Source organism: Alexandromys fortis, unplaced genomic scaffold, assembly GCF_014885135.2.
Source record: "Alexandromys fortis isolate MF-2015 unplaced genomic scaffold, M_Fortis_MF-2015_v1.1 scaffold_9, whole genome shotgun sequence".
Classification (NCBI taxonomy): Eukaryota; Metazoa; Chordata; class Mammalia; order Rodentia; family Cricetidae; genus Alexandromys; species Alexandromys fortis.
The window spans coordinates 19,465,384-19,535,722 of NW_026067892.1; the positions used below are offsets into that span (position 1 = coordinate 19,465,384).

A 70,339-nucleotide genomic window follows, 5' to 3' on the forward strand; every position below is an offset into this window, starting at 1 on the left:
TGAACAACATGTGACCCTCTATCTACAAAATCAAAACAAAGACATACACACACTAAAACTAAAGTAAAACAGCTTGTGAATATAGCTTAGTTGGTAGAATGCTTGTTTAACACGCACAAAAGCCCTGGGTTGGAGCCTTAGCACTGTATAACTGAGCATGGTGTCAAACACCTATCATGCTAGCCTTTGGGAGATGGAAGAAGGAAGAGATCAGTTCTGGGTCAACCTTGACCACAGAGTGATTTTGAAGCCTACTCAGACTGGTCTCACAGAGATCAGCCGGCCTCTGCCTCCGGAGTGATGGGATTAAAGGTGTGGGCTGCCACCGCCCAGCTCTCTTCTTGCTTCTTAAGGCTGTGTAACTTAAGTATGTTCTTTAAAATTACATTTGGGTGTGCGTATGTGTTCAGAGAACGTCTTGTGAAGTCAGTTCTCGCTTTCCACCAAGTGGATTCCAGGCATGGAACTCAGGTCCTAGGACCTGGCAGCAAGTGTCTCTACTTTCAGAGCCATCTCCCTGGGTCCCAATATGTAACTTTGCATCGCGCAAAGAAGTTGGACAGGATTTAAAGGAGGGTGATTCCACTTTCACCTCAAAGAATAGTGAACACATTGACAATAAACACAGCGTCCACTCCTCACATGGACCTGGCTGGCTGGCCCAGAGGAAAAAGGAACTTGTATGTTAGTGAAGGAGGATGCTGGGTAAGAAGAGCACAGGCATCCAGGGTAAGATCCAAGCTATTTAAGCTGTGTGTCAGGCCGTGACACGCAGTTTAACCTGAGTGTCTTTTATTGCTGTCCAAATTATTTTATTTATTGGAAAGTTTTAAATTTTCTGTATTGGAGTGGGGCTGGGGGAGGGGCTAGCTGGCGACCACGTGATGTGTCTGAGTACAGCTCAGCTGTCTTCAAAGCGGTTTTGTTGTAGGGCTCACCGACTTCCTTCTCCCTAAGGAAGTTTCTATTTGTTTAGCTTTTGAGAAACTCACGGTTTTTGATGTTTTGTCCATGGTAGGCATCTTTGAGAAGGGTGGGACTTCCTTGGAAAACTGGTCTCAGTTTTGTGATGGCTTGCTCACAGTGACTTTAGGGATTGGTACCTAAAACATGACTGACCCTAGGTAGACCAGGGGGTCACTTTAGCCATGGGAGTGCAGTGACTCATTTCTCCTTTCTGCTTCTAGTCACATGCAATGACCAGCCACCTGCTTTGTTCTCTAGGCAACCCCCCCCCCCCCCAGCTGTGTCCATCTGCTTTGCCATTGGCTAATCTCGCCTGTGGCTTCAGAGGTTGTAATGAACTCAGCTTGCTGCTGGAGCTACAAGCCTGTTTCTGGCCCCTGTGTGGTTATGATGGTTTTATAAACTTTCTTTCTTCCTTCCTTCCTTCCTTCCTTCCTTCCTTCCTTCCTTCCTTCCTTCCTTCTTTCTTTCTTTCTTTCTTTCTTTCTTTCTTTCTTTCTTTCTTTGTTGAGATGATTTCTTTATGTATTGCTGGCTGTCCTGGAACTCACTATGTAGCCCAGTCTGGCTTTGAACTCACAGAGATCTGTTTGCCTCTGCCTCCCCAGTGCTTGTATTAAAGGCGTGCACCACCATGCCTAACCGCTTATAAACTCTTCGTTGGATTCTGTGGGTTACTTTCTTGATTTGTCCTTTCTTCCAGGCTCATATTTGTGGGGTTCCTGCTTGGAATCCCATGATATAATCATGTGGCTTTTGTTCTGTTTATCTGCCTACTGTTGGGGTATTTTTACTTTCCCAGATTCCTTTTCAGCGGGGTCTCAGAAGCCACAAATCTCAGATCTCTCTACAGCCCTGTACACGCGCGCGTGCACACACACACACACACACTCATATAGACATATATGTACACACATACATACACTCATGCATATACAAACACACACACACACACACACACACACAGCTCCCTAGCTAGCTGGGTGGTAGTGGCACAAGCCTTTAATCCCAGCACTAGGGTGGCAGAGGCAGGTGGATCTCTGTGAGTTCAAGGTCAGCCTGGTTTACAGAGTGAATTCCAGGACTGAGGACTGTCAGCCAGAGATACACAGAGAGAACTTGTCTTGAAATCCCCCCCTCAAAAAAAAAAAAAAAGAAAAGAAAAGAAAAGAAAAGAAAGGAAGGAAGGAAAAAGAAGAGAAAGAGGAGGAGAAAAAGGCCAAGAGGAAGTGTGCATGGGAGATGATGTGCACCTATATATGGAGGAGATACCACTTATTAGGCCATGGGTGGCTATCATTTTCAGCAGAACCAGATGTGCTGGTGTGAGTGCTTTTCACAATTGGTAGGTGCAGGTACTGCACTGAGATCCTCCCAGCTTAAACTGAAGACACCACGTTGGGAAAAATCCCAGAGTGGCTTCCTTCTTTCCCCAGACTCTGCATCAGGAAGACGGTCAGTTTCTTACCGGTTCCCAGCTGCATTTCGTCCCTCTCAGTCTCCTGTTATCTAGGGAGGCACCAAGGGTATCAAAGGGCAGTTTGGGGCCCTCAGTTCCCCCTTCACTGACGTATGGTTTTTTATGAAACTCCATAAACAACTGCGAACAAATGCGTCATAAGAACATCATTTTTCTCTGCTAGCAGGGTGAGGGGTGGGCAGGGTGAGGTTTTTTTTCTTTTTTCTCAGATCTTGTTATGTACAGAGTATCTGGGAATCTTGCTACAGTGTAGGTACTGATTGAGGTCTGGATTGGGGTTCTAAAACCCCGAGTTTCTAACAAGTTCCCAGAGGATGCCAAAGCTGTTCTTGGGAAAGGACAATGTGCTGGAGGGGGCTTTAGGCAGCCCTACCTCTCACCAGCCGGCCAAGGCCCCCTGATGTTATTCCACAGATTGAAGGACTGTGGGTGGGAAGAGGGCCCCAAAGTTTTAGGTTTTAGTTAGTCTCCCTGTCCCCACCCCATGTGGGAGGGCAAGCTACTTCAGGGACTAACAGGGACTGTGCAGGTGCAAGCCTGCAGGCCTGCAAGCCTAGACACATGCTGCAGTCTCCATTCTGCTGGAAGCTGCCAGGAGTTGCTCCCTCTCCAGCCTCGGTGGTGTTGTGTGCTTGGAGTCCATCAGACAAATAGCCGAAGGCCCTCTCTCACTCTTTGTTTTTAATTCATAAATGTGAATAATCAACAAGTCTCCCCCAGGTTCATTTGAAGTCTGAAGCCTTGGCTTTGCTGCCAAACTTCACTTCCCCTCGTGCGTCTATGGAAGATGTCACCTTTTCTGGTCTCTCTGTGCCTTTGTTTGTCAAGTTGCAAAGGAGAATCAAGAGATCTGGACAAGTCGGGGCAGGAAATGAGCCTGTACACGGAGGCTCTTAGCATAGTTCTTTCTGAAAGATCAGATCAGTCAAGATGGCTGAATTGGTTTGTATTTGTGTGAAGAATCAGATGCATGGGGTGGGGAGGATCGGACATGGCCCTCCGGTCACCTGGAAGCATGAATTCTAGATTCAAGAATGAGGGGCTAGAGAGACGGCTTAGCTGGTGCAAGCATGAGGACTTCACTTCAAATCCCCAGTACCATGCAGAAAGATGCAGTGCTGTGGGGTGGTGGTAGGGGGCTCAGACAGGTGAATCACGGGGGCTTGACTGTTCAGCATCATCCTCAGACCTCTGCACTCATGCACAGCCACACACACGTGTGTACACACAGAGGGGACAGTCGGAAGTACTAAATGATTGTACGCTTAGAGATGGCAGTTAAGTAGAGGGCTGGGGGCAGTACCTCTGACCTGAAGAAGTAAAAAACAAAACGGGATGGGGCAATATGCAGGACAGGCCTGGTGTAACTCTTGAGGAACAGGCATTTGGAAGGGTGCTGGAACATCATAGCCCTTACACCCCTGAGAACACAGTAAGAGTGCAGAGGAATGTGGGCATCAGGGGCTGACCCAGGGGATCTGCATGGCAGAGAGAGATGCCTGGGAGTTTTGGTTGTATAAAGGGTGAGAAAAGATCCAGACAGCCTGCCAGACTTCTTTGGGGGACTGAGGGTTGCTGCCATGGGGCGCAGAGGAGGCAAATTGTTCCCTCCTAGACACACCCCGTGACAATAAGGATGGCGCTGCTAATGACGGCCTCTTTTAAGTATCACCATTCATGCTGGGCAGTGGTGGTGCGCTCCTTTAACACCAGCACTCTGGAGGTCGACGCAGGTGGAGCTCAAGACCAGCCTGGTCTATAGAGCGAGTTCCAGGACAACAAGAGCTACACAGAGAAACCCTGTCTCGAAAACAAAATAAAACAAAAGTATCACCATTCACAAGGGGATGAAATTAGGTATCTTCATGGGTATATTTCCATTCCATCCAATGACTTAAAAAGCCTACCATATAAGTCATTGCTATAACTATAATGCCGTCTGCTCCACCAAATAAGTTTCACCATACTTATTTGAGAGGCAGTTGTTTTTTTTCCCCCACCTGGTGTGAAGGGTGACCTTTGTGATCCTAATGAGATCTTTGAATAGCAGTGATCCCACCTTAGCTTCTGAAGCACCATCTCTGGCCAGCCTGGTCTACAGAGCAAGTTAAAGGAGAGCCAGAGATACACAGAGAAACCCTGTCTTGAAAAAAACAAAAAAACAAAACAAAAAAAAAAAAAACAAAAAGAAAGAAAAGAAAAGAAAAAAGAAAACCAACCAACCAATGAACAAACAAACAAAAAAAGAAAAAAAAAGGAAAGAAAATCCCTCCGTGAGATCAGATCCGGGCTACATTTTCTTAATTAGTGACTGATGGGGGAGTGCCCAGTCTATGGTGGTACCATCCCTGGGCTGCTTATCCTGGGTTCTATAAGAAAGTGGACCGAACAAACCAGCAAGCAGCACTCCTCCATAGACACCATTGCTCCTGCTTGAGTTCCTGTCCTGACTTCCTCCAGTGATGACCAGTGCTGTGGGAGTGTAAGCCAAATGAACCTTTTCGTCCCCAAGTTTCTTGAGTCATGGTGTTTCATCATAACAATAAGTAACCCTAAGGCACTCGGTAAAATCCCAAAGTCCTTCCTTTACAGACCCAGGTCAAGTGGTTGCTGAGGTTTGTCTTGTCTGCAGGCTCACACTGGCAGGAAGTGACCAGCTGTGTCCAGTATGTGTAGGGGAGTGGGAGTCTTGCTTTGAAGCAATGTTCCTTCTTGAGCCTCTTGAATGCTGGGGTTACAGGAGTGAACCACCCACCAGGTTCAAGTTATTTTTATGTGTAAACGTGTGTGTGTGTGTGTTTGCCAAGTGTCTATGAATGCTCTCAGAGGCCAGAGGAGAATGTCAGACCCTGTGGATATGGAGTAATAGGCACTTGGGAGCCGTTTCATGTGGGTGCTGGGAACCAAACTCACTGAGCCCTCCCTTTCCAGTCCCTGCAAGCCACCCTTCTAATAAACAAGCTTTTTCAGGCCCATAATTTCAAAACTCAGGAGCCTGAGGCAGAAAGATTGGTTCAAGTTCAAGACCAGTTCGTAGCTTTCACAACAGAGTGAGACCCCAGCCTCAAACAAACGCTAATCATTCCCCAAACTGCTGAGCATAGTGTCTTGTCCCATGCCTGTAATCTCAACATTTGGGAGGTGGAGGCAGGAAGATTGAGAGTTCAGTTACCCTCAGATACATGACCAGTTTGAGGCCAGCATATGAGAACTTGTTTCAAAACAAAGAATTGGGAGGAAGATGTCATCCTAGCTACTTGGGAGGCTGTGCTGAGGCAGGAGGATACCTAGATCAAAACCTTGCCCGTCCTACAGAGGGAATTCAAGGCCAGCCTATGCAACTTAGTAAAATCTTGCATCATAAAACAACAAGGATATAAGACAAATAAATAAAGGGTAGCCTGAAGAAGAAATTAGAGACCAACACGGCCAGTCCCTACCCGGCCAGCAGGCGGCGCGCACGCGCTATAGGGCGGAGTGCGGAGCCCGCTCCGCGCAGCGTTGGACGTGCGCGCATCCTAGAACAGCGAGGCCGCGCACGCCCGGGGCTCCCTAAGGCGGGTGGGTACCCCAAGGCCATTTCCGGGAGGGGCGGGGCCGGCGGAGGCGCACCTCCAATCTCTGCGGCGGCAGCGGAAGGGGGAGCTCGGATCCGGCGGCTGGCGGCTCAGTCGCTTGCAGAGCGGAGGCGCGCGAGGTGTGCGGCTGCAAGGCTGAGCCTCTGCCGGGAAGAAGGCGCGGGATCTCGGCCTGAGGAGGTGGAGCCGCCGTGCTGGGTCGGTCGGGGCTGAGGCTGAGGGGAGCCAGGCCGGGCTGAGGGGAGGGGAGTTAAGGGGGGGGGGCGAGCTTAGAGGAGCAGGGGCGAGCTGAGGGGGAGGTGGGAGGAGGGCGAGCCGAGAGGAGCAGGGGCGAGCTGAGGGGGCGCGAGCCAAGATGAGCAGGGGAGAGCCGAGGGGAGTCGAGGGGGAGCCGAGCTGAGGGGTTGCGGGGCCCAGGCTGAAGGGGAGTGGGGCTGAGGCGAGCAGTGCCGGGGCTGAAGGGGTGCTTAGCTAAGGGCGGGAGTTGGAGGCTCGGGCTGAGCGGTGGCGCGGAGAGTCGGGGCGCCGAGCTCGGGCTCTGGCTGGGCGGGGAGGCAGAGCGGGCGAGGAGCAGCCCGAGATCTGGCTGGCCGTGGGGCCGTGGGACTGTGGGCCCGGGGACGGAGCTGTCTTGAGTCCCAGCCTGGGAAGGGGCGTGTCCCCCTCGTGGACTCCTCGGCTGGGTTTTTCTGGTTCGGCCGACCGGCCGGAGTGTTGATAAAGGCAGGCAGTGAAATCCCGTGCCTTCCAAGGAGCTAGGGAGGCAGCTGATCTAGCAGTGTGGCGACGCCTTTACGTCTTAGAGTAAACAGATGTGTTTCCCCTTTTCAGACGCTGAAAAAGAGGAGTTCTGGGAAGACTCCTGCGGAGGAAGATGCCCAGTACCGACCTTCTAAAGTTGGTGAGTCCGACCTAGAAGAGAGACCCTTGGCCCCTAACTCTTAGAAGGATCTGAGTCATGTGGCGATTTCACCTCTGACGTTTGATTTTGGTAAAAGCTGAGCATCTTTACCTCCCCCCCCTTTTTTTTAAAAAAAAAAAAAAACTGGAGTTAAAATGATCAGGACGAATATCTTGCGGAATGCAGTATATGCAGAACTTACAAGGTCCTGGAGAATCCTTTCTAGACTCACTGCAGATGGCTTGCAGCTTTTCCTGCTGTCGCAATTAGAGCAATTGCTTTTGTTTTGTTTCTGAAACTGTCTCGCAGTGTATCCCCGGGTGGCCTGGAACTCAGCAGAAATCCTTGGCCTTGAACTTTTAGTCATTTTTTTTTTTCACTTTATCTCCTAGTGCTGGGACTTTTGTTTATTTAGGCTTTTGCTTGGTTGATTTTTGGAGACAGGGTCTTATGTGTAGTCCTGGCTGGGCTGTATCTTGCTGTGTAGAGCAGGCTGACCTGGAATTCCAAGAGATTTGCCTGTCTCTGCTACTTGAGTGCTGGGATTAAACAAAGGATTTAATCTGCCAGTTTGTTTTCCAGGCAGAATCTCTCTTGTAGTCTAGGATGGTCTTGAACTAACAGTCCTCCACTTTCAGGCTCTTGCTGGACCCTTTTTGAGATAGTATTTTACTAAGTAGACAAGACTGTCTCTGAACTCCTCATACAGCTGGAGCTGGCCTTGAACTCTGTAGTTCAGAGGAGAGACAGGAGTGCTTGCTTTGCCTCCCGAACCCAATTAAAAGTTCATCTAAAATAGGTTATCTCAGATTTAATGAGTTTTCAGTAGGTAATAAGTAGCATTTATAAATGTTGGGAACTTGCCGGGATCCCAGGACTCAAGTTCAATATCATCCTGGTCTCTTAGAGCTAGTTCCAGGACAGGCTCTAAAGCTGCAGAGAAGCAAAACAAAACAAAACAAAAGTTGAACTAAATAAAAGAAATCTAGTCTCTCCATCCCCCTCACCTCCTCCCTCCTGGCAACAATTATTACAGAGACACTTGCTGCTGGCTTATTGGATGGTTAGTGGAGAATGGCTCCTAACAATGAGCAGTTTCTTTTCTTTCCTGTGAGCTATCTGGATATGTATGTAAATGATGAATTCCCATTCAGAAATAGAATATTCATGTAAGGACTTGTGCGGGGATTAATGAACTTCTTTGTCTGAGCAGGACTTGCATTTATTTAGTCTATTTGGAATCCTTTTTGTTCTGAGTTATTTTATTTCTTCAGCTATCCTTGTACCCCTTGATGACTTCCTGATACTCTAGAATGGGGAATCTGTTCTCCTAATTGCCATAAGGGAATTGACGTAGGTATCAATGATCTTGACACGTCATTTTCTGAAGATTCCATAGAGATTACATAAAATGCTTTCACTAGAGAAGTTGTCATTCTTAGCTGTAGTGTGTTGTTACTTGGGGCAGAATGGTTTTTATTTATTATGATCTGAATTCAAGGTTCTCTTTCTACTTTTTATGATAGATAAAACTGATGCTTTGACTGGGAAGAAAGGGCCTAAAAAAGTGAGAAAAAAACAAAAAACCCCCAAAATTTTAGTACAGGAAAATGCCTCAGAATCTCAAAAAAAAAAAAAAAATTCTGTGTGTGTGTGTTGGCTTCAGGGTCTTACATGCTAGGCCGTGTTCTATTTCAGTTCTCATCGTTTACTTACTTATTTGGTGCCAGGTTCTCACTAAATGCCTCAGTCAGTCTTTGAATTAAGAATCCTCTGGCTCACCAGGTTCTGACTAAAAACAATCTTAAAAGTCATACGGTGCTGGGCAGTGGTGGCTCATGCCTTTAATCCCAGCACTCCAGATCTCTGTGAGTTCGAGGCCAGCCTGGTCTACAAAGGCTTAGTTCCAGGACAGGCTTCAAAGCTACAGAGAAACCCTGTCTTGCAAAACAAAAAAAGAAACAAAAAAATTTAGACAACTCACATCAAGAATGTATTAGAAGGGCTGGAGAGATGGCTCAGCAGTTAAGAGCACTGGCTGCTCTTCCAGAGGACCCAGGTTCAATTCCCAGCACCCACTGTCTATATAACTCCAGTTCCAGGGGATCTGATACCCTCACACAGACATACATGCAGGCCAAACACTAATGTACATAAAATATAAAGAAATAATTCTTTAGAAGAAGCAATGTATTATATACAGAAAGAGATAGTCTACATACTTAATAAATTTTTACCACAAACTCTGAAAAATGTTCTGGCACCCTTTAATAAATGGAAAACTAGACTTTTCCTGACTTCCACAGTAGTTGAGTAGCAGAGTTGTTTTACCACCAGTGAAATCATTTCAGAAGACCCTGTCCCTTTTAACTTTGTAAAACTACCTTTGGGACACGTGTCTGGGAGGTAGAGGGTTGTTGATCATTGTGGCTGACCTCAGAGGGTTTGGGAAGACCAGAAATTGGAATTATTTGGGGGGGGGGCACTTTGGGAATGCATGTGGAGAGAAGATTCTTGTCTCCTGAGATCTTTCTTGAAAGTCCCTGATGTATTATAAAATCTTGTTTGTTTTTCTTTATGTAGCAGTTACGGCATTGGCGTTTTGAACTTTGTGCCTATTATAAGTATAATGTTAAAGTGTTTGAAGAGCCTTACAAAGTAATTAGTATAAAGCGGATGTCTGGTGAGAGCACTGAACCACTGTGTGAACAGTGTGTTGGAGAGAAAAGAGGAAGATCACCTAGAGTCCACCTGTAAACAAGGAGCTTGAGTTCTGTGTGTTCCTGCCTTCAGTTTTGTCTGTCTGGTTTGGGTGGTTTGCCTGTCTTTTTTCCACTTGGTCACGCCTTGGGACTGTAACACTTTCCATCTATGTCTGTGGGAGAACAAAGGAGCATGCTTCTCTACGGAGAATATCTCAAGAGGGAACTCAAGTTAGGCAGTTTCATAGCAGCCTTTCTTCACTGGCAGCAACTGTACTCTTCAGTTGTAGTTTCGTCTAATGGTGTCACTTTGTAAGTTGTCAAATAGAGTTCTAAAGGAAAATTGAATTCATAAAGCCAGGTAATAGGTGGTTTTTTTTTCTTGCCCAGAGCTGAAGAAAAAGTTTGTAGATATTCTATATAAAACAAACTTACCTTATTTTGGCGGTAATTTTTTTCTCTCCCGATTCAGGGTTTCTCTGTGTAGTTCCCAGCTATCCTGGAACTCACTTTGTAGACCAGGCTGGCCTTGAACTAAAAAAAAGATCCATGTGCCTCTACATCCCGGCTACCGGTTTTGAAGGCAAAGTGCCGCCACTGCCCAGCTGGTAATTGTTTATTTGGATAAGTTCTTAACCTAGGTAGTTTTGCTTCCGAGAGACTTTTGACCATCTTGGAAAACACTTCTTGGCTACTAGGATCTTCTAGATAAAAACCAGGAATAAAATCAAGCATCCAGTAATGACCATGGCCTCCCCAGTCAGTAACAGGGATGTGTTATAGAATGTCTGCAGTCCTGAGGTTGAGAACCCAGTCGGAGGTCTCTAATATGGCTAACTGTTTATCTGCAGGCTTTATTTTCCTGTGAGTAGAGAAATGAGCCTCTTGCAGTGTTATTTCAATTATTTTGCCCTGTTATCTTGATATATCTGGATGAATCTATAGTGTGATCATCTACAGGAGAACGAAATCCTGAAGAAATAAAAGCTTTCCTAATTCAACATTTCTGCAGCACCCTTTGAAATCAAGCCTCCGTCAGTTTTTATTTTTGGTTCAAAAATAAAATCTTGGAGCTGGAGAGATGACTTTGGTAGTCAAGAACACTGGCTATTCCTGCAGAATACCCAGGTTTGATTCCCACAGGTGGCTAACAACTATAATTCCAATTCTAGGGGATTCAGTGTCTTCTGGCTTCTTCCGAACCAGGCACACAAGTGGTACACAGACACAACATGAGGGCAAAATACCTTTTTTTTTTTTTTTGATTGGTTGATTGAGTGTCTAAAGAGCACCAGAAAAACCACATCAATCCATTGAACATCATGTTCGAAAGGAAAAAAAAAATCAAATCTTTTCCAGTCTTTGAACTTGTTCCATGACCTTTGACTCTTAAAAAAATTATTTTAAATATTTATTTTATGCGGATGGATATTTCGCTTGTAATATGTGTATGTAGTGTCCACAGAGGTCAGAAGAAGGCATCAGATCCCCTGGAACTGGAGTTACAGACAGTTGTGAGTCACCATATGGGTGCTGGTAATTGAACCTGGGTTATCTGGACTCGACCAGTGCTATTCACTACTGAGTGAGCCCTTTTGCCTCGACCTTTGACTCTTTTTTTCTGGGATACTTTCTTTCTGAATCTTAAGTATAATTTAAGAATAGCCAGGTAGTGGTGGCTCACGCCTTTAATCCCAGCACTCAGGAGGCAGAGGCAGGTGGATCTCTGAGTTTGAGGCCAGCCTGGTCTTCAAGAGCTAGTGCTATGACAGGCTCTTTAAAAAAAAAAAAAAAGCAACAAAAAATACAGCAAAAACCTGTCTTAAAAAAACAAAAACAAAAAAGAATAAAATGAAATTGACACTAAAAGTTATTTTCTATTATTTGAGCCTGGTTTCTTGATTGTAGGATTAATTGGAAGAAAGGGAATTTTTTTTTTGACTGACAGAACATTTAAAATTGTGTGGGCACTCCAGAGGTAATTGTAAGGTGGATACTGTATTTGATATTGTTCTAGTATTGTGATAAAGCAGAGCTCTAGTAATTTCTCCAGTCTTTAGTCTAAAGGAAAGGGGGATTATAAATGAGTAAGCTACAAATCCCATAGTTAGCTTAGCTTTGCATTCTATGTGCTAGTCATTTTTAGTAACATTTGCCTTCTTAATTAATACACGTTACTCTAATATTACGTACAGTGTGTGCACATAGGTGGCAGAATTGAGAACCAGCCTGGGGTTAATATTCCATGAGGAATTGATTTGCAGTCAATCAGTCTTCATGCATAAATACACAGAGCCCAATTACTCGGAGAAAAAAACCTATGCAGTTAATGGAGCAGTGGAGGCCAAACTGGTGTGGCTTTATCAGTCTTCTGGCACAATCCAGCTGTGTGTTTTGAGTGTTTTAGGGACTGTCCAGCAAGGCAGGGCAGGCTTAAAGAAAACTAGTGAGGAGCCATGTGTGGTGGTATATACTAGTCAGGGTGGTACATACTAGTCAGGGTTCTCTAGAGGAACAGAAGTAATAATAGAATCTGTATGTATGTATGTACGTATGTACGTATGTACGTATCTATCTATCTATCTATCTATCTATCTATCTATCTATCTATCTATCTATCTATCTATCTATCTATCTAGGATTTGTTAGATTTCCTTACAGGCTGTGGCCCAGCTAGTCCAACAATGGCTGTCTCTGGACAGAAAGTCCAAGAATCCCAGTTGTTTAGCCCACGAGGCTGGGTGTCTCAGTTGGTCTTCAGTATATATTGGAGTCCCAAAGAAAAAGGCTCTAATAGCAGTGAAGGAATATCTCTGCGGCAGGATGTGGGAACTTGCTAGCGAGATTGAGGGCAAGCAAGTGAACAACAGCAAAAGCTTCTTTCTTCCTGTACTTTATATGGGCAGCCATGAGAAGGTGTGGCCCAGATTTAGGGCCGGTCTTCCAACCTCAAGAAAAGCCCGCACAGGTGGTGCTTGGATTTTTAGTTAATTCCAGATGTAGTCAAGTTAACAACCAAGACTAGCCATCCCACCTGTCATCTCAAACTCAAGGGGCAGGAGGACCCTGACCTGAAGACCTGACTTAAACACTGAAATCCAGGCAAACTAGACTACATGGTGAGACTGTGTCAACAAAACAAAACACCAAAAACAACAACAACAACAACAACAAAAAACATAGCTAACCAAAAAACCTGACAGGGAATGGTTTGGAACATCCTGATGCTAGCAGATAGAGCCTCTTAATCTCTCTTAGGTCTGAGAAGGCAGAAGAGGGAGTGTTTATTTTTAGAACCTTAGGAGTTTAGCTGAAGGGGAGTGGCAGGTATCCTCTCGGATTGTAGCCACTGGGAGGACAGGCCTTGTAGGAAGGGAAACAAACTATTTTCCCACCCTCTGGTTTTTCCACTCAAGTTGGCGTTCCCCAACAGAACCCAGAGACTACAAGGAGCCTAGTTAATTTAATTCATAGAGGCAGCCTTGTGAGGAACGCGGTAGAGCTAGAAAAGTTTGGATGGAGGAAGTAAGGGAGGAGAAATGCTTAGAATGCTGAAGTCAAGTTAGTTTTCCAGGAGCTAGTAAAGAGAATGTTAAGAATGGATAGGACGGACCTGTTAGTAACTGGAGGATAGAACCACAGGCCAAGTGTTTCTACAGGCCAGCAAGCTCAGAGCTGCTTTGTCCTGGTACTAGTCATAGAATTTTAATTACCATTATGAAGCGCCTTTAGAAACCTGAACTCCAACAGTCCCCTCCCCTCCTATCCCCTTCCCTCATCCTCATTATATCTCCCCAACACTGCACACACACACCCCTTTTTGGAAAGTGGGGGTCTGGACCTTTAACCCAGGTTGGCCTTCCACTCACCACCATCTTGTGTTTTTCACTCCCTCAGTTACCGGCATGGATCACCACACCTAGCTTAAAGTGTGTGTATGTGGAAGCCAGAGGTCACTTTATCGTGTTGTTCCTTAGGAGCCATCCGCCTTGTTTGAGACTGGGTCTGTCACCGGGACCTGGGGCTCGCTGATTATATTAGTCTAGGAGGCCAGTAAACCCCAGGCCTTCCACTGCCTCCTAAACTCTGGGATTACAGATGGGTGCTACCAAGCCTTGCTTTGAATATGGATGTTGGGATTGAACATGCAGCAAATACTTTACCAGTTTAGCTCTCTTCCCAGTCCCAAAGGCTGCATGTTGTAATCGTACAGGCCAATAAATAATTCCTATATGAATATACTATTACTACCTAGATGAAAGCAGAGAATTCCCAGCACTCCAGCAGGTTCCTCACGTCCCTCCACCCCTACTTGATGACTCCTCCAGGTGCTTATTCCTCCCACTTTAGATCACTGCTGATTTTCAGAATTTTAAGTAGAAGCATAACATTATTTTGTGAGTGGCCATTTTGTTCAGTATTTTATCTCTTTATGCTTTTCTTGCTATTATTACATTGTATAAATAAATATAGCAATTTATTCAGTTTATTCTTGGTGAAAATTTATGTTTCCAGGTTTGGGCTGGTATGAATGATATTGTTACATTCCTGAACTTGTCTTTTTGTAAACGTCAAACAAACATTGTGTCAAAACATATAGTGCCAGATTTCTGTAGTAGTTTTTTCTTTCTCTTTTGAGACAGGGTTTCAAGTAGTCAAGGTTGGCCTCAAACTTCATTCACAGTCAGGACTGGCCTTGACCTCTGATTCCTCTTGTTTGTGTTACACAAGTGCTGGAATTACACGCGTTTACCACCCCGTACCTTTTTTTTTTTTTTTTTTTTTTTGTAGTTTTGAGACAGAGCAGCACTGGATGACCTTGAACTTACTGCTAAGTCCTGGAGTCTGCTACTTAATTCATTTTTAGTTTTTGAGACATTCTCAACTGTTTGTACCTCAGCTTATAACCTTAACTTCCATTCTTCTTGCTTTCACCTCCAGAGTACTGAGATTACAGGCATGCCCCCAACCACACCCAGTTAGTTTATGTGGTGCTGAGGGTTGAACCCAAAGCTTCATGCTGATTAGGTAATTTTGCCAGCTGAGTTACATCCCCGGCCTTTAATTTCTTTCTCTTTATTTTTGAGGCAGAGTGTGGTAGTTTGAAGGAAATTGGCCCTCATGCTCTCATAGGGAGTAGCACTGTTAGGAGGTGCGGCTTTGTTGGAGTGTGTACGACCTTGTGGGAGGAAGTGTGTCACTGGGGAGGGGGTTGCAGTTTCCTACGCTCAGGATACTGTCCCGCCGACTTCCTGTTGCATGCCAGTTGTAACTCTCAGATACTACTCCACCACCGTGTCTCCTGCATACTACCATATTCCCAGTCATGATGATAATGGACTGAACCTCTGGAACTGTAAGAGAGCCACCCCCATTAAATGTTAAGACTTACTGTGGTCATGGTGTCTTTTCACAGCAATGAAAACTCTAAGACACAAAGTGTCACTGTGAATCTTAGGCTGTCCTTGAGCTCCTTAAATTTGCACTGGAGTGATGGAGTTCTCTGGACATTTTTTTTCTGAAGTGTGTAGTCACTGTTTTGAGCTGCCTTTGGCAGATAGGTCTAAAGTGGAATAGATCAGTTATTTATTGAGTTTCAGCCTTAATGGTTCCTAGGTTTAAAAACAGAGGGAAAAATTTGTTTCCAAATTCTAGCAGAAGAGTTTAGGGCAAAGATGCCATGGTGAACCTGGTCTTTGTCTAGTATTTTTTTTTTTTTTTTTTTTTTTTTGTCAAAGTAGAAGAAAGCCTGTGATTGTTTAGCTCAGTTCGTTTTGAAAATGTTTTCACACACTTTCCTAGCAGTCTGTTTGGCTGTCAGAAACATACGAGTTTATGATCTGCAAGCTAAACTAAGTCGTTAGCTGATTTAATTGTTTTGTTGGCAGGTTAAAGGGCACTTGCAGCCTTCTGATTGATTTATTTGGTATTGAAGGTTAAAATTTGATGTATTTGTTACCAAGTGTGCATATGCTTATTAAAATATATTCTGTTATCACCGTCTGTGAGAAAGTACAATGTCAAGCACAGGAATTGAACTGAAGGCCATTTCCAGCTCCACTGACTTTTGCTTGATCAATGCAAAGGCTGTTTTACATTGCTGTTTGTGAAAAGAAAGAAAATGATGAGCACCAGATAATTTGTCAAACATTTAGTAAGTGTTGATTATCAGTAGTGATTTGGTGTGTGTGTGTGTGTGTGTGTGTGTGTATGTGTGTGTGTATGTGTTCAGACAGGGTCTTCATTCTGTAGGTGAGGCTGGCCTGGAACTGAAAACAGTCCTGCCTTATTTTCCCAAGTGCTGGTATTATAGGTCTGAACTGCCATGCCCAGCTTCTGCAGTAATTAAAGTGTGTGTGTGTGTGTGTGTGTGACTTATACAGGTAAGTCAGAGGACAGCTTCCTGTCGTCAGTTCTGTAGTTTCTAGGGATTGAACTCAGGGCACCAGGTTTACTTGGCAAATGCCTTTACCTGCTGAGCCATCTTGCTGAGTTTTGATTATTTTTTCCTTTTAAAAGTTTTTAATACCCACATAAACTTTGTGCAAAGGCAGTAGTATTTATATTTTTTTAACTTTTCAATTTTTTAATGGGGACAGTCACTTGATAAATAGATAATTTTGGGGGTGGGGACGGTCTTACCCTGTAGATCTGGCTGTCCTGGAACTTGCCAGTAGACCAGGCTGGCCTCACACTCACAGACCTCCACTTGCCTCTGCCTCCCGAGTGCTGGGATTAAAGACAAGTGCCATCACACCTGGCTCACTGAACAGATTTTTGAATAAGAAAAATGATCGTAGTAGAAATTCGCCTGCTCTTTGAACTTAAGTCCAGTACTTATCCAGAATGGGAATGAGGATAAAGGGGGAGGGGAGGAGATTTTCCAATTTGGGTTTTTGTTTAAACATATTTTTTAAGTGTGTGCTTAAAAAAACTTTAATAAGGTCAAATCATTATTCATATTTCAAATATAAAATGAACATAGTAAAGACTTTTGTTCATATTGGGGAAACTTGTCACTTATAATCTATTCAAAAGAGAAATCCAAAGCACACGTATTTTTATAGAGCAGGGGCAATGAAAATGAGCCCAGTGCAGTGGCACACACCTGCTGAGAGAAGAGATTTCTGTGAGTTTGAGGCTAGTCTGGGCTTCCTGCTAAGTAACAGGTCAACCAGGAGCCGGATGCTAGTAAGTCCCTGTCTCAAAACAAAGGAAAATAAACCAAGAAAAGAGAATGTGCAAGCGGAGACAAGACTAGTTTCTTCAGTAGTGAGGATGGAAGTTAGAACTTTTACTGAACCTTGGCAAACTTTGTTGTTTATATATGAACATTTGTTTGCCTGTCCATCAATTTTCTACAGGTTGGCGAGCTGTAATGTTATCTTAGGGTCAGAAGCTGTAACCCAGAGGGTGACCTAGATAATACTGGCTTTCTATTGGAAGCAAACATTTCCCTGTTGGCTTTTCACTATTATTAAAATATCTGAAACTCTGTCAGATAAATTCTGTCTAGATAAATTCTCTCACTGCTTATTTCTGTTTTAAGACTTGGATGGTAGACTTTCCCAAAGGTTGGCAGGTTGTCGGTCAGAGAGCCAGATAAGATCAAGTCCCTGGTTTGTTCTTGTGAACAGGATTGCAAGCTTCCCATGGCTTAGTGACTCAGCTGGTGCATATTAAAATTTCTTATCTCTAATACTAGCATGCTCATGTAGGGGAAAGATTTCCACCAATATTTAAAAATTTAGAAAGTCAGGGCTGGAGAAATGGTTCAGCAGTGAAGAGTGTGGGGACTCAAGTTCGGTTCTTACCACCCACATCAGGTGGCTCACAACTACCTGTAACTTCTAGTGAGAGCTGATGCTTCTGGTCTCTGCAGGCACTTGCATGCAATGTAAATAATCCCATATAGACATGTACATGTACACATATTTAAAAATAAAACTTGTAGACAATTTTAGAAGTCTAGGCTGCTTTTTTAAAATTATTTATTTTTATTTTATGTTCATTGGTGTTTTGCCTGCATTTATGTCTGTGTGAGGGTGTCAGATCTTGGAGTTATAGACAGTTGTTAGCTGCCATGTGGGTACTGAGAATTGAACCTGGGTCCTCTGAAAGAACAGTCAGTGCTCTTAACCGCTGAGCCATCTCTCTAACCCTAGGCTTCTTAACTCAGTAATAAAGATAATCTAGTATGGTTAGTTATATTTATCTAACTTATGCACTAACTTTATCCTCAGTTGTGATATGCTCAAAGAAATTAAATCTTTTCTTCATGAAGAATATAGCTTATTTTATTTCTTTTTTTTAAATGTGTGAGCATTTTATTATTTTTTAAATATTTATTTATTTATTTATTTATTTATTATGTATGCAATATTCTGTCTGCGTGTATGCATGCAGGCCAGAAGAGGGCACCAGAACCCATTACAGATGGTTGTGAGCCACCATGTGGTAGCTGGGAATTGAACTCAGGACCTTTGGAAGAGCAGGCAATGCTCTTAACCCCTGAGCCATCTCTCCAGCCCCCAATTTTTTTTTTAAATGTGTGAGCATTTTATTATTTTTTTAAATATTTATTAATATAGCTTATTTTAATGGATCTTACTTATTCTGTAAATTCACATTTCTAGTCTTCAAAAATGTCTTAGTTACTTTTCTACTACCCAGAGGGTGAGTCTGTGACCACCATGGCAAGGAGCATGGCAGTAAGCAGGCAGGCATGGTTCTGGAGCAGTAGCTGAGAGCTTATATCTGATCCACAAGTGAGAGGCAGAGAAAGCTAATAGGGAAACCTTTTATGAGCTTTTGAAACCTCAAACCCTGTTACATGTCTCCTCCACCAAGGCCACATCTCCTAATCCTTTCCAAACATTTCTACCAACTGGGGACCAAGTATTCAAACATATCAGCCTATTCAGGGCAATTCTCATTCAAACCGCCACAAAATAATAATACATTTCTTTGTGCTTTGAAAGGCAACCTGGCTGGGTCAACACAGTAAGCCATTATGATAAAAGAGTTTGGAGCACATTTAATAACACATTGGAGGAAACTTGCATAGGCTGAAAGAGCATTTCTCTATGAAATCTTTTTTTTTCTTTTTTTAATTTGGGAATTTTTTAAAAATTTATTTTTATTTATTTTTTTTATTTTTCTCATTTTCGAGACAGGGTTTCTCAGTAACTTTTGGTTCCTGTGTTGGAACTAGCTCTTCTAGACCAAGCTGACCTCGAATTCACAGAGATCCACCTGCCTCTGCCTCTGCTGGGATTAAAGGCGTGTGCCACCAACGCCTGGCTGGGGGGGGGGGGGATTTAAGAGCTAGGGGTCTGGCAGTGCATTTGAATGTGGCACCATACCCCTTATACTCTTCTGTGTCTCTCAGCATTTCTTTTGCTAATTGAATTTAGTTCTTCACCTAATTTAAGCTTCCTCTAGTACATTTTTAAAAGATGTATTTTTATTACTTTTTATAGTTATTTGTGTATGTGTGGGATGTACATATGAATGAGTCCAGTGCCTGCGGAAAGTCGAGGCCTTGGATTCCCCTAGAGCTGGAGTTGCAGGGTGTTTTAATTCTAATGTGGGCACTAGGAATCAAACTCAGGACCTCTGCAAAAGCAGTTCTTCACTGCCAAGTCATCCTGCCAGTCCCTCTAGTACTTTTTGATGTGTTTCAGAAGAAAGGTGCTCAGAATTGTTACCAGAAGAAAGCAGCTTGTCTTTTTTTGATGCCTTGTCCTGATTGTGCACACACGTGAATGATTGATACACACACACACACACACACACACACACACACACACACACACACAGTACTTTGACTCTTCTACTTCTGTGAGTTTAAAAGACTTTATGTTTGCACCAGTGTACTCCCAGTGATTGGGAACATTGTATTCTTTCTCCTTCTGTGGCCAGGGTTATTTGATATATCAGCGATGGGGAAGAGTTTTACTTTAGTACCCCAGGGCTGCAGGTAGAACAATTCACTTAGAAGTGCTTGTGGAATAATACTGAGCGTACAGTCTAACCTTCAGTGGGTGGCTGGAGAGAACCTGTGGGCCTGTATGCTTTCTGAGATGGATCTCAGACACTGATCACCTGGACTCCTGCAGGGGCGGTTTAGGGGAAGTGTGCAGTTTGTTCTTGATGGAGCCTGTTTCTTCTGTACCACAGCAGTTTGGCTGCAATGGCTGTTGGGTTTGTTGCTCAGTTCTCACTTCTTTAATGACCCCAGAGAGTTTTCCCTTTGGGCTTATGATCTGCTTCTGCTGATTAACTCTGCTCTCTTTTGAGGCTCCTAGAGGCAATGTTTTCTTACCTGTTTACTTTGTACTTTGAAGTCTTATAGGATGTAGTGTGTAAGATTCTGGGTCTCCATCATAGAACTCGCAAGTAGTTGATCTGGGTATAACCGGTTTTTCTTTTCCTTGGTAGCTAATTTCTGCTCTAAAGCTCAGCCTTTTGATGAGGTGTGGGATGGGAAATGAGACCACAAGTCTGTTCTTTTTCTTACCAGAATGTGAGCACCAGGGTTTCCCTTTGTAATAACACAGTCACCACACTAGACCATACTAGAGAAAGCAAAATGGTGTTTGTTTTGAGACAGGATTTCAATGTGTAGCTTGGCTGTCCTGGAACTCAAGTCTGCAGACCAGGTTAACCTCGAACTCACAGAGTGAAACAGTCTTTAATATACGATTCTGTAGAAAAGGACACCAGCATAGAAGACAAGGCAAAAGTGTTTGGTGTGGTGATTTTGTTCAAGCCAGTGGTTTTTTTTTAAATCCCGGATTGTGAGAAGTTTCTGCCCTCTTTTTCCTATAGGCTGGTATTTCAGGGATTTAGTCTTCACATTCTTTTAGTACAGACCCCTCTCTAAGTTGCCATCATTTAGGATGCAAAGCCTTATCTCATTTTTAAGCCTTATCTTCTTTTCTGATTGTGGGCAATCAGTAAAGAACTCTTGAGTGCTGGAGGAACTGCCAACTAGGGCAAAGTGGCCCAGTGCTTCCTGCTTATCTGTGTCTTTTTGATGAGCACTAAGTATACTTTGTACTAAAAATGGATGCTAATGATTTATGTTTTTTTGCAGAGGTTGCACCCAGGGCTTTACGCATGCTAGGTAGGGCTCTCTACTTTCATATCTTTCTTTGCAGAATTGCAAGGTAGCTTTAAAATTTTTAAGTGTCTGTCTAAAAAATAAATACTAGGAACAATTGATCTAGTTGATCTGGTAGATTTATGTGACTGGTTTATTGCTTGGAGAATTTCTTTTCCTTCCTTCCCAAGAGCTGGGCAATTGGGTCTCAGCAATGTAAGTGAACTGTTTGTTGTTTCCCTATAAAGAAAAGGATGGGGAAAGGGTCCTGAGCCATTTCTCCCTACTCCTTGTACTAGGACTTGAACCCAGGGCTAGTCAACTGCTCTACCAGTTAGCACCATCTCAGTCCTCTCACCTTTTTGTTTTTATTTTTTTTTATTTTTTTATTTTTTTTATTTTTTATTTTTTTGGTTTTTCGAGACAGGGTTTCTCTGTAGCTTTGGAGCCTGTCCTGGAACTAGCTCTGTAGACCAGGCTGGTCTCGAACTCACAGAGATCCGCCTGTCTCTGCCTCCGGAGTGCTGGGATTAAAGGCGTGCGCCACCATCGCCCGGCCTTTTTGTTTTTATTATTTTGAGATAGTTTCACTAAGTTGCCTAGAACTTGTGTGCTCCTGTTTCAGAATACATATTTCTGGGCTTTTTCAGCACCAAGTGAACTTCCAGTGGGGATATTCTGAACTATAGTCCTTGGGTAATGTGGATGTACTCCACTGGTTTAGTAGAAAGTGGTGAGCCAGAAGATAGATTTTTTTGTAGGTCTGAGCTGAGGGGAAGCACATTTTGAAATTAGTTTTTGAGCCTTAGTTTCTTCATCATTGAAATGAGATTGGAGTAGATGGTCTTTGAGATTATTTCAAACAGTAACTTTTTATGACTTTGAAGTCAGTAATTTTTAAAAAACTTAAAAATTTTATGTATATGATGTTTACCCATATGTCTATGTGGATCACATATGTGCCTGTGGAGGCCAGAACAGAGTGTCCTATCTCCTGAAACTGGAGTTAGAGATGGTTGTGAGCAGCTCTGTGGGTGCTGGGAACTGGAGCTGGTTCCTCTGCAAGAACAGCAAGCTTTTCCTAACTGCTGTGCCATCTCTCTAGTCCCCAGAGTACTTTTTGAACTAATTTCTTTTATTAGCGGTCTATTTCTTTTAGAAGCAGGTAGCAGGTGTGAAAGCCGCACTCAGGGACTTGCTTGGCCTTTGATACTCCATTCTGGTCATTTGGCAGTGTCGTTCTTGGTTGTGAGGGTAGTGAAGCTGTGGGCCCTTACTTTGGCCATTAAGAGAAATGACCTAGGAGGAACTATGGGAACTGCAAGTGTCGAGCCTGTGCATCTTCTGGTTTGCACCTCTCATAGTTTGGTTCTGTAAAATGAGGTGATGGGAAATAAAAATGAAACAGTTTTTGTCCTTTTTCCTGCCCCCCCCCCCCCGCCCCAGCTTTTGCAATGTGATCTTTGGATCTCAGTATCTTTGCCTGTGCAGGACAGATGTGCTCTGATGACCTGTGATACTGTGATTGGCAAGCTTGTCAGCTCAGTGGATACAGAGCTCAGTTACAAATGACTGGCCTTTCTTTTTCCATATTCAGTCCGAAGCCATTGTGCCCTGAACAGCTTCAGTGGCAGAGATGTAAAACTTCCTAGGATCTTGCAAAGCACATGATCTGAAGGATAGAAGGATTACAACTATTTCACTTTAGTTGAGGAAGTATTGAAGCAGATAGGTTAATTCAGTTTATTGGTAGTCTTAGTAGCACCAGAAGACCATGGATTAAAGTCTTTGTGCTGTTCTCTCTGAAGCTTTGCTCCAGGTCAGATTAAATCACAGTGCCCCTAGACTAATGCAGTTTGACTGTGACCAACACGTTAAAAAAATGGCCAATTCAAGGCATATTAAATGTTGAGCACATTAGAAGCGCAAAGAAAACATTGTACTGGGGTAAAAGGATCAATCTTCTGTTGGGAAATAGCTTTCCCAGAGCTCTAATTTGATAGTGGTTTATAGAGATCCGGAAAATCATTACTGTTTGAATGCCTTCCTCTCTGCCTGAGGTCTCAGTTATGGTCAGATGTGTGCTTTGGGGCAAGCAGGCAATTTGAGAGGTTTTGATAATACAGTCTCAGCTCACAGTCCACTATTTAAAAGCCAATAGTCAATTGTTACAGGAGACCGTAGATACTAAGTTTTAGATTGGGATTGATTGAGCTGATGTGAAAATGAAAAAGGAGACAGATTTCTGCGGGAGCAGATTTTCCTTCATCAGAACAGCGAAGGGCAGAAATCTACAAGGGAATGGAAACTGCGCGCTCAGGTTCAGGGGGCTTGGCTTTCATAGGTTGGGCAAGGGAATTTTTGGGGTAGAGGACTCCACATGTAGAGCTGTCCCTCTGCATCTCGAGGTTATAAACACCAGTGGAAGTTGGTATGTTGATTACTTGTTATCAGAGTGTCAGTTTCCCTCTTTATAGTGTTTCCCAGCTCACCTGGGTTTGGGGGTTATTGGGCCTTAAATTCCTGTGCCAGTGGATATTAGTAGGTTGTTGGACAAGATAGATGTATAACTTTAGTTAGATGTGAGTGGTATCATATACCTAAAATAGAGTCTGCCCCGAACATAAATTATAAACAGAAAGCTCTTGGGGTACTTTTGAAAGCAGTGTATCAGGCAATCTTTTGCCCAGGGACTCTTAAGAATCAAGCATTGAAAGAAGACTGGAAAGATTAGGGTTGTAGTTTAGTGGTACAGTATACACCTGATATGCGAGAAGCCTTTGGCTCAGTCCCCAGAACTGCAGTAGCAACAGAGGGAGGGAAGGTGACTGAATATTGAGTTAGGAAACTCAGGTTTCTGGTTTTTCAGTCTGTCCTAAACCTTTCTGTAGGATCGTAAGCACATCATTTCAAACCCATGGGGCCTCTGCTTATAAAGTGAGATTGTTTATGTTGTTCTTGATCACTAGGGTTCCCTTTAGGTCCTAGATTCTGTGTTGCAGTGTTGCATCAGGACCCAGCTTGGGGTTTGTACTGTTTTTAAGACCCAAAGGAGCTTGCCTTTTTCCAAGGAGATAATGCTAGGTTACTCCACAGAACTGTTCCGTGAGCCGTCTGTGTGGTGAGGTGCTTCTTCATTGGGGACTGAGCCTGTTGTTTGTAGTAACCCAAAAAGGACTTAGGATGAAGCCAGAAGAAATTTCTGTGATTAATTATTTGCCTACACAAGTTTGTCATGAGCCTTTTTTACTTTGTTCCTACTGTCTTTGGAGATAGAGAATTTACAGTGGAACTGAATTCTAGGATTCCCATTCTCTTCCTGATAATCAACACAGTTGGGTCCAGTGAGATAGCAAGGGCTAAGAGCAGGAACTGCTCTTATAGAAGATCTTAGTTCAGCTCCCAGCACCCACATTGGGTGGTTTCCAACAACATGTAACTTGGAGAGAGAGTCTCTCTCTCTCTCTCTCTCTCTCTCTCTCTCTCTCTCTCTCTCTCTCTCTCTCTCTCTTTCACACACACACACTTGAAAATTTAAAAATAGTTTTTTAAAAGAAATTGACACAGTCACCAAGAAAGTATGTTCTTGCTGAATTTAATTTTGTAATTAATTAATGAAGACTATCTATCTTCATACTGTAATTTTAAGGCTTTTGAGTATTTGTTTTTCATTTCCTGTTCTTTGCTTTGTCTTTAATGTTGTTATTTTTCATTCATTGCAATGAAGAATCAATATTTTATTTTATCTTTTGACACGGACAACATGTACTTTCTATGTGAACTAGGAATTAGTACCCCCTACTCATAACACAGGTTTTGTTTTGGTCTTTTGAGACAGGGTTTCTCATTAGCTTTGGAGCCTGTTCTGGGACTCACTCTGTAGACCAGGCTGGCCTGAAACTCACAGAGATCCTCCTGCCTCTGCCTCCCAAGTGCTAGGATTAAAGGTGTGCACCACCACCACCCAGGTCATAACACACTGTTTAACTATGTGGTTTAATTGCAGCTTTGACCCTAGTCTCCTGGTAGAAATCATGGCATCCCTTTGGTGACAGACTCCTCTGGTCTTTCCCAATTTTTATGCTGTAATTGCCATTGCTTTGTAGGATTGAAATTGTTGATAGCAACAGTGGACTCTGGGGAATGGTCACCTGTTGTAGAGCTGTTTCCATGGGTAGCCCTCAGGGAACCTAAAACTTGCCTAATGTTAATTGCCTTTTATTAGTCCAATTACTAAAGGTATTGTTTTAGTCCATTTGGGATGCTGTAACATAATGCCTTAAACAGTGGCTTATAAACAACAAAAACTCATTTTTTTTTTTTTTTTTGGCCGTTCTGGAGGCTGGAAGTCTTAAGTTCAAGGCAGCATAAGTTGAGGGTCCACTTCTAGAAGGTGGCACTCAGAAGAGAGTTCATATGAGGGGTTTCTAGACATTGTCTGTTTGCTGTGACCTCACTCTCTGGGTTCTGTCTCTTGTAATCATGGCAGCTCCTCCATGATTTCATAACCTCCAAAGGTTTCTACCTCCTGGTCACACTAGCTTGAGGGGAATGTAAGCGTTTAGTCATTGTCAGTTCAAGAAAGATTTGTTAAGTACCTGATCTATTTGTGAGATCTTGTATTCTTAACAATAATAGATAGCCAAGAGGAAGAAAACTCAAGCCAGTACCATCTTTTTTTCAAAATATCTTCTACTTCTTTAGTTTTCCTTTTCTTCTAGTCTTGCCGTAGTTAAGCGGTAAACCCCTTAACTAATCTCTCAAACTCGAGTTTGAAAATTTGGAATTATTTATACTATCCTCACTCCATAATTTCTCATAGCCGAAAGTTTTTGTTCTAGTATCCTTCTGTTGCTGTGCTCAAACACGGACCAGAGGCTTTGTAGGAAAGGATTTATTTGGCATCACTTCCAGGTCAATAGTCTGTCGTTGGTGGAACTTGGGGCCTGAACTTGAAGCAGAAACTTCAGGAATGTTGCTTGCCAGTTTACTGACAGGCTGAGGCATAACCCAGTGCAGTCCAAGTGCACACAAGTAACAGTCCACACATTTCCTTACGGACATGCCCACGGGCCAGTGTGATCCAGCAGTCCCTCATCAGAGACTTCCTTCTCACATGACTAAGCCCTGTCTGGTTGACATTTGAAGCTAACTGTGATGGCCACTAAATCCAGTTTCTACACCTTTAGAAATGTCTTTTACGTTTGTATTGTTAGCTGGGTATGGTGACTTAAATCTATAACCCCAGCATGTAGAGGCTGAATCATTAAGATTACTGCTAGTTCAAGGCTGTCCTAGGCCATGTAGTGAGTTCTATGAGCTCTTGTCATGAAAACAAAACACAAACCGCCCCAATTTTGCATTTTTTTTTAAATGACGAGGAGAGAAACATTTGTTTAGGGTTATGGCTTCAGAAGGTAGAGTCCCTTGAGGGACTAGGAAGGCGTAGAAATGTGGTGACCAGAGCAGGAGGCTGACTAATCACATTTTTTTTTCAGAACATGGGAACCACAAAGCAGAAATGTATTTTTTCTTATCAAATTGATAAGAAATTGATAGAACATTCCCAGTGTTATGTCAGGGCAAACCCTGTTCATTTCCCCCTTGCCCTTTCCAGCAATCACTCAACTGAACTGCTTGTTGCTGATACCTGCTCTGAGTCATCTTCAACAAATAATCTTAAAGCAAAAAATCACTTGCATGTTCAACAATTTGTCTTTTTTATAGTCCTGATTTATTTCCTTTTTACTTAATATTATTTTTCATAAATTTTCTTTATAAAAAGATCTTTATTTTTAATGTTTCAGCATGGATCCGTAACATGTGTTATGGTTTAACCATTTCTCTGTCTGTGAACATTTACATTTCTTGAATTTTTCTTTTGTTGTTAACAAAAAGCATTAAAAGGAACACACTTGAGCATTTCTCTCTGTGAACATAATAAGATGTTTATAGAAGCCCCCAAAGTGGTGTTTCTGGCTCAATGTAGATAAAGATTTACAACATTAGTATATACCATCTACTTACTTTACCAAATCTTCTTATCGATTTATAATTGACCTTTCATGCTATTTTCTCTAAGCCTATTACTGTTATTGTTGTTATTATTATTACATAATTATTGAGAAAGGGTTTCACTGTGTAGACTAGGCTAGCTTGGAACTCAAACTCATTATCTTCCTGGCCTGCCTCATCCTTCCAAATTCTGGATTATAGGCATGGCGTGCTTTTATGACTAGCTTTCAAGCCCTTTTTTTAAAATTTATTTATTTTTAATTTATGTGCATTGGTGTTTTCTTACAGATGTCGGGTACCCAGGTCTTCTGGAAGAGCAATTAGTGCTCTTAACCACTGAGCCATCTCTCCAGCCCCCCCCCCTCGCCCAAACCCATTTTTAATATTCTCCCTGCCTCACTTCTCTGCTTGATGCATCCCTTTCCCCTCCACTATCCACAACTGTGTTCAGTTAAGATTGTGTGCTTGCTGTATGGTGGAACGCAGCAGTGGTTAAGACAGACATGGTCCCTGATCTGTGTAGCTTCACTCTTACCACGTGGTAAGAATGTGTGCTATATCTGGGTTCGTTTTGTGCATTTTCAGCTGCAGTACTCTTCCTGTATGACTTTTTTTTTTAAACGTCTGTAGAATTTTCTTCTACCTTTTTAACTAACTTAAAATTTATCTCTCTCAAGCTGGTCATGGTGGCACATACCTTTAATCCCAGCATCCAAGGCAGAAGAAGGTGTATGAGTTAGAGGCTAGCCTGGTCTATATTGTGAGTTCCAGGACAGCCAGGACTCCATAGAAAGACCCCATTTTAAAACGAATATATTAGCAAAATTATTTTCTCTTTATCATTCTTCCCTTTAGGAAAGTAGCCTTTCCTTGATGCTTTCTTAGCATACACTGACCCCTTTCTATACAATTCCTTCTGAAGAATTTCATCATTTGTGTATGGATGCATGTAATATATATACGAAAGTGTAGGGGCAAGAGAACTGATTCGATTACGAACACTTTTTGCTCTTGCAGAGGACTCTGGTTTAGTTCCCAGTCCCCACGTGGTAACTTATTACCATCCTAATTCTAGTTCCAGGGTATCCCATGTTTTCTTCTAACTTCCTCTAGCACCATACATGCATGTGATATACAGACATACATGCAGGCAATACATTGATACACAGAAAATAAAATTTATAATGTAAATACATCCCAGTGAACTCCTTCACTGGGGGCAAGGTACTAGCTTAGTGCCTTAAAAATGTTAGATAGTAAGCCGGGCAGTGGTGGCGCACACCTTTAATCCCAGCACTAGGGAGGCAGAGGCAGGTGGATCTCAGTGAATTTAAGGTCAGCCTGGTCTACAAAGCAATTTTCAGGACAGCCAGAGCTGTTACACAGAGAAACCCTGTCTCTAAAAACCAACCAACCAACCAACCAACCAACCAACCAACCAACCAACCAAAAACCAAAAAAAAAAATGTTAGTGAGTGAATAACAAAGAATCCAACAAACTAAGTTTTGCAAGGTGCTATATTCTAGTAAATAGGCATAAGAACAGATCCTAAGGGGCCTAACCTTGTAGTCAGGGAGATAAGAAATGGAAGAGAAGACTGTTGCAAGGCTGGTTGTGATAAGCCTATCATAAATTAATGCTTGACAGAAATTTAGAGATGAATTTTTAAGAGTGAGATCTGTCCAGACTTGGTGGCTCCATTTTGTAATCCCAGTTGCTTGGGAGGTTGAGGCAAGAGGATTTAAGTTTGAGAACTGCTTTCCCTATAAAGTGAGTTCAGGACTAGCCTGGAAACTTAGTCATACCCTGTGTCAAAATTATAAGTTAAGAAGGACTTGGGATGTCACTCAGAGAGAAACCGTCCCAGAGTACTAGCAGTGAGATAAAGGTGATGCCTAACACTGACGTGATCAAGATTAGTCCTCTTATTTTACAAAATAAGCAGATCAAAAATTGTGTCAAAGTCCATGTGGCACTGTTAGATGGAGCAGTTGTTGTCGAAACTTTGAGGGCCGCAGAAGATAAGATTATTGCTGAGGTGCGGCCACATCGTGAATATCAGCTTTGCCCTTGAAAAATGGGAATTGAAGAACAGACTTCCTTTCTCTGCGTTTAGTAATGTTTCTGGTTTTTTTTTTCTTTTACATTTCTAGAAGGACTTTGAGCCTTACTTGGAGATTTTGGAAGCATACTCCACAAAAGCCAAGAATTATGTGAATGGGTATTGCACCAAATATGAGCCCTGGCAGCTAATTGCGTGGAGTGTCCTGTGTACCCTGCTGATAGTCTGGGTGTATGAGCTTATCTTCCAGCCAGAGAGTAAGTATATTGCCTCTTGTGTCAAGGTGGGCCGGAATGTCACTCACGGTTCATGGGTTGGAAGCATCTCTTGATTTAGTTCTGCCTTTTAAAATCTATTTAGGGGGCTGGAGAGATGGCTCAGCGGTTAAGAGCATTGTCTGTTCTTCCAAAGATCCTGAGTTCAATTCCCAGCAACCACATGGTGGCTCACAACCATCTGTAATGAGGTCTGGTGCCCTCTTCTGGACTACAGGCATACATGCAGACAGAATATTGTATACATAATAAATAAATTTAAAAAAATAAAAATAAAATCTCTTTAGATGGGAAATAGACCCTTATTTATGAATTATGAATTCTGTTAATACTTCTGGATAACTATTACTATTTCTGGTTTTGTGAATTTTTTTCATTTGTAGTTTACATAAAAATCCCTTAGCTATTAGTTACTATAAAGATTCACAAGTCTCTCAGAGTATAGCTTACACATTTTTCAGTACCAGTTTCTTCCTAGAATATAGTGTTGTTTGAAAATGTATTGCTTTCTTTGGAGCAGTGCTTGCAGAGCTACCGTTTGTCAGGGAGTCCTGGGAATATCTGCATGGTAGCATATGGCTCTTCTTCCTTTGAACTTCTGTTAAGAGGGACATGGGGCTGCTGAGGATGAGCTGTCTTTCAGTGGTTGGCTTGCAAACGTCCTAACCTTCCTAAGGCAAAAGCACCTTTCCTGCACTCCCATCTCTTCCCCACCTAGACCTTCAGGTGACTATGACCATAACCCTGTGAGTTACTTTCTCCCACAGGCTGTTGAGCTTGGGAGGTTGTGTGATTATATTTGTAACCAAAAAGTAGATGTTGGCAGTGGGTATTTTTTAATGCTCTCTGGGTTCTCCCCACACTTACTAATATCTTGAGTAACTTCCTTAGTAGTAGAAGAAATAAATAACTTTTAAGAAAATCTAATCATTTTTCATTTGTTTGCTATTTCCCCATTGCTCTACCTCCTTAATGCCATCTGTTGGGGGCATTTTAATTGTTCTTTTTCTGCTTTTCTTTCCATTTCCCCAGGAAAGTCAGTTTAGAAACCAGATTGTTTTTTATCTTTTTTAAAAATGATTTTATTTTTATTATTTTTATGTGCATCAGTGTTTTGTCTATATGTGTATCAGTGTGAGGGTGTCACATCCCCTGGAACTGGAGTTAGAAACAGACAGTCAGTTGGGAGCTGCCATGTGGGTGATGGGAAACTGTGTCCTTCGAAAGAGCAATGTTCTTAACCACTGAGTCATCTCTCCAGCCTCTCATGTTCTTTGTGGGTTGTTTTTGTTGTTGTTGTTTTGTTTCTTTAAATCTTTTTATTAGTAGCATTGCAGTTAAAACAAAATAAATGTTGCAAAACATGAGAGCCAAGGGGCAAGTTCCCCTGCTTTAGAGCCTTTTAATTGAAGTGAAAATGAGACGTGACTGCCCTGTCTAAAATTAGAGTTCACTGCAGCTTTAAAGCACTCTTTAGTTTCTATTCCTCATCCTTGCTAGATTTTCCCCTACACTGTTGATGAGACTGGCCTTTCATTTCAGGAAGTGTTTGATTCAGCGGCAAGGAGCCATTGTATTCATTTATTCAGTTATGCTTGCTATCTCCTCCCTCTCTCCCTCTCTCCCTCCCTCCTTCCCTCCCTCCCTCCCTCCCTCCTTCCCTCCCTCCCTCCCTCCCTCTCTTTCTTCTTTCCTTCCTTTCTTCCCTCTCCCTCCCTCCCTCCTCTTCTCCCCCATCTTATCTGTCTTGTCTTGTTTTGTTTCAGCTTGAGATAGAATCTCACTATGTGGACCAGACTTGCATGTAGCTTGCAGTGGTCCTCCTGTTGGCTTTCTTTTTTTTTTTTTTTTAACTGTGATAGTACATATATATCTATGTTGCTTTTTAAAAATATTTTATATTTTATGTGTGTGGGTGTTTGCCTACATATGTGTCTGTGAACCATGTTCATGTCTTACGGTACCTTTTTAAGCTTGGGAAGGTACTTGCTGGGATCCAGCGCTGGACCTTGTGCATGCCAGGCAAGTTCTCTACCACTGAACTATATTCCAGCCTCTCATTTTGGTCATTTCAAAGTACAAAGTTTAGTGACAGTTACATTTAATTCACACCATACATTCTCTATCTCCAGAATTTTCTCTTTAGTTTATATTGAACTTTGAACAAACAGTTCCTGGAGAGCCAGGTGTGGTGATGCAGCTTTGAGCTCCCAGCCCTTGGGAAGCCAAGGCAAGAAGATTAGAAGTTTGAGGTCAGCCTGGGCTATATTAACCCTGTCTCTAAGCCCAGAAAATTTCAAAGCCCCCATTTCCCATTTTCCCTGGCCCCTCAAATAACCATTCTGGGTACATTTCATTTTAAGATTGTATATTTATAAAAACCAGACTAAAGTTAGAGCTGTTGACATTTTTACTTATTTGTTATGATTAGTATGAGTTTTAGGTATTTACTTCTTTAAAACATTTATTAAACTGTAAATACTATGTACAGCATACTGTTCGGAAGTATGCATGCATTCTATCCTGGCTAAGGTGAGCTAGTTAGCATTCATTACCCGTTTTCTGTGATGAGATATTTCAGTTGTCAGTTTGCTGTGCCATGCATTTTGCTGACCTCGTAGCAGAAACAGAACCATCTTGGTCCAGAAGAATTCTTGTCTATTTATTTGTTTTGTTTTTCAAGACAGGGTCTCTTTATTTAACAGCTCTGGGTATTCTGGAACTTGCTCTGTAGACCAGGCTGGCCTCAAACTCACAGAGATCTACCTGCTCTGCCACCCAAGTACCAGGATTAAAAGCTTGTCCCATCATGCCCCACAAGAATTTTTAATATAGAGAAAGGGATATAGTTAATTCACATAAAAAGGCTTAGTTGTATGTAGATGGAGGCTGTTTGTTTGGTCCTGGCTGCCCAGATCCGAAATAATAACATAGAAACTATATTAATTATAATACTGTTTGGCCAATAGCTTAAGCGTATTTCTAGCTAGCTTTTATATATTAAATTAACCCATTTTTATTATTTTATTTTTTACCACGAGGCTCGTGTTTTACTGGTAAGGTTCCCGAGCATCTTTCTTCTTTGGCTACATGGCGTCTCCCTCTACTCCGCCTGCTCTCTCTCCAGCCTCGCTATATTCTGTTAAGCCATTGGTCAAAAGCATCTTCTTTATTAACCAATGGTAATAATGCATATTTATAGTATATAGAGGGGAATCCCACATCAGTTGTATATCTAGGAGAAAACATTCTGAAAACAAAATAGAGCTTACAAATCAGTGGCTTCAGTCTCTCTTGTTGCTTTATCATAGTCTGGGTCTCAGTGGTTCGGTTGCCAGGATTTACAGTGTTGATGGGATACAGTAGTAGAAGGACAGTGCTACCTAACGCAAGCACAGTAAAGCAAAGATGCAGGCAGGCCTTGATGAGTGCCAGTTGAGGGCATAGACACGCATGGGTGGCACTAAGTTAGGAGTTGTGCTACCCAGATTCCTTAGGAATGCATCAGAGGTTCATAATTCAGTTCATGCCTTGGATAAAAGCTGGGTGAGGGTCTCCTAGTTGCTCCTGGACAACAAAAGAATCTGTACAGAGCATTTGTGTGCACTATGGCCTGTTTAAAAGATTACTTATTTTTAGCCTGGTTTGTAATAGCAAAAATTAAGAACGTGTCCTTCGGTAAGGAGAATGTTAAATAGATTTCAGAACTTTCCTTTAATGGAATACACATGTGCATGCACGCCGGCACATAGCTGAGCACGAGCACACATGTGCTCATTCCTTGCACATACACAGACAGAAACGAATGGGGAAATGCTGATCTTTAGTACTTCTAAGGAGGAAAACAAGTCTAGTACAGTAGTGGGCTATACTATTTCTTCAGGAAAAAAAGAAATAAATGGGAACTTACCTTTACTGTTACTGGTAAATACATCAAACTCTAGAAGTGTATGCTGAAAACAAAGTGTGTATGTAAGGGCAGGTTGAGGTCTGGGTGGAGGAGGGGCACATAGCTATAGTACTCAAAAACTGAAAGACACTTTCCCTCTGGCAGAAGTGGAGTTGTAAGACAACTGAATACTAAATAGTTGCTGTCTGTTGACTAGTAGGTTATATCCGTGGGATTTCATGTGCCTTAATAGACCTGTTTGTTTCTTGTAGGTTTATGGTCACGGTTTAAAAAGAAATTATTTAGGCTAATAAGGAAGATGCCAATTATTGGACGCAAGGTAGGTTACAGTCTGTGCGGATCTTTCCCTGGTTTGGTGTGCATACCACTTTTTTCTGTTGCCAGATCAATATTCTTAAGAAGGAGGAGTGATTTTTGTCCCCCAAACTTAGGGGCCATTTGACAGTGTATGGAAACTGGTTAGGTGACAACTCTAATGGCAGGCTTCTAGCATCTATGGGTGGAGGCTGGGCAGCTGTTAAACACTTCCCAGTGCGTGGTATGGATGGCCCCACAGGAGGAGACTCTGGCTTAAGCCACATTTGAGAATCCTCGCCTTAACACTTTCTCCAGAGGGGAGATGAGGAGTCTGTTAAGGAACAACTTGAAATTAGAAAACCCGACTGAGTGAAGTCTTACTGTGCTTTAGAACAGTATTTGGCTGGATGGAATTTGGATACACATCTGGGGATTAGATTACAGGTTGGCAAACTTGCTGTGAAGAACCACAGGAAACATTTTTGAGTCTGTGGTTCCCAGAAAGAAGAGAGGTAAGGGATGAACCTGCCTGTGTTCCAGGGAAACTATATTCACAGGACCTGGTAGGCCTCTGGCAATAATGCCCCATTTCCAGAGTTGGAAACGTGCGAGAGATAACAGCGGCTTTCTTGCCCTTTGCCCCTCTTTCCAGTAGACCTGTTCTCTTCACTTTGTCCTCTTTGCTATCACTCACGCGGGATAAGATTTCTCCTCAGGGCTGGACTCTTTATCAAGGGAGGGTAAGCCGGACAGGCTCCTCACAAGATGTAAAGACCTGTGAGTTCTGAGAGTCGTCAGAGCCCCAGTGCCCTGCTCTGACATGTCTCCTACCTCTCTGGCTTTCCCCAGCTTTACTTACTTTCAGTTTTTCCTACACTTCTGACTTTGAGTCTCCTGGAGTGAGGGACGGGAGGCTTCTGTGACAGGCTGTGTCACAAGGGAGAGGAGGACTTCCCATTAGTATTCCTTGGGATTTGAATGTCTCCAGCCTTCAGTTACAAGAATGATTTGATTTAACCGATTGACTGATTTTTTTTTTTGCAGTGGTATGAATTAAATCAGGTACCGCCTACAGAAAAGGCAAGCTGTCTGTCACTGAGCTGTGTTCCCAAAGAAACATTCTTTCTTTGATGGTGGCAGTGGGTGGGTGGGGGCTTGAGTCCTCAGTGTAAGGCAGGCTCTTGACTGCAGAGCTGCCCTAAAATGTTCCGTTTGTTGAAGTTTGGTAGTAGCAGTGGTGATGGCATCATTGTCGGTGATGGTGGTGGTGGTGGCGGTGGTGATGGCGGCAGCAGTGGTGATAGCCATGACACATGGGACCTCAGACATGCTAGATGCTGGGCCGCATTTTACTGCTGAGCTCCATTCCTAGCCCCTCGACAGTTTTGAGACAAATAAATAAGTGCTAGGATTCCAGAACTTATTCTTAGACTTATAAAGTTATAGAATTGAAGATCCTTAGAGGCCATGTAGGTACCTTCATTTTTCAGATTCTGAGGCTTAGAGACAGGAAGTTATTATATGTGTTCACATGTACACGTTCTCAATATTCGTTTTTTTTTTAACTGTTTTGCCAGTTGAACAGCAGCAGATTTTTCCTTTTATGGAACTTGAATTTTAGTAGAAAAGACAGAAAGCAATTAAGCATAACATTTGCATTTTATAATTTTGTTAAAATTTTAAATATGAAGGTAAATTTTATGTGTAAGTATAAAATTTATAAATTTATAAAAATAAATTTTATAATGTAATGGATGTAAGAATTGGTGATGGGAAGAACTTGCTGTGGTTTTTAATATACTTCCCAGTGGAATTTTTCTGGGTGGGTTTCTGTTTTCCCTTCTTAAAACAGTGATCTATGCATGACCACTCAGCTTTCATAATTTGTTCCTCATGTATTGTCACTGTACATACAGCATGATCTTCTATTTATGACTTAAAGAACACTTCTATGTCTGAAGCATGCTTCAACGTTGTCCAGTGGTCTGCTCCTCAGTGCTGACATGCTCTGAAGGAGCAGCTTTTCTGTGACTTCCTTCATAGTCTAATCATCCGTGGCCAGGGCTGAGAAAATGAAAACTGGTGTGAGATCTTGGACATTAGACTTTACTGACTATATTGCTGAGGCTGCAGCACTGTAGCATCTATATTGACTGTAACTTACAGCCTTTCCCTCCGTACTTACCACCCAAGTCTCAACAGTAGTAGCCATGTTGTGTCCATAATTTGCTGTTTCTCCTGGGCATAATTAGTAGAATTTTGTCTCTCTTGTTAAAATCAAGCTTCAAGAGATGAGGGCTTTTTTTAATACTGTGTATTGTTTTTTGTTTTGTTTTGTTTTTTCAAGACAGGATTTCTGATTTCTGTGTATAACAGCTCTGGTTGCCCTGAAACTCACTTTGTAGAGCAGGCTGGACTTGAAGTCAGAGATCAAAGACGTGTACCACTACCTCCCAGCTGTTTTTTTTTTTTTTTAATTTTAGTATTTTAGTGGCTGTATCCCTAGCCTATAGTAGTAAGTAGTTCAGCAGATATTTGTTGAGCAAATGAGTAAGTAAATGAAAAGAAATGGCTCAGAAAGTATTCCTTTGAGGATGGAAAAGAATCATAGTTGATAAATTTCATGGCAGAAAGGACCATCGTTTCTCCTAGCATTTCTGGGTCGGATGGGTGAAGCTGCCCATGGAGATTAAGGAGTCGTGGTATAATCATTCTGACAGTTCTTAAGTTCGTGCAGGCACCTTGGGAGCTGTGTGGATCTCCATACTTTTCAAATGTCTGTTAAAGTTATTTGTCAATTGTGAAACAGCTAGGGCCCCTTTTTGCTGTAGCTTGGCCTGTTTTATGACAGCCTTTGTCAATGGCAGTGTCGTTGTTGACAACATAGCAACAAAGGCCTTATGTCGCACTCAGGCTGGTGCTGGCTTAAGCCAGTTCAAACCAAGTGCACTGCAGTGTTAGTGATGTCAGCACAGCTGGCAAAGGTGGACATTTAATACATCTTTGACTTTTAGAAGGAAAGCTGGTTTCTTAAATTTCTACACCCTGGCTGGCTAAAGAGATAAAATGTTCATTTTCCTTTAAAAAAAAAAAAAAAAGATAAGTCCCTTCTAATTTAGTACACCTGTGCACTGTCTGGTGTTGTGCCATTGACTGGGTCTCTATACTTCACTCTTTCACCTCTTGTTAACTGTTTTTTCTTTATCCTTGGAGATCGAAGAGAAGTTGCGGAAGACGAAGAAGGATCTCGTCAAGCACATGCCGTTCCTAAAGGTGGACAGAGAGTATGTGAAAGCTCTGCCTGCTCAGGGCCTGAGCACGGCTGAGGTTCTGGAGAAACTCAAGGAGTACAGTTCCATGGGTAAGCCTTGGCCCAGGGTGCTGCCTCTGTCCCTCATTGGCTAATGTTGACGCAGATCAAGGATCACATGTGCTGGAGGACCCATTCCCTACTTCAAAGACCAGATTTCATATTGCACATTGTGGTATCAAAATTCATATCAAAATTGCGGTATTCGTTTCAAGGCATAGAAGATTACTATAAATAATTCCACCATCCAAAGATGAGCACAAAGCTGGGTGTGGTGGTGCTTCCCATAATTCTAGTACTTAGGAGGCTGAGATAAGAGAATTGCTGCAAGCCCAAGACCAGTCCAGGTCTTGTAGTATCAGGTCAGCTAGGACTTTAATAGATACTGTCTCAAAAAAATGAACAAAGATGAACACAGATGATAAAGATACGTAGGTAGGGGCTAGAGGTTTAGTGCTTAAGAGTACTGGCTGCTTTTCCAGAGATCTGGGAAATTCCCAGCACCCACCTGGTGGCTTACAACTATCTGTAACTCTAGTTCCAGGGGATCCAGATACCTCTTCTGGCTTCCCTGGCGTGAGACATGCACATGGGTACACAGACATACATGTAGGCAAAACACCTATAAACATAAAAAAAAAAAGTTAATTGAAAAAAAAGAAAGAAACAGGTAGGTGGTTGATGGATGAATGTACAATTGATCTGTATGGGTGTATATTTGTCTACACCTATTGATTTATACAGATGTATTGGTCTTCTATATGCATTGACACATACCATCTTCAAGAGCATAACCGGAGAATCATTCAGGTTCACAAATGCCTGGACTTTCAACTTTAATATGACCTTGGGAGAGACATTTACCTTTTGTGTGCTCCAATTTATTTCTACAACCTCTACTTCCCTAAAAGTCAGATTAAGAGATTAAAGGAGAGCTGGAGAGATGGCTTAGAGGGTAAGAACAATGACTCTTCTTCCAGAGGTTCTGAGTTCAATTCCCAGCAACCGTGGTTCTCAACCATCTATAATGAGATCTGGTACTCTCTCCTGGCATTCAGGCATACATACATGCAGGCAGATACTGTCTATATAATAAAAAAAAAATCTTAAAAAAAAGATTAAAAGAAATCATATATGAAAACATGTAGTACCGGGCATATGTCATTGAATACTTGTGTTTTTTTTATTTATTGTTTATTAGTTATTAATATTTATTTATTATGTATACAATATTCTGTCTGTGTGTATGCCTGCAGGCCAGAAGAGGGCACCAGACCCCATTACAGATGGTTGTGAGCCACCATGTGGTTGCTGGGAATTGAACTCAGGACCTTTGGAAGAGCAGGCAATGCTCTTAACCTCTGAGCCATCTCTCCAGCCCTGAATACTTGTTTAGTAAATGCTAAGTATTGCTGTTGCTGGTATTAACATAAACACATGCATGTCTTCTATAGGTAAGCCTTTGGTTTCTGAAACAGGTCTTAAGATAGCTGAGGATGACCTGAATATTTGGATTTCTTGCTACCACTTTCTGTAAACTTGGATTGCAGGATGTGTCACTGTGCCCGGTTTATGCAGTACTAGCACTGAACTTACAGCCCAGTACATGCCAGTCAAGCACTGACCAACTGGGCAACATCTCCTTCCAAATACGCTTTTTAGTTTGACATTTTAAATTATATATAAGTAGCAAAAATGGAATAGCAGTTTCCTGTGTGCTCCTCACCCTAATTGTAAAGCATGTTACATTTGTCAAAACTAGAAAAATAAGTGTTAGTATAGCACTATGGATTAGGAACAGATTCTGTTTAATTAGTTTTTCTATTCATATCCATTTTTCTGTTCTAGGACTCAATTCTGATTGCACTTTGACAGACAGCCATTTAAATTTTCTAATGGATATCTGTAGATTTCTTGATATTATGTAGTATAGAATTAGATATAGTCTGATACAAGCGTGTCCAACCTGTAGCCCATGGAAACATGTTTCCCAAGATAGCTGTGTGTGAGGCTCAACATGTTTGTAGATAACAGCGCCATATTTTAATGTATGAAAGGTTGAGTACGCCTGGTCTAGGATATGATGATGCGGAATAGTTAGCAACCCTGGGACCTACATTGTGTAGATTTCTATGTTTTTCAGGGCATGTTGCTTGCTGCCTTGCTTCCTTCGTTTCTTATGTCGTAACCCTGCTGTATTCTTTGGAATAGTTAAAGAGCAGGATGTGACACTGCATCCTGTCTGTCCGTCGGCATGGTGACCACAGGCCTGAAGACACGTGTGGTACACAGCCATGTCCTGTAGGAAAAGTGAAAGTAGATGGAGACACATGGCTGCTCTTGTTAGAACTGGAGAACTGGGCTTCGGAGGGCCGGTAGTTCCGTGCGCTTTTTAGTTAGCGTGTTTCTGCAACACCCCTCTCACGGACCACTTTTAATGGGGTGCAGCTTTGTAATAGCAGAAAGAGCCGAAGGATCCATCTCAACAGATTTGTTAGCATAATGCAGAACCTTTCCGGGAGAGCAAGTGGAACTTTGTGGGGAACCCTTCTTGCCTTGTCCCGTGGTCACCTCCATGCCACTCTTGAGTGTTACGGCATGGGCAAGTGGCTGTTGCAGTGGCGTGTATTAGGGTGGGGCCTGAGCTGGAGGTGCTCCTCCATTGGTACGCTTTGTGCTCTGGCTGCAGCTCTGGAGTTTGAATAGTGAGATTTCACACTTGCTCATGTCTGTCAGCTCTGCTTAGTTCCAATACTTCCTGTGACTGGATAGGGAAATGAGGGGATGGGGAAGCTACTGCAGAACAGGGTCATATGGAGAACAGGAAATACATGGAGGCAAAGGGCGACTTTTATGTTCAGAGACAATAGCTGAGGGTGAGGGCAGCATTACTGTCTGTCTCTTCGTTATACCTTGATGCAGTTCCTATTTTCCCGCAGTTGTTGACACTAATGAATAACCTTTCGTCTCTATTTTGCTGTGGTAAAGCATTATTGAAATTCTTTTGGTTTTTAACATAAGAATAGCATTGAATTTCCACTCAACTTATTCATTTACTCTTTAATTTTTTTAAATTCATATGTATGGGACTGCATTTGTGTGGGAATGTGCACACTTCAGTGCAGATCACCTCAGAAGCTAGAAGAGGGCATTGGATCGCCTAGAGCTGGAGATACAGAGAGTTGTGAGCTGCCTGATGTGGGCGCTGGGATCTGAACTCTGGTCATCTGCAAGAGAATACATATTAACTGCTGAGCCATATATCTTGTTCTTGAAATTTTTTCCCCCATATGCTCTAAAGTTTTTGTCTATCCTGTCTGTGTTACTATCTGTCTTCCCAGTGATACCTGCTCCTGACTGAGGAACCTTGACTTTTTTCTGCAGATGTCTTCTGGCAAGAAGGGAAAGCCTCGGGAGCTGTGTACAATGGGGAGTCGAAGCTCACAGAGCTGCTGGTGCAGGTGAACACTGGGTGCTTGTGTGCATAGGTGCCATTCCTAGTTCATTTAATTATAATAATAATAATAGGAATAATAATATCACTTAAGGGAATTTTATTGTTGAAATGAAACCATAGCAGTTTAGAAGTTTCTTCTCACGCAGATGGGTGAATGTGCACAACATTGCCAAATGCATCTTCAAACTGTGAAAAGGTGAAATTTCATATATACCTCTGGACTTTACAGGGTCCTCTGAGGAAGCCATATTCCTAATGAAGGAGCCTGCCATTTGAGGATATTGCTCATGTTTTTTGAGACAGGGTCCCTATATAGCCCTGACTGTCCTTGAGTTGCTTATGTAGATCAGTCTGCTTCAGACTCACAGAGATCCTTCTGCCTCTGCCTCCTAAGTGCTGGAACTTTGCTGGGTTTTATTTGAATTTTTGTTTAGTTTTGGTTTTTTTTTTTTTGAGACAGGGTTTCTCTGTGTAGTTTTGGAGCCTGTCCTGGAGCTCACTCTGTAGACCAGGCTGGCCTCAAATTCAAAGAGATCTACCTGCCTCTGCCTCCCGAGTGCTCTGATTAAAGGTGTGCGCCACTAATTAACGCCCTGCTCATTAGAAGTTTTTAATGCTAGGACCAATGTTGTTTGATAAGGGAGTCAAGGCAAGGCTGCTCGATCATAACGTTCTCAAAGCATACCCCACAAGATGATCCTAACTGTAGAATGGGATGTAGCTTTTTCCATTTGTAATCAAGCTTAGTTCTGAAAGCCACTCTTATAAGAAATTACACTTAAAGTTGTGATCTCTCAGGCCTGTGTTTATTATTGTGAAACTACACACACCTTAGTGTTTTACTTAGTTATATATTGATATAGTACCCTGGTCATCATTCTGTGTTTAGACTTTTCATCATCTGTTGATGAAGCTCAGGTTCTCATGCAGGAGGAATGATGTGTCTCTGTCCATTCAGACTCTATCTGTTGTTCCAGCCATCCCTGGTACCTCCCATGTAGGCATGTGCCTTGCTCATCCACGTTCTTTCCCTCCTGTTCCATAGGATAAATTTCCATTCGTCTCGTGAGGTTCCTCTCACCAAACACCTAGAGCACTCAGGATGTTAGCAGGTCCCTTAGCACATATTAATTCAACAACAGTGGCTGCTTTGTGGCAGGCAAACTGTCATTGCTTTTATGTTTCGTTTTCATTCATTATTGCTAGAACCCTGTAAGGTAGACACCATTAGTCCCCTTTGCCTGTGAGGAAACTGAGCCTCAGAGGGCTTATTTGACCTGTACAGCTAAAAGTTATAGGCAAAGCTGTATGACTTCAAAGTGATGATGATCCGTTGGTGCAACAGTTGAATACTTTTAACACTTCTTCCCTTATCACATTGTAAAATCACTTAGGTACAGGTCAGTCTCTTCTGTTATATTTTGATCTTTAAGTTGGGGAATAGTTCATATCCTTTTTCCAGTTCCTACCGTTGGACCCAAAACCTGAAAACCTTACTCGGTGCATGATTTTCGCCTTATTTAGTGTAACGGTCTATCTCATATTGTACCTCTTTGCCTTTCTTTGCAGGCTTATGGAGAGTTCGCCTGGAGCAACCCGCTGCATCCGGACATCTTCCCTGGACTACGGAAGTTAGAGGCAGAAATTGTAAGGATGACTTGTTCCCTTTTCAACGGGGGACCAGATTCCTGTGGATGTGTAAGTGACTTGTAATGAACATTTAAAAATAGTCTACTATACAGTTATTATATTATTGGTGTAGAATGTGAAAATGTTACTCGTACTTTTGGAATCCTGAGTGTCAACATTTTGGTATATATTCTAGGTATTTTTCCTCCTCAGCTTCATATTTTCAAAAACCTTTAAGCCTATATAAAGTTGCTAGGACAATTTAAAGAACACTGGGTTCACCAGATATTTTGCCACATTTCTCTACTTGACTATTTTCTCCTTCTCTTCTCATCTACATATCTGTTGATCTACTACCCCCCCCCCCCATTTCTGTTTGGTATTCTGAGAGTCTCACAGCCCAGGCTGACCTTGAACCTCCTTTGTAGCTGAGGATAACCTTGAACTCCTGAAACCCCTGCCTCCTCCCTAGTGCTGTGATTGTGGCTGTTGGCTTTTTCTGCATTTTCTTTTCTTAAAGTGCTTTTCTTAACCCTAACATCACATTGAAAAAAGTCACCTTCCACACTAGCGAGGTTTTATTTCTTGTACAGCGGGGAGTTTGGGGTTTTCTGCAGTCTCCTGTTGCACTGTGACCTTGGGCAAACCCCTGGTCCACGCACTGTTAGAGGGGAAGATCCAGGTTTGGTTGTACTTTGTTTTAGGGTTTAGCTAGTTCTTAATGCTAGTTCAGCGATGGATATAATTTTTATTGATTTGTCAAACTATTTAGTTTTTTAATGTTAGAAAAGTTGCTTAGGGTATTAACTATATGTTGCTGGAAATAGAAACTCCGTCATATTTTTCTTACATGACAGGTCGAAATCAATGGAAAGCCTCTTGCCCTCTGAATTTTCTTACCCTCATATCTTTTTAAGAATTTATTTATTATTTAGTTTTTGTGTATGTTGGTATTTGGCCTGTGTGTATGTGTGAGGAATTCGGATCTGGAGTTACAGTTACCAGCTGCCATGTGTGTGCTGGGAATCGAACCCAAGTCCTTTGGAAGAGCAGCGGATGCTCTTAACCACCAAGCCATCTCTCCAGTCCCACCCTCCCATCTTTTCTAGGCTATTCAGGTGTTTGCATGTTTCCTTGGATCTCCAGCTGTCCAGGCACTGACTACAGGTCACAGCTCTCTAAGCAGAGAGTAGCATTGGTCTTTCTGTCGTTACCTTTTTTAAAAGATCTGGATTCACTATAAGTGTATCTCAGATTTTTTTGAGTGTGAATTTTTTATTTTTAGGGGTGCTTATTCTGTTTCTTGCTGTTCTTGACAAACTTGCTCCTTCTGTGAGTGCCATTTGCTATTTTGTTGTTGTCTCATTTTGTTGTTGTCTGGTCTTGATTTCCTGTTGCATTCATTATGATCTTATGATTATGTGGTAGAGCAGTGGTTCTCAACCTGTGGGTCAAGACTATCAGAAAATAGTTATTTCCACCGGTCTTGGGGAACTGAGACACCTGCTGCTCAGTAGTGAAATTGCAGTTATGAAATAGCAACAAAAGTACCTTCGTGGTTGGGTGCTCCTAAGATCATCAGATAATATCTGTTTTCCAGTGGTCGCAACACATAGGTTGCGGTGAGAATTGCTGCGGTGAGACACCATTATAAGGAAGCCGCTTCAGCTGTTTCCTTACGAGTTGGGCTTTCATTTTTCATACCCAGCCCTATATTTACAGTAGTTGCCATTTGCTTCATCCTGGTTCTGCAGTAATCTCTCCTGGTGGTCTGTTTGTGTTGACTCAAGGTGGGTGGCTAGTCTGCCCGGCTGGCTGACGTTTTGTTCCTTCTCTATTAGAATTTCAGGGTCTGTTCTTCAGAGATTCTATTAAAAGTTCTCTCCGCACAGTTGCAAGAGGGTAGTCTACTTTGAGATTTAATCCACCACGAATCCCTGAGATCTTTACTCTTACAGGGGTCAGATTTGCTATCTTTCTGTGTTGCTTCTTTCTCCCCGTCAGTCATGTCCACTACACACAGAGATAGGGAAACCTCTGCTTCTCTGAGGATGTAGTGGGAGACTTTCCAAGACGCTGCTGACAGCCTGATTCCCAGGGCTGACTAGGCACGGTTTGGTTGTACCTCTGCGTCTGCCCTGTGCTATTCTTCCCTGCCAGTGTTTGAAATCTGTTACATAGACTTCTCTTTCTGTATTTGGTGGTGCTAACCGCAGAGCTCTTGGGGTTGCTGCCGTTGTTGTTGCTTCCTTTCTGGTTTCTTTCAGGTAATGAGTAGTCAGTCTTCCATATTAATACAGAAACAGCCCCAAGGACTGTCATACTGCTGCAGCGAAGCCTCGTCTCTTTCCAGTTATCTCTGTGGTGTGGCAGGGACCAGGAGAAAGGACGACGTTCGGTTTCCAGTCTGTCCCTTCTTGTGTCTAGACTTCTATAGAGTGCTCTCCTCGTTTCTCTCCCTCCCTCCCTTAGTCTCATTCTCTTTTCTGTCTCTGCATCTCTCTGTGTGCCTCTCTTGATGAGCTGTTCCTGGTGAAAAAGGATTCACTGTTGAGAGAAGCAAGATTAGGCCAAATTAAAGGGAAATCTTTAGACTGAGCCTAGCTGTGGGTCTTAAACACTTCTCAGGCCTTTCTCTTCTGCTTCAAAGTATCTTTCCCTATAGTAACTTCGTGTACCTCATTCACAGTGGATTTGAGGACAAATTCGTATACTAAAAATCAGATTACAGATACTTGTGGCTGGCTTACGTAAATACCACCATGTTCGGCCATATCTGAAAGAAAATGTCTTATGTTCTTAAACACATAACTCAGAGTAAAATTTTTATATATTTTGAAAAAAGTTGATAGACACAAGTGACTTGTGGCCTGTTTTCTTAATCCATAATTACATTTCTGTCCTGAAGACAGGACACATGATGCAGATGACTAGGGAATTAGGAAATGTTATTGTTTAGGTCATTGTCAGACTTGTAAGTGTGTAAGGCCTGGTACTTTCCCAGCTGTCTGGGTGGCTCATGTGACAACGCTGAGCTAATAGGCTAGACCACAGAGTGTCATTGCTGACTTGTTGAGTTAATCCCAATTAGCAGTCTGTCTTTTCCAGCATGGAGGGTTTTTTTGTTTGTTTGTTTTTTGTTTTTTTAAAGACAGGGTTTCTCTAGCTTTGGAGCCTGTCCTGGAACTAGCTCTTGTAGATCCACCTGCCTCTGCCTCCCGAGTGCTGGGGTTAAAGGCGTGCGCCACCACTGTCCAGCATAGAGATTTACAAACAAGGGTCTGACTGTGTCCATTCTGTGAGCTATTTTAGGGAGGGTGGTCACATGTTTCATAAAAGGCTTCCTGAGTCAAAGAAAATTACTTAATTTTATGAGTTAATTTTTTTTCCCTAACTCTTGACCACTGGGATTCTATACCGTGGTATTTTTATCCTGTATGTAAATGTTAGGAAGGTTCAGTAATAATTTTTCATTCTAGCTCTAAGTAATATATAATCCAAAGTACAGAAAGTTTTACTTATCAACAGATGTAATGGGTTATACTGAATGAATTGTTTAGGATCTTCAGTTTTCTTTTTGAAAAGAAAAACCCAAGAGTGTAGGACTCTTCAGAGATGCTGAGTCTAAGATAAGATCCTACTAGCTCAGTGCGGTAGCCTTCAGCTTGTTGGGAAATTATTCAAGCTCAGATATTACTGAAAGATAGTGAGGTAATAGGGTGTGTTTACTGAATGTCAGGTCAGGTTTCAGAAGCGTTAGTTGCTGGACCCTGGCACACCTGTATCCCTCATCTCTGACCCACACTGACCTTCTGGACAGTGTCCGCTCTGCAGCACTGCCCACGCCCTTGTCTGTTTCTGCACCAAAGATTTTCCAGGTCAAAGCGGGTTGTGCCTCCTGATCCCTGTCCTTAACTTACCTCTTTTCTTCACGTAGATGACATCTGGGGGCACAGAAAGCATCCTGATGGCTTGCAAAGCTTACCGGGACTTGGCCTTTGAGAAGGGGATCAAAACTCCAGAAATGTATGTATGTGTATCTGTTTCCCCTCTGATTATTGTCTGTTTGAGGCAGTACAGTGTCAGCTGAGCCCAGTCTATTTCTCTTCTTCCTACAATGCCAGCCTTCTCTCCCTGGCCCAGCCCCTGTACCTCCCCCTTACCCCATTCACATCCAATAGTCTTCTAAATGGAGCCGTTGGTTATGCGAGCTTAAACACAGTGAGCACCGTTAGCGAGAATGACATCCATTTCCCAAAAGAGAGAGTCCTCTGTCGTTAGTTTATCCAGAGCCTAAAGAAACTGTCTTTGCACTATAGCTCAGTGAATGTTTCTGAAGTGTCTTAGACTACCTCAAGTAGGAACATTTCCACTTGAGAGATGTTTCTAGAAGAAAGAATTTAAAAATGATTGTATTTTTAGGTTTAGTTACTACTATTGTTTTTGGTGTGGATATAATTTTGGTTCTTGGCTGACTTGCTTCTAGTCCACCTCTATACAGGGTACTGATATACCTTTTAGGCTAGTGTTTTTTTTGTTTTTTCTCCAAGCATGGGTAACTAAGTAGTTTTTGCTCTGAATGTCATCAAACTGACTCCAATTGCCTAGGAGAACAAACCTGGCTGCTACCACCATCTTCACATGTAAACCTTTGGTGCTTGGCGCTTAGTCATTGTAGAGAATCTTCTCTTTTATGGAAACAGTAATGGTGGGAGTGGAGTAATGGGGATATCTGGAAGCAGATATGTACCTGTGACTCTGTTTTCTCTTTGAACATTATTCAAAAACTATTTGTAACCATGTAGGAGAGACAGATTTTAGTTTTTCATGGGTTGATGATTGTTCAGAGCAGGCAGGCCCCTCTGGCCTGAGGTGTGGCTGCCTCTCTATGCTGGGCAGCCTTACTATCTGCATCTTGCTTCTCTCAGTGGTCCTTTGGGATGGTCTGCCTCATAAACCCGTATCTGAACCCTCTGCCATTGCTTTGTATCCTTTTGTGTTCCGAGGTTTCCTTCCTGTTGCCAGAATAATATCCTAAATAGTAGAAAGAAATTGTCTGCAGAAAATCAATACGGCTCTTTTTGTTTATACCAAGAAAGTATAAACATAGTGCGAGGGAAATTGATCAGACGCTTGCTGCGGTGTTCTGCTGGATCCTGCTGTGCTCTACATTTCTCTGTCCCTTCCCCCATCACCTAGTGTGGCTCCTGAGAGTGCCCATGCTGCATTTGACAAAGCAGCTCATTATTTTGGAATGAAGATTGTGCGTGTTGCAGTGGACAAGAACATGGAGGTGAATGTGCGGGTGAGTCCTCTGAAGGTTCACGGGGCAGAGTGTCACACTGACCATCCAGTCCTACTCAGACGGACTCCCCTGCTCAGAGTAGAGCAACTGGAGCAGAAACTAGACTGACAGTGTGACACACAGCCAGATTTCTAGTGCTAACAGGTGGACGATCTCGTCCCTGATGGTGTAGAACCCGATTTTACTTGCAGCATCTTTACTTTCTTTTCTTTATTCATGAAATGAGCATGGATGTACTTGGCCCCAACACCCACTTTCACGGACCTGAACATGTTTTTATGTCTCACATATGTGTAGAGGAACTTTTCATTGATCAAAGCTGTTCCATTATTGGAATTTGTAGGTTACAAGGTTAAATCAAGTTTTTACTAAATCTTCACTGGTAAATTGTGGGTCTGGGACTCAAAGTTGCCTCCTTTGCCTCCCAGCTCAGTGTTGTTTCTATTTCCATAGCGGTTGCATTGCTCTCAGGTAGCGTTTCCACGTGGACTTGCGTGCACCCTTCATAGCAGAAGGCAGTCTTCCCAGGGTGCAGAGACAGGGGACACTTGCGAACCTGGACTCTGAGCCAGTAGTCCATATTGTTCTTATGGCAAGAGGCATGAGCAGCTGTGACTAAGATCTTATTTCTCTTAAACTTTCAATCCCTAGGCAATGAGAAGAGCCATCTCCAGGAACACAGCTATGCTGGTGTGTTCTGCCCCACAGTTTCCTCATGGTGTGATCGATCCTATTCCTGAAGTGGCCAAGGTGAGAAACAGGCTGTGCAGATGAATACCTAAGATAGATATGATGTACAGGGCTATGTGAAGAGAAGGAGTTTTTTGATTTTTAGGTTTGAACATAGCAGAGATTGCTAGCATTCATCAGTCCTAAGGCAAGCAGGCCCCTGCACCTCTTTTGGGAGCCTCTTAAAGTCACTGGCATCTTGGTTGGGAAAAGGATAGTATGTGACCCAGGCTGCCTATAAGCCAGGTATTTTGAAATAGATGCTTAGATTCCTACCAGGAAGTAGTCTGCCATTAGGAACATGCCCACCACTTATGACTGAAGTAAGACCCCCCACCCCCACCCAGAGGCTATTAAATCAGAGTTCTGCTATTTCTTACATGATGGGGTAGGGGAGCTTGAGGTCAAGGCATATTTAAATACAAATTATATGCAGTACATTTCAGATGGATTCTTTTGAAAATTAAATATACATGAAAAATAAACTTCATTTAAAAATGTTAAAAATAACTCTTTGGGGTTTGGGATTGTGGATCAGTTGGTAGAGTGTACTCCAGGCCAGCACCAAGTCCTGGTTTTGATTTTCAGCACCCCATGAAATTGGGCATGGTTATCTGAGGCAGAAGGGTCTTCCATGGGCTAAATATCACATTCAAGGCCAGGCTGGAGTACATGAGACCCTCTCTTCAAATAAATGTACAGGTAGCCACTTGACACCTATGGGGTGTAGTTCAGAGTAGCCTATCTCTCGACTCATATCCTGCTAAGGGTTTATGTATAAATCTCCTATGTTCTTTTTTAACTAGCTGGCTCTCAAATACAAAATACCTTTGCATGTGGATGCTTGTCTGGGGGGCTTCCTCATTGTCTTCATGGAGAAAGCAGGGTACCCACTGAAGAAACCGTTTGATTTCCGGGTGAAAGGTGTGACCAGCATCTCAGCAGATACTCATAAGGTGAGTTAAGGAAGTGGCCAACTGCTGGCAGTTGGTAAGTTTAGCTGTTCTCCACAAAAGGAGTTGAGTGAAACATTAGTCTCCCCATGCACATAAACTGTCTTAGGGTTTCTCTTGATGTGCAGAGACACCACAACCATGGCAATGGCAACTCTTACAAAGGAAAACATTAAATTGACAGTTCAGAGGTTTAGTCTGTTATCATCATGGCGAGAAGCATGGCGGCACGCAGGCAGCCATGATGCTGGAGAGGTAGCGGAGAGTTCTACATCTGGATCTGTCACACTAGATCTGGCTTGAGGATCTGAGATCTTAACCCCCACCCTCAGAAATATGCTTCTTGCAATAGTACCATATCTGCTCCAAAAAGGCCATACCTCCTAATAGTTCCAGTCCCTATGAGCCTATGGGGCCATTTTCATTCAAACAACCACACATACCAACTATGTAATAAAGTCTGACTCTTGTCTGTCATCAGGTGAGCTGTCAGGTAGTGGTTACAATGTGGAGGGGACAGCTCACGGAGAAAAGGAGCTCTTGCCTTCGCTCATACTGAGAGGATTTCCCTGTATACCAACAGCCAGGTCCATTGTGCCAAAAATCTCTGAAGTCTTAAGGTTATTGAAAGTGGTGAGGATTGATACTGGAGCTCCTGAGCCTGAGTGACAATGTGCTAATAGCAGAGTCCTTTTTAAAAAGAAGCCCGTGTGTTCAGGAGCAGTTGGTGCTCGCCACTTTTGGTAGACTGAAACGAAATCCATCTTGGTTGGCAACTCTTGAAAGTTTATCCAGATATGGAAAAAAGTATTAATGGCTTCAGGGATATGTACCTTGTTTTGATTATGTTGCTGAAGCTTGTTTTAAACTAGATCATAGGGAAGACTTGTTTTTCAGACTCTGAATGATCTATAATGCAATTTTAGTTACAGTTGTCTACCCGGACAGCTCCTGTGTCCTTTCCCCTTTTACTGTCCATCTGTCTATTTGCTATATGGGTCTGGAATGAAACTTGTATTAGCTGTGGTAAGAGTTCTCTAGGTGGAATGGAGTCACACAATGTATTGCAAGATGGAATAGGTCGGGGCTGGAGAGATGGCTCAGAGGTTAAGAGCATTGCCTGCTCTTCCAAAGGTTCCGAGTTCAATTCCCAGCAACCACATGGTGGCTCACAACCATCTGTAATGGGGTCTGGTGCCCTCTTCTGGCCTGCAGGCATACACACAGACAGAATATTGTATACATAATAAATAAATAAATATTAATAAAAAAGATGGAATAGGTTGTTTTGATTTTGGACCACCAGTATATTCTTTTTTTTTTTTTAATTTCTTCAAGACAGGACTTCTCTGTGTAATAGCCTTGGCTGTTCTGGAACTCACTCTGTAGACCAAGCTAGCCTCAAACTCATGGAGATCCACATCTACCTGCCTCTGCCTCTCATGCTGAAGGCATGCTCCACAACTGCCCGACTCAGTAGTGTAATGTTGAGCCATAGGATAGGAATCAGATCAGATAGTAATTTGAGCTTCCAAGTGACTTGAGTTTTCTTTTTCCTGGTTTTTACTAGGAAAAATTTATCCTTATTTTCATACTGACTTGCTATTCCAGAGGAAGTTTTTGTTTCCTTTTTAAGGCAAGATATTTATATAGCTCAGGCTGGCTTGAAATTCACTATGTAGCCAGAGACAGCGTGAATTCCTGATCCTCTTCTCCACCTCAAAGTGCTAGAACTATAAGTGTGTCCACTGTGCTCAGCTTCTCAGAGAAAGAATTTTAAGTAAGGAAAGCCAGCAGCTGAGTGAGAGACAGAAGAAACCTAGTCTTAATTTTTTTGTTGGATCTCAGTTCCTCATCCCTGACAAAAAGAACATGGACCCATCCCCCGAGTTCCTTCTGCCTATTAACTCTGTTAAATCTGAACCTTACCCAAATGGGAAGCATCATGGAACTCCTGTAAGAAAGCAGGCTTTACTGTGTATGGCACTGTGGACAGAGTTGCCAGGTACCACCACACTCTGACCTCTTTGCTTCTCCCCTCAGTACGGATATGCTCCCAAAGGTTCATCAGTGGTGTTGTACTCTGACGAGAAGTATAGGAAGTACCAGTTCTTTGTTGGAGCAGACTGGCAAGGTGGCATCTACGCATCTCCAAGCATGGCTGGCTCACGGCCTGGTGGCATCATTGCGTCCTGTTGGGCTACCTTGATGCACTTTGGTGAGAACGGCTATGTTGAAGCTACCAAACAGATCATCAAAACTGCTCGCTTCCTCAAGTCAGAGTATGTGTGGAAAACGGGGTTCTGCTTTGTCTCTTGCTTTCTCCTAGTTGGCCAAAGGCATCTCTGTACTTGGTAGCACACCCTTTGACTACTTACCGTCTCCTGATAGAGGCGGGTTTAGACCAGCCCTTTACCAGATGGTGCTCGGGGAGGAGACACTTGCATTGCATTCTGTGCTATGACTTGGGAGTGGGGTAGACTGGGAGAAGCCGATGGTTCTGGACAGAGGTTAGGTCTTCTGGGATTTTGATATCCGTAAGAATCACCCATCCCAGCCTGACCTCTGGTGTAGAAGACGAGACTATAAAGTCCCAGAGGGTAGCCTGTGTTCATCAACCGAGATAAGGACCAGAGGAGTGGATATGGCTCAATTTCTTTCTCATTTGCTTAATTTTAGATTGGAAAACATCAAAGGCATCTTCATTTTGGGAGATCCTCAAGTGTCAGTTATTGCTCTGGGTTCCCATGATTTTGACATCTACCGACTATCTAATATGATGTCTGCAAAGGGGTGGAATTTCAACTACTTGCAGTTCCCCAAAAGGTATGCTTAAAGCCTCTGTTCCTCATTTCACTTCATGACCTTAAGAGCTGAGTCATAAAGGTAACGCGATATACAGAGTTCAGTTCCTAGAACCCAGCACACTGGTAGCAACTGGAGTTCGTAGACATAAGGAACAAAATGCTTTGCTTTATGTTCAAGTAGAACTGACTGCCAGCCTCCTGAGACAGGTTGTCACTTGTAAGGCCCTCTGTTCTTTCTCTGGCCTCTGTAGTCTGTGATCCATCTTGTCCATAGTTGTCAGCTCACTTCTCTAAGGTACTGTTACCTAGATAGATAATGTTTATTTTGCGCAAAGCCCTCTAAAGGTTCTGATCGTGCAGGTTTGTACTCCTGTCTATAGCCTGCCTTCCCCAGGTCACAGTCATCACCGACCACATTTTTCTCCAAGTGAGTTAGGTTTTTTTTTTTTTTCCCCTCTCTCTCGAGACAGGGTTTCTCTGTGGCTTTGGAGCCTGTCCTGGAACTAGCTCTTGTAGACCAGGCTGGCCTTGAACTCACAGAGATATCCACTGGCCTTTGCCTCCCAAGTGCTGGAATTAAAGGCGTGCACCACCACCACCCGGCCATGAGTTAGGGTTTTATAAGAGCACTGAAGCCCTTTAAGACACAGCTCTATGGTTCTCTCCCCATCAGGGCCTACCCTCTAAGATGAAAACCTAGTACCCATCATTGCTCACACACATGATTTACAGAGCCATCACTGACAGTTTATGGGATGGGGACAAGACAGAACAACCAGCTGTGTTCATTTTGTTAAGGCGGTTCTTAGTCATGCTGAAAAACCCTAATTTTCTCACTTAAAAAACCCACGGATTTGAGAGCAGTAGTACTCCAGTGCATCCCTCCCCTGGGGTGGCTTTATTGTGGGGTGTCTTTCTTTTCAGAGTCTGTCCCTCTCACGCCCTCTCTTCTCCCACAGCATCCACTTCTGCATCACGTTAGTACACACTCGGAAGCGGGTGGCAATCCAGCTCCTAAAGGATATTCGGGAATCGGTCACACAAATCATGAAGAATCCTAAAGCTAAGACCACAGGAATGGTAAGGATACCAGGGCATCCCCACTTAGAAGTATTGGGGGTTGTGTGGGAACCTGAAGTGATCAGACTCTTCTGAGGCTGTTTCTGCCTCAGCTCAGAGTGCACAGCTCTCCTCAACCGTTAGTGTTGCTGCTGGTCCTGCTCCTTCTTGTTGGGTATCTCAGATGGGATGGAAAGCAGAAGCTGCTGAACGGAAGCCAGGGTTCTCGTCCTGTCTGTAAAGACAATGAGCACTCCCCCGACCACAAACAGTAAACCCCGTAGAGTAGTTCCTGTATTTGGAAAGCCAGGCTGGAAAGTACCTGTGTAAAATATCCCATGGCAGCTGCTTTTCTGATGGAAAGATAGGATGCCTGGGCTAGGAACGGGGGCTAGGTGCATATGAATGACAGCCATACTTATGTCACTAATAATTTGTCCTTGGTTGGATTTGCAGGGTGCCATCTACGGCATGGCCCAGGCAACCATTGACAGGAATCTGGTTGCAGAAATATCCTCCGTCTTCTTGGACAGCCTTTATAGTACCGACCCTGTGACTCAGGGCAGCCAGATGAATGGTTCTCCAAAGCCCCGCTGAACTTCGATCCTTGATAATTCCATGGAGCTTCAGGCCTTCAGAAGGTTCTTGGCATTTGGAACAGACCACACACAACTTGACGTCTGGACCTGCTCCTGAGAGCACAATACTATAAACCATGAGATAGCTTCAGCCTCAGGACTCCTTTTGCTTCCTTTTGTGGCTTTTAATTTGAAGACCCTGAAGGATTCCACTGCGCAATGAGTCTGCCCTGGTGATAAATGTTACCCTAAAAATTGTTTTAACCATATTCCCCTCTAACGTCTTTAGCATCATCTTCACTTAATCATTGTATGGTGGCTCTGACCTGTCCTGATTTCCTAGGGAAAGTGTGAGATAGCAAGAGGGTGCCTTTGCTACCTCAGTCCGATGGTTTGGCTCTCAGGCAGGAGGCATTTATGTACTGTGTTCCCCAGTGGGTGTTTCCACGTCCCAAGCAGGAGATGTCTGCTTCAGGAGATGTCACTTGACTCTCAGGATCACTTTCATTGCAACTCGTTTGACTTTTCCAAGCACAGGTTGGCCAGGTCATTGACCTCTTTTTTGCACAACTGGAGCACGGTCCCTTAGCAGGGTTTGAAGTGCTCCTTCGTCTTCTGTGCATGACCCTGGTTGCTACCATCAGTGGAGAAGCCTGTTGGCAGTGATACTTCCCCATGTTCCTGCTACACTGTAGGGTAGGAAAGGAAGGTGTTTTCAGAGACTCCAGGGCCTTTTGGCTGTGGTGCTGCCTGTGGATAGGGGTAGATCACACCTGAGCCCTCTCCCGGGCCCCATGAGCTGAGACCAGACCCTTTCCCGTATTTTCTTGAATAGCAGTGTAGGTAAACACCTATGCACACATGTGGGTGGGGTCTTCCCCTTCCTCATTGCCTTAATCTATCATGTCATGAGAACCTGTTTTTATTGAAGGAAATACTCCCCAAGTGTCCTTGACTTTTCCTCAGTGGTGTGAAGATGTACAGGGGACCCTTTCTCTATCAGTGTGTTCTTCCTGCCTCTTCCCCCGATTCAGTTTCCAGAGGTACGATAGCATTTTAGCTTCAGGTACTGGGTGTTCCTCAGCCCCTGCTAAAAGGAAGCTGTATAGGACAGAGAGGCATTTTGGAGTAGAAAGGCATGGCTGCAGCCATTACACCTGGGGCCTGGGATTCCTTCACAAGACTTGATACAGGGCCGGAACCAACCCCTGTCCCAGCTTCCCACTTGCTTCTCCCTTTTAGGGATGGGGCCTCTGATCTAGGCCGAGCCCCTGTCCTCCTCCGATGATCATACCATGTGCCTTTCTCCCAAGCAGTGAGTAGTAAACTTACTCATCACCCAGGTCCTGGCAGAAATGGACCAGTCTTTGAGGTGTGTCTGTGTGTAGGACAAGTCAGCAGGAGCCTTTCTCTGTTCCCTCCCTTTCTCAGGGATTCCTGAGTATTGCTGGCTGTGAGAGAGCCAAACCACCAGGTTCTTCCTCACCTTCCTTGGGAGGTGATCCTCAGCACTGTTCTGACCCCAGACCTGTTACTAGCCGGCTCATTGCATAGCGAGTGTGTATGTCCACTTCCCTCCTTGTGTGCTCTATAGTGCACTGTGGGGCTCAGGGATGCTTGCTGCTCGCATGTGTCAGAAAGAGGCTGAGCTCCTGAGCACTTCCAGTGGTTAGAGCTATGCAAGACTCATCTCTGGGTCTACAGTGCATCATGCTAGAGAGGTCCAGGGACCACCCAGCGGGCACCACTGGCTTGCCAGTGCCTAAAATGGAGAAACAGGTCCCCCATAGTCTCAGAGGACCCAGGAACTGATCCGCTCCCTTCCTTTGTGACAGTGCTGGTATGGGTGATGGTGTTTTTCAGAGGGACCTGCTGTAGCTACTTTATGATTAGGAACTTTAGTGTGACTTCAGGCTGTCGTTGTGTGTGTCTTTGTGTGTGCATGCCATGCCTAGCCAGTGTCGGGGGGTGGGTGGGGTGTCTAGTATCATGTGGCTTAGTAGGTGCCACAGTAGCTTCTGCAAACACCGTACTGTCTTGTTTCTGTATTAGACGTAGGTAGTACTGTGAATATACTGCCATGTCACTTTTAATATCCCCAGTTTTATACTCGGAAATGGTACTTGCCTCTTTGAAAACTGTCTTGTCTTCTCTAACCTTCCCATCATCTCCATACCCTTTCCTGACTGCAGCAATAACTCTTAAACAGTTTAATAATTAAATATCCCAAACTGTTAATCATTGGATGGTTGCGTTCATTTTATACAGACTACAATACAGCAGTTGCTGAACGGGAAAGCAGTCCCCTATTTTGTCCCCCACACCCCAGCCTTGGAGGTAAAGTTGTGACATACCGGCAGCCGTGTCCATCGTGTCTGAGTCTTCAGCAGGGAGTTCAGTTGCCTCAGGAACTGGTTATGTCTGTCCAGAGAGGTCTGTAGTCTTGGCCTTTAATTCCCGGGTGCCATGGCCCTGACCTCTTTTTCCATCCACTTATACCAGAACATACTGATGGATTAGCCATCTGGGTGGTCCCCCACCAGCTGGACAACGTGGCTCTGTCTGGCGAGTCGAAAGCCCATCATTTGGTTTTGGGGGCCTATAACATTCCTGGATAATGGCACTGGGTGGTCTTGATGGTGAGCTGTGCAGACAGATCGCTCATTTCTCAACATCACCGGCTGCCTCTTCTGGCCCTGGGGAGGACCAGCTTACCTAGATTGACTAGACTGCAAGCCAGGGGTCATAGGTGAGGATTACAGTGGGGTGGGCTTCTCCACCTGCATTGGGTGGAGATGAGATTGGGCTTTGCTCCCATTCTTACCATCTTGTCACTTGGGCATTTTCTACTCTTGTGAATTGCTAGCTAGGGACCGACCTGTGTAAACTGTCCTTAACTGCTCCAGTAGCAGATAGCCCGTTAATATACCACCTTGCTCTCCCTGTAGAGTAAACAGCAGGCAAGCCCTTTGCTAAGACTGAGAATTGCAGAAGCCGTCGGAACTGGAGGTCTATCTGCTGTTGGACTCTGATGTGTGCCAGTGAATCGGGAAGTGTATTGGGAATGACTAGTATACACAGAAGGGGACTGGGTAAGGAGTTGGTTCCAGTGATAATGGAAGCCCAGTTGGCTAGCTAGAGGAGCAGTTCCAGTTTAGAGCAGATTCAAGATCCATGAAGTCAGGAAAGTACTGATAATCCCTGCTCAAATAGGAGTCCAGAGTTCTATGTAAAGCATAGGCAGCCTTTTTGCTCTAGATGAGCCTTCAACTGATTGAACGAACCTTACCTATATTAGAGCAGTCTGCTTTACTAAGGACCAGTTCAAAGCTTAATGACCTCATCCAGACCCCCCTCTGCCCAACACAGCCAGAATCCTATTTGGTCAAATGTCTGGTACCTCAGGGCATATCTAGGTTCATTCATAGAAAATTAGCCATGATAGCACAAGGAAGAAAATAATGGTTGCAAACTGTATTTCTAGATCTAGGTTCACATGCTGTATGCACACATTGCCCTATTCCTGAACCGTCAGCAGTTCTGGTCTCTGGGGGTATAACTGGCATCCTTCCTTGTCAGCATTAGTCCCTTCTGTGTCCCCTTAGCTCATGCCTCATCTTGTAACAGTTCATGGTTTTTCTGTCTGATTATCCCTCATGATAATGCGCCTGCAGGTAAAGTACTCTGCTCCCTCCTTTGCCTCACTACCTTGACTCTACCTGGCTGCCCAACAAAGTAATGTGTTTCTGTTCAGTTGCATTTTAGCTGGTGACAAGCTTGTGACCTTAGTGGGATCACTCCTGTTGGGGGGCCGAGCATGTGCAAAGCCCTGGGTTTGATTCCCAGAGTCACAAAATCCAGAACAGATCCCTCGAAACTAAGCATGATTATGCCCGGGTGGTGGCGGCGCACACCTTTAATCCCAGCACTCAGGAGGCAGAGGCAGGTGGATCTCTGAGTTTGAGGCCAGCCTGGTCTACAGAGTGAGTTCCAGGACAGCCAAGGCTACGCAGAGAAATCCTGTCTCAAAAATACAAACCAAAACCCCAAAAATCTATAATTGATTTCAGTTTGTCATGGCCTGGGGAAAAGAAGGTTCCAGAAGCTGAACCAATTGATAGCATGGTTTTATTAGAGGCATCAAAGCACATGTTTCTGTGATACAGTGGGAGTTTTTTTTAGTTCTGGGGTCTAAGATTGAACTTTGTCATGCTTTAACCCAGCTACTTGGACAGTGAACTAGAAAGGGTAGAAAAAGGAGCAAAATACAGCCAGGAAAGAAGACTACTGCTGCTGGAAAGCTCATAGAGGAAGGAAAACCTTATTCAAAGTAGTGTAACATGGCAGAGCCCCAGTGAGGAGAGTGACACAGGCAAAGGTCGCAGTCCTTACTGCTGACATTGACACCTACATCTTCCTACACAGGGACTCATCCCTAAATGGAGGTGGTGCTCGCTGCAAGCAGCAGGGACCAATGGCCAGCCTCCTTGGTTTCCTCTCTGGGTTCCTGTTCAGTCAGCCCTCCCATCCCCATCTCCACCCCTGCCAGGAAATTTAAAAAAGGACAGGTCTATGTCATAGACACAGCGACTTGTTCGATGAAGCTAGCCAGGTTTATGTCCCGTTCTGAAAGACCGGCACACTCATGGGTGCTCAAGGTGATGTGGACCTGAATGAGAGAAAACCAGAAGTTCAGTGGCAGGCAAGCACCCTCCCGGGAAGAGCAACAGAGCCACCAGCTGTGCGCTCAGCTCTACCAGGGACCGCAGGACAATCGCCAGTCCTTCTGAGGACAGGAACTGGCTACTAGTCACTCCCGAAGACAGTAGCTGGTCACTGTTTTCCTGACAGTCTAAGAAAGGGACACACCTGCTGACACACCATTTTCCTTCAATAGTTTCTCCAAATAATGATGATTTCAGTAATAGGATAAAAAGTTCCCAGACTGGAAGCCAGGGGCCAGCTTCAGTGTGAAAAGACACTCGCCAACAGGCCTGACAACCTGAGTTCAACCTCCGGGATCCACAGAGTAGAAGGAGAGAACAGACTCCCACAAGTCGCCAGCTTGCTTCCACACACACAGCATATATGTGCCCACACACTACACTAAACAAATGTTAAAACTTTTTTTTTTTGAAGACAAAAGTTAAAATCAGAACTGAAGGTGGGCGTCCAGACACATCCTTCATGTTTTTATAGACAGTCCAGCAGCGCTCTCGGCACGTTCATAAGTCAGTCTGATCTGCTGAGAGAGACAACTGAGTTCCGTCTTACTGCTCTCTCTCGTTCTTTCATCAGGAATAAAGCCGCTGGCGCTATTAACAGTGCCCTTCGTAATGTCTGACCACAATCGCTCAAGGTATTTTACTTTGCGCTTATCAGCACTGAGACGGGCTGTCTTGTGGGGAGTCTCTGTTGGCTCTAGGAAGGGGAACAGACAGAAGGGGCATCAGCTAACTGGTGAGGAAGGGCCCAGGGTCAGGTCCAAGAGCAAACCTTCAGGAAGACGAGGTTCTAGGACGGGGGCAGGCTCACCTTGTTGTACACGTTAAACCACTCAGGGTGGTGGTCCAGCTTCTCAGCCTGTAGGGCCACTCTTGTCATGAAGCCAAAAGCCTGATAGATACAGGAGGATATCCAGCTTAGCTTCTTCCAGGGCCTCTGGAGCTCTAACCTCCCCTGTGACATCCTGTCCCTCATTCTGAGGCCCGTGTTAGTGTTACTCACATCCCCAGTGTGGTGCACACAGCACAGGCGGTTGGTGCTGGCCAGAATTTTGCTGTGATTAAAGTGCCTTTGGAAGGACATGCACTTGCTACCCTTTGGAGGACTGCCTCCTCCAAGGACTTCGAGTTCCGGGAAGGCAGGGCCCAAGGCCCTTCTCTTTGCAGGCCACTTGGAAATGTATTTCCCCTTGGCTAGTAGGACACGGCATGAGCACAGAATGTGGCCCGGTTAGTACCCCCCCCCCCGCCACCCCCACCACCACATACCCGGTTGAAGTCTTTAAAATGAAACTGTTTGAAGATGGCATCTCGGCCTTCCAGTTCATTCCACCCTACCGCCCTCAGATTTGGCAGCAGCTGGTCCCGCTCCTCAGCACTTAGCCTGTGTGCCTTGCCAGCCTAGGAGAGGGAGAACAGAGGCCCCAGGCCTTCCTTTTACAGGTCAAGAACATGCCCCAGACTTTTGAGAGGAATTTAGCCAGGCTGGCTGCTGTGGATACAAGCGCCCTGCCCCAAACTACAGGTCTTTAGGTTTGCAGGGAAGTGCCCTGCTAGGAGGTGGGGTTATTGATAGACTCTTGGGTCCTGTATTTTTTGTTTTGGGTTTTTTCAGTTGGTTGGTTTTGGTGTGTGTGTGTGTGTGGGTACATGTATGTGCACGGATGTGTGTGGAGGTCAAAGGAAAATCTCAGATGCCATTTTCAGGTATCATTTGCCTTTAGTTTAATAAAAAAAATCATTAAAATTTTTGTTTTATGTGTAAAGGTGTTTTGTCGTCACATTCTGCTGCCTGAGACGAGGCCAGAAGAGGGTGTCAAATACCTCAGAACCAGAATCACAATTGTGAGCTGTCACATGAGTGCTGGGAACCGAATCCAGGTCCTTTGGAATAGAAGCCAGTGTTCTTAACCACGGAGCAACTCTCCAGCCTCCTCCCCACTTTGTTCGCCTTATTTAGACAAGGTCTCTCACCAAGTAGGCTAAACTCGCTACCATTGAGCCTCAGAGATCCATCTATCTCTGCCTCCCCGATTCTGGGATTACAAGTACAAACTACATTTAAAAAGTGCTTCCTTGGGTAAGAAGACTTGTGTGACAGGTTCCAGGCCAGCACTTGGGCCAACAGACCAGCCCTGGGAACTACAGACCAGCACTGGTGTTTGTGCTCTCAGAAACAAGGGGCTCTGCTTCACTGACAAGGGATGGCTGTAGCGAAGGCAACAGAGATCTGCACTGTGGTTAATAATAGGGAAGTCTTTCCAGAGCAGGCTGATAAGCTGAGCTCTTGTAACTAGGCAACCAGATATCAACTGGGCACCAGAACCCACTGGTTTGTTTTGTTGTTGTTGTTGTTTATTATTTTGGTTTTATGTTTTGTTTTTTTTCTTGACTCCCAAAGGAGTGGTGGGTACAGGTGAGCTGGAGGGATGCTGGGAGGTGCGGGGTGGGGAGTGGGGGATGGTACCTTCTCTTTAGAGTTTTCCAGAACCCCCTAGTCTTAGAATGACAACGCTCTGCACTCTGGGGTCAGAGGGGTAAGGGCCTTGTTTGCTTACTTAGCAAAGCTCTATCAGCCTTTGGCAGTGTGGGCCCAGGGATTACTGATTATCCAAGCCTGTGTCTTTGGTCCCTAGTGACCCTTCCCAGGCCACAGCTGCCAAAACGGCTTCCAAACCCTCCGACTGCTCCAAAGGTGCAGAGAACTGCGCTGTTTGGTAAGAGTTTCAGGGATCTAGCAGCTCCAGGGTCACCCCTTTCCAAAGGACCTAAGATCCTGACTCACAGAATCCCAGCTAGGTGCTTTGGGCGGGGCACAAGACCGGGCACAGCACTAGGGTGCCGAGAGAGCTGAGCCCCGCCAGATTCGGCACCCCAAGGGACCAGCTAGCCTTTAGGGCCAGAACCACGCCACGGAGACCCGCCTTCCTGCCACACCCCGCCGGAGCCCGCCAGCAGGCGGCCTGGAGTCGAGACAGGCCAGGCTTGGTCTCTCCAGGCCCGCCACCACCGCCACCCCCCATATCTGCACCCCAGCGCCCCCGAGGGCGGCAAGGTGACCCTAGCCCAGCACGATGGCGCACCCTCAACATCAGAGCCCTAGCCCGACTTCCCGAGATCCCTGCTCAGGGTTCACCATACGTCCTGCGCTTACCATGTCCAGCGCTGGTAGCAGGTGGCGGCAAAGAGGGAGAGGCGGCCGGCAAGCAGGAGGCCACCCGCGGGGGCGGAGCAGAGATCCGGCCGCCGCTGGGTAATAATTAACGTGGGTCCTCCTTGCTCCACGCCCTTCCAGCGTTTTCTATGCCCTGTGCTCTGTGAGCGTGGCTGTGTGATGGGCTCCAGGGCTCCGGGGCAAAGGCTTTGGTTCCTCGCTTTGTTCCCAGTCTGCTGGAGGACTCTGAGTGCCAGACTGCGTGACCTATTGGTATATTAACAACGACAACGACAAAAGCCACCCAGGTAAATGTGACACACACTGAATTGCACATACATAAAGATCACCATTGTAACCCTCCTGACAGGAGAGAAGATATCTAAAGGGAGACACTGTGTCCCTCCCCTGCGTTGTCGGGCTGTTGAAACAATGAACCCTAAAATCGAAATTTCTCTAGGAGCCTCATGTTAGGAGAAGGAAAAGGCTGGGATCTGGTGCCAGCCAGAAGAGAAAGTTATCTACTGGAAAGATGTCACACCATTCTGGCAACTTGCCAGACCACCTTGAAGGTGACCACACCTTGGCTGCAACTGCTTAGCTAGACATTCCCCTTGCTCTCTATTCAAATCTGAGCCTTATAGCAGGAGATGGACTCGGAGGATCCTGGACTTCGTTTCTTTTGTTAGTGTGTCCATATTGAATACAATCACCTTGTTCTGCATCCCCCTGTTTTAATTTTCAGAAAGATTTATTTATTTGTTTATATGTGTGTGTGTGTGTGTGTGAGAGAGAGGGAGAGAGAGAGAGAGAGAGAGAGAGAGAGAGAGAGAGAGAGAGAGAGAGAGTTTATGTGCACAGCATGCATGTTGGTGTCGTGGAGGTCAAATGGAGAAGGGATCCCCTGGAACTGGAGTTACATGCTGTCGTGAGCAGCCTGATGGGGTGCTGGGAGGCAAATTCAGATTTTATGCAAGAACTGTAAGTGCTCTGAACCCCTGTGCTGTCTCTTCAGCCCCTCTGGCTGACATGGCTCTTTAGTTGGCATATGGAGAACAGGTGGCCGAGCCTGGCTTGTTAGGGCTCCCAGGGTCAACGCTCTGACCCTAACAACTCCAGTAACAGGGTGAGATGTATACTTCTCCTAGAAAACCGTTGACCCAATCAGCTCTGAAGTTTCCTTGTGCCACCTAGTACCCTCTCTCCTTCCAGGGCTCCCCTTAAGTCAACCATTTACAATTGCTGTAGCCTGCATTTTCTAGACAGTTCCATACATACAACCATATAGTATTTACTCAGCATCTTTGCTTTGAGGCCCAGCCCTGTGCCATGTGCCAATAGTTCTTTGCCTTCATGGCTAAGGAAAATTATTGTTTCCTTAGCTGTGGAAGGGGTGGTGGGTATAGGTGAATTGTTGGGAGGGGGCTTCACTGTCTCTTTAGCATCTTCTAGAACCTCTGAAGTCAGACTGACAACCCTCTGAACTCACTGATTGGGCTGTGAATGAAAGTTCCTGAAAAGAACTGCTCCTCCCACTGAGCCTTCTACGAGGCTGATAAACTGATGTGGTGGTTCTCAGCCTTCCTAATGCTGTGACTTTTTAATACAGTTCCATCACTCACATTTGGCTCCAGAATATACTCTGTCCTTTTGGGGGTGAGGGGTGTGTGTGTGTGTGTGCAGGGCTATTACAAATAAAGTGGTTAGGAGTGGAAAGCTCCCAGTTTAAATATGTGTGTGTGTGTGTGTGTGTGCGCACAGGTACCCACAAGGGCCAGCTCCCATACAGCTGGAGTTATAGGCAGTTGTGAGCTACCCAATGTGAGTTCTGGGAATTGAGCCCAGCTTCTCTGGAAGAGCAGTAAGTGCTCTTTACTGCTGAGCCGTTTCTCTAGTCCCTTAACGCTCGATACTTCCTAAGAATATTAGGCTCGTGGTTAAGCACTGTTAAGTGCTGTTGAGAATGTTAATTCTGTGATATGTCTTTACTGCCTGCTCCCTTCAATGGATTTTCCTCTGATGGTTTTTTTTTTTTTTTCTTTACTGTCTTTAAACAAACTAAGCTATTAGGAACTAGCCGCTCCCCTTGATTGACAGCCGCAGGCCCTTCCTTTGCGCCTGGCTGCCTTGAGCCGGGGGTCTGTCAACCAAGCAGCCCTTTCCTTAGCAATTGGTTCAACTGTCAGCAGGGCAGACACTCTCGTCACTCGGAGAGAACGCCACTCCAGGTGCAAAGGCCACTGCAGTCAGGGCTGCGGCTGGAGCCAGGCCTGCTGCTGGAGGCTTTGCTGCAGTCATGACCAGTTCATGCAACAAGCACAGCCTATAACAGACAGGGAGATGCAGGCCTTGGTGAACTGTGGACAGTCTTATTCTCCCTATAGTACTGTTCTCACTCAGTGTAGGGGCAGGAGGGACCTCACCAGTGATGCAGTAAGAAGCCTGTGGTTGGTGTAATAGGAAACTTTATTCTTTTTTTTTTTTTTAAGATTTATTTATTATGTATACAGTATTCTCAGGGCTCTGCCTGCAGGCCAGAAGAGGGCACCAGATCTCAATACAGGTGGTTGTGAGCCACCATGTGGTTACTGGGAATTGAACTCAGGACCTTTGGAAGAGCAGGCGGTGCTCTTAACCACTGAGCCATCTCTAGCCCCCAATAGGAAACTTTAAAAAGCAAGCAAGCAGAAAACTACATATATTTGCATGCTTGCTTGCATGCATGTGTGCATGTGTGTGTGTTCATGTGGGTACACATGTGCCACATGGATGTTTGGAAGCCAGAAAACAACGTTCAGGAGTCAGTCAGTCCTCTTTTTCCGTCATGTGGGTGCCAGGGATTGAACTCAGGTTATCAAGATTTAGCAGCAAACACCTTTACCTGCTGAGCCGTCTCATAGGCCCAGTTCCTCCTTTCTTCACTGGATTGTCCAAGCCTTTGTTAGAAAACCAATCAACTGTGTGTGGGGGTTGATTCTGGGCGCTCATTCATCTACTACCTATGGAGACACCCATACCATTGTCCTGACCAACACAACTTTTTAGTAAGTTTAAAAGTCTCCTATCACATAAAGCATTGTTTTTTTTTATTTTTTATAATTTACTTTTTTTTTTTTAAACGTGTATAGGTTCCTGCTTGCATGTCTGTGTGTGGGTGTCAGATCTTGGAGTTACAGACAGTTGTGAGCTGCCATGTAGGTGCTGAGAATTGAATCTGGGCCCTCTGGGAGAACAGCCAGTGCTCTTAATTGCTGAGTCACGCCATCTCTCCAGCCCTTTAAATAAGACTTTGTTTTGTTTTGCTTTTTGAGACAGGGTTTCTCTGTCCTGGAACTAGCTCTGTAGACCAGGCTGGCCTCGAACTCACAGCATTGTTTTTTTATTAACCTTTCTTCCTGCATACCCCCCCTTTCCCCTTTGTAGCAATGTAGCTAATGTGCTAATATGAATTTTGCTTTTTGTATTTGCAAAATTTCTGCTGCTTCATACACACATTTTAATTTATGTACTATATTACATATATATTACAAGAATACTATATTACACATTGTTTTGTATAAAACATAAGACTTAAGTCAGAACTTTTGTCCTATCCATGATGCCTCAGTCTATAAAAAGATTCTAACTACTGCTCTGTATTCTGTGATGGAAGTCCGTCCTGGTTTCTCATCGCAGTGACAGCCACTCAGGTTGTCTCTGACTCCTTATGACGACCACACCATGATCACCCCAACATCACTTGAGCAGATGCTCCCTCAAAACCCCCAGGACAAGGCTGCATTTACAGCTCCAGCAGCTCCCAAGCCGACAAACACAACCTGTACAACCAGCACTTCCCCTCACAGGTGTGCGTCTAAGAACCTTCCAGATGTTTCCAGAACGGGGACAGCAGCAGCTGTTCTCGCTTGTGCCGTGTGAGGGGTCCTATTTGCTCACACGTCTCACCTTTGGCAGCATCAGACCTCTGCGGGGAGTGTGAGGGGCTGACAGCTACAGACGGGGAGCTGGAGGCTTTTCTCTGTGAGTTGCTCTGGTCCCTGAGGGTGGTGAGGATTTCACCGGCGTATCAGCATTCAGGGTGCACTATCTGTGAGTTGCTTTCTAATATCCTTTTTGCCCATCTTCTAGAATTTATTTATTTTTTCTCTTTTTAGTAAACTCTTTGGGAGTCCCTGTGTAGACAACACTGCTTCTCAGCTTTGTGTCTTGTGAACAACGGCCTCTGCCACTCCTCTAGATGTACGCTAACTTCAGCCATGGTTTCTTGTAGGTTATATTTGTTTACTGAGGGAGGAGGGAAGAAGGAAAGGGTGGTCAGCTGGCAGGCAACTTTCTGGAGTGGATTCTCTTCCTTTGATCTTGTGGGACCCAGGGACTGAACTCAGGTCATCAGGCTTGGAGGCAAGCACCTGTAGCCATCTTGCCAGTCCATAGGAACATGGTTCATCTTCCTGTGATCTTCCTTTAATAGTGGTTCGTGTTCATGGACATAGGACAGTGGTCCTCTTCACTTGATGTGTTTTCCTTTTAACATTTTTGTTTGTTTTTGTCGTGGTGTTGGGAACTGCAGACACTCAGACCCTGAATTTTCTGTGACCCCTTGCCTGCCGGAGTAAACAACTTGTTTTCCCATGCTTGCAGCTGCTCTGAGCACGAGACCCTCGTGAGTTCCTGATGGCAGGGGAGTGGTTTCTGGTGGGCTTGCAGCTAAAAAGTCCCGAGAGCTGGGGCGTGACCATTAGTCAAGGAGAGCCCTGGAACACAATAAAGTGGGCATTTTTGTTTCAAGGATGACCTGTGTGTGTGTGTTTCAATCTCCAGCCCCTTGCCTGACTGGTGAACCGTTGCGTGGTAGACAGGTGGTACGGTACAGGTGGACTGTACATCTTGGGAGACAAAAAAGTGTTTTACAGTGTGGGCCACCTAGTGAGCCTGTTGCCTCTCCCTCCCAAGTGCTGGGATTGCAGTAATGAACCATGAGCCATGCATTAGCACTTTCTAGAGACAAGCTCCCAAGAATCTTTCCGTGTTAGCAGAGAGACACCTATTGTTGTGATCACTGTTTTTTGTTTTTGTTTTGAGACGGGTTTCTCTGTGTAACAGCTTTGACTGTCCTGAAACTTGCTTTTTAGATCAGGTTGGCTTTGAACTCACAGAGATCCACCTGCCTCTGCCTCCCAAGTGCTGGAATTAAAGGCATGCACCACCACTGCTTGGCTGTTTTTCTGGTTTGGAGACAAGGTTTCTTGTAGTCACAGCTGGACTCAAACTCACTGTGTGACTGAGGATGACTATGACCTTTTGATGTCCCTCCTGCCTCCCAAGTACTGGGATTACAGGTGTGTGCTGATTTGCTTTTTTTTTAATTGCCATTTTGAATGCAGCAGTGACTTTCCACACAGTGTGCTTGCTGGGTGTCCATGACAAAAAATGAAATTCTGATAGGTTCTATCTGTGTACGTGTGGATGGGGCATATTATCAGGGTACTTGAAGCCATGGTTGCTCATGTTTGGCTCAGGATAAATGCTTACTGCTTCTGGAGCAAGAGCCGTGTTTCGTGTCTTTATTTTAAGGTTTGCCATGCGTTTGGGGAGGGGGCAGTGTTGGAGATTGTGCCCCGCAAGTGAGCCCTCTCCCACAGAACTACAAAAGGAATGGCTTCTCCCTGAATCTAACAAGTCCTCACCGTAAAGAAAATCTTCAATAATCGTTTTAGGATTTGAAAGGACAATCAATACAGTATGAGGAAAATTATGTGTTTCAAGTTTGTTTAAAAGCATTCTTGGGGCTGGAGAGATGGCTCAGTGGTTAAGAGCACTGGCTGCTCTTCCAGAGGACCTGAGTTCAGTTCCCAGCAACTGTAGGGTGGCTCACAACTGTCTGTAACTCATTCCCAGCACCCACATGGCAGCTCACAGCTCCAGTTCCAGAGGATCAGAAATCCTCATATCAATTATGTACATTTAAAAAAGAGTAGGGTGGGGAGCAGTCAAGGAAGACACCTAACATCATCCTCTGGCTTTCACATGTACCCACAAATACAAACTACACACACACACACACACACACACACACACACACACACACTCAATGTGTGGACAGCAGTTCAAATCTGGCGTTGTGAATCATTTGGTTCTTTCCCCTGCCCTGCAAAAACAAACACCAAATAATACAAATAAAAATAAAACCGAAAATGAGCTAAGCATGGATACACACCCCTGTAATCCCGGCACACCCCTGTAATCCCAGCCTTCTAGAGTTTGAGGCAGGAGGATATCGAGTTCAAGGTTAGCCTGAGCCACGTAGGCTTGTCTCAAAAACAAAATACTGAAGAGCTTTTGCTGGCAAGTTTGCTCGCAAGCGGTGCACACCTTGCGTGTGTGTGTGTGGGGGGGGACTTCCCAGGGCTGTTGGCTCTGCTCACCTGAGGAAAGGCTAGAGCTTCTCACAAGTGGGAACACTCCAGAAGGCACTCCTATAACCAGGACGGCTAGCAGTGACTCATGAAGATATGATAGGGATCAAGTGCTACACAGATGTGCCCTTTGACACCCAGATAAATGTCTCCCAACATCTCTACTGAAGGGCACGGAGAAGGGGGGAAGTGGAAAGAGAGAAAAACTGGTCCTCAGATATGTTACTAGAGGAGGGGCTAGGCTCAGAGCTCACTCTTCCCAGATCTTTTGGTCTTCTCCCATCCCCCTCCCCCTTCCTCTCCTCACCTCAAGTTAAAAAAAAAAAAACAAACTAAAAACAAACAAAACCAAACAGGATTGCTCCTAGAAATGGTGGAAGAGGCTTATTGCAGATATGAGGGAGAAAGCACAAACAGATGAATCTGGAAGGGTCCAGACTGAACTGGGCCATGAGGGAGGGTGGTGAAAGAGGGAGAGAGAGGAACCAGGAGTGACCCAGGAGTCTGTGAGCACCAAGAGGCCAAGAGACAAAATGGCTGGCTTTATAGGGATGAGCATCTGCGGGTACTGGTACAATCTGAGAGGCATTGGCAGCAGCAGCAGCTCTGACATGTTAAATGGGCACCTCGGCCATTTCTCCTGAGTTTGAGACCCAACATTTCGCTCCCTTCTCTCTTCTCCATACCTTTCCTGCCCCTTTTTCTCCCTTCTCCTCTATCTTACCTTCTCCCCTCCTGTTCCCACCCGCCTATTGTTTAGCATCTTTTCTCAGCTCCATTTTGTACCAAACTTTTTCTGGCTAGCTCTTTCATTTTTTGTTTGTTGGTTTTGTTTTTCAAGACAGGGTTTACTCTGTGTTCTTTCTCCCTTCCTTCCTTCCTTCCTTCCTTCCTTCCTTCCTTCCTTCCTTCCTTCCTTCCTCCCTCCCTCCCTCCCTCCCTCCCTCCCTCCTTCCTTCCTTCCTTCCTTCCTTCCTTCCTTCCTTCCTTTCTTGCTTTATGTATTTTATAGTGTTCTGTCTGCATGTATCCCTGCAGGCCAGAAGAGGGCGCCAGATCTCATTACAGATGGTTTTGAGCCACCATGTGGTTGCTAGGAATTGAACTCAGGACCTCTGGAAGAATAGCCAGTGCTCTTAACCTCTGAACCATCTCTCCAGCCCCCCTACTCTGTGTACTTTGGAGCCTGTCCTGGAGCTCGCTCTGCAGCCTTAAAATCATAGAGATCTGTCTGCCTCTGCCTCCCTTGTGCTGGGATTAAAGGCCTGCATCACCACCACCTGGCTCTGGCTAGCTCTTTTAACTGAAACGAACCTATTTTCTCTTTGTCTACCTTTTGCCTTGGGGCCTTTTCCTTTCTTCCTCTGTATATCTTACTTTCACTGCTTCTCCTCTCTATCTGGAGGCTGCCTGCCTGGCCTGGGCATGTCCCTTTCTTTCTCCTTGTTCTCTTTTTTTCTTTTCTCCTCCTGTTTATTCTCTCTGCCTGCCAGCACTCCCTATCCTTCTCCTGCCTAGCTATTGGCTGTTCAGCTTTTATTAGACCAATCAGGTGCCTTAGGCAGGCAAGGCGAAACAAATGCAATACATCTTTACATTGTTAGACATAAACAAATGTAACACATTATATTCCACAACACCTTTCTTCCTTGAACCTGACAGTCTGCCTCTTCTGTCTGGGATATCTCTCTACTCAACCCTTACAGACTTCAAGGTACAGGGAGCTAAGGTCCCTTCTCAAACAAAAGTAGACAGGTTTGAGGGTAAGTGTGAACTCCCGTGATAGAGTTAGAATCTGGTGCCGTTGCCCACAGTTCTCAGGTCCCCAGCAGGAGCCAGTGACTGCCTGCTTAGGTAGGCAGATTTCTTGAAACCCCCTCGATCACCCCGCTGTCTTTCCTGCTTATGACTTTTCTCATAGACGTGCAGGGAGGGAAGTCCCATAAACTGTTGGTTCCCCAGAGTGAACTTTGGTGGCATTGTACCTCAGTATGTTGTTGAGATCTTAGGAAGAGGGGTAGATTTTTAGCAATACCATCTCTCTGGCATTTCCTTGGGGGCATCATGTGAGATACAATAACAAAAGCCACAGACGTGAGAGCATTCCCGGTATTTATCCCTCATTCGTCCAAGCAGATAAGCAATGATCTCCAGCACTGAATGCTCCTTCCTTTCCCCCTGAGCTGGACACCTGCTGTGGTTAGTTAGTTTTTGTTGTCGTGGACTGGGTTTGGAGTCATCTAGGAGGCACACTTCTGGGCTGGTCATTGGCCATTCCAGAGGACTTTAACCTAGGGAGGGAAGACTCATCCCGAGTGCAGGTGGCACTGACCCATTGTAGCGCCCGCACTACAGGATGGTACGCAAGCAGGGAACTAGGCTGGAGATTTAAACACACACACAGATACAGGGATCATCCTTGAAACAAGAATGCCAGCTTATATAGGGACTCTTAACTGATAGCCATGCCTCAGCTCTTGGAATGTCCAGCTGTAAAACCCACCAGAATTCACTCCCTTGCCATCAGGAACTCACGAGGGTCTCGTGCTCACAGCAGCTGCAGGCACAGGAAAACAAGTCGTTTCACTCCAGCAGGCAGTAAGTCTGAGGCAGACAAAGAAAATCAAGGGGCCAGGGATCTGCAGCCCCCCACAACCCATGACCAGGGGTCCTTGACTAAGTGAAAAGGAAAGATGGAGGAAGTGAGCCAAGCACCAGCATTCTTCTCTCTCATTCCTAATTGTAGACACCGTGACCGGCCGCGGCCACCTCCTGCTCCTGCTGCCACGCTGGATCGCAACCCCTCCCACGGTGAGGAAAACAGGCCCTCCCCTACCTTAAGGTGATTTGGTTGGTATTTCGTCACACTGATGATGTGAGAAAAGTACTGACAAAGACGCAGCGACCTTTGTAACCTGCGTCCT

General features: G+C 44.2%; 2 protein-coding genes and 1 long non-coding RNA gene across 7 annotated transcripts in view; 2 read left to right on the forward strand and 1 right to left on the reverse strand.

Annotated features, from left to right (window-relative positions):
• The first annotated feature begins 6,061 nt into the window (after positions 1-6,061).
• Sgpl1 (sphingosine-1-phosphate lyase 1) lies at positions 6,062-55,359 on the forward strand. Of its 2 annotated transcripts, none has more exons than XM_050138152.1 (15): positions 6,062-6,204; positions 6,856-6,925; positions 28,904-29,069; positions 33,249-33,316; positions 36,508-36,655; positions 39,989-40,065; positions 41,631-41,759; positions 45,628-45,716; positions 46,890-46,995; positions 47,647-47,745; positions 48,531-48,680; positions 50,721-50,959; positions 51,357-51,503; positions 52,444-52,564; positions 53,000-55,359. In XM_050138152.1, exons 2-15 carry the CDS (start codon positions 6,899-6,901, stop codon positions 53,138-53,140), a joined length of 1,707 nt encoding a protein of 568 aa, XP_049994109.1. In that variant the 5' UTR covers positions 6,062-6,204; positions 6,856-6,898; the 3' UTR covers positions 53,141-55,359. The 2 variants fall into 2 exon arrangements, with proteins under 2 accessions (XP_049994109.1, XP_049994102.1); XM_050138145.1 differs by having other exon boundaries at positions 6,073-6,222.
• A 1,868-nt stretch (positions 55,360-57,227) lies between these two features.
• Pcbd1 (pterin-4 alpha-carbinolamine dehydratase 1) lies at positions 57,228-61,138 on the reverse strand. Its single transcript, XM_050138185.1, has 4 exons — positions 61,000-61,138; positions 59,115-59,246; positions 58,657-58,737; positions 57,228-57,790 (listed from the first exon to the last, which is right to left on the reverse strand). The coding sequence occupies exons 1-4, from the start codon at positions 61,000-61,002 to the stop codon at positions 57,692-57,694; spliced, it is 315 nt and encodes a 104-aa protein (XP_049994142.1). The 5' UTR covers positions 61,003-61,138; the 3' UTR covers positions 57,228-57,691.
• Positions 59,255-70,339, forward strand: part of LOC126499130 (uncharacterized) — a 210,964-nt gene continuing 199,879 nt past the window's right edge. For 2 of the 4 annotated variants that reach the window (XR_007590998.1, XR_007590996.1), the window contains exons 1-3: positions 59,255-60,562; positions 61,141-61,307; positions 70,162-70,226. This is a non-coding gene — a long non-coding RNA (uncharacterized lncRNA). The remainder of the gene's footprint in view (positions 60,563-61,140; positions 61,308-70,161; positions 70,227-70,339) is intronic. The other 2 variants (XR_007590997.1, XR_007590993.1) reach the window with 1 other exon arrangement.

What these genes read in the sequence shown, in the direction of transcription:
- Sgpl1 (XM_050138152.1), top strand. Translation starts at nt 6,899, where the DNA reads ATGCCCAGTACCGACCTTCTAAAGTTG. An exon ending in GTACCGACCTTCTAAAGTTG is followed by an intron (nt 6,926 to 28,903) that starts GTGAGTCCGACC and finishes TTACATTTCTAG; the next exon opens with AAGGACTTTGAGCCTTACTT. An exon ending in ACATGGAGGTGAATGTGCGG is followed by an intron (nt 46,996 to 47,646) that starts GTGAGTCCTCTG and finishes TTCAATCCCTAG; the next exon opens with GCAATGAGAAGAGCCATCTC.
- Pcbd1 (XM_050138185.1), bottom strand. An exon ending in ATTTTAAAGACTTCAACCGG is followed by an intron (nt 58,738 to 59,114) that starts GTATGTGGTGGT and finishes TGTATCTATCAG; the next exon opens with GCTTTTGGCTTCATGACAAG. An exon ending in GGTTTAACGTGTACAACAAG is followed by an intron (nt 57,791 to 58,656) that starts GTGAGCCTGCCC and finishes TCTCTCATTCAG; the next exon opens with GTCCACATCACCTTGAGCAC.